Below are 72,089 nucleotides of genomic sequence, written 5' to 3'. Positions count from 1 at the left end.
TGCCGTACCCCATTATTCTGGACTGAACTTACTGAAGGTAAAATCTTCGGGGTTGATTTGATTAAGGATGCCGAGCAGAAAGTTCGAGTAATTCGTGAAAGTTTGAAGGCTGCTTCGGATCGCCAAAAGTCGTATGCGGATTTGAAAAGGAAAGGCATTGAATATCAAGTTGGAGACAAGGTATTTCTCAAAGTCTCACCCTGGAAGAAGGTGCTTAGATTTGGCCGTAAGGGAAAATTGAGCCCGAGGTTCATCGGTCCGTATGAAGTATCCGAACGAGTTGGACCAGTAGCGTACCGATTAATGTTACCCCCTGAGCTTGAAAGGATTCACAACGTTTTCCATGTCTCGATGCTTCGACGATATAGGTCTGACCCGACACACGTAATTACTCCATCTGAGGTCGAGGTTCAGCCTAATTTGAGTTATGAAGAAGAGCCGGTTCGCATTCTGATGCGCGAAGTAAAAGAGTTGCGCAATAAGAAAATCCCATTAGTGAAAGTGTTGTGGCATAAACACGGAATTGAAGAAGCCACTTGAGAACTTGAGGACTCTATGAGAGAGCGATACCGAGCCTATTTACGGTAAGATTTTGGGACGAAAATTTCTTAAGTGGGGAGAGTTGTGACACCCTAAATTGACCCTAGTCGGAAAGTGGTTTCGGGACCACTAAACCGAGTCATAAAATAATTAATTGTTATATTCTATGCTTACTATGTGTGTGCATGCATATGTGGAAGTTTCATTCTCTAATTTTACCAATTTTATGAGAAATTATTAAATAGGGATCAATGTGAACCATGGTGAAATATGATAGGCTAATTTTAAATGGCTTATTAGTGCATGTTAACACAAGGGTGGAGTTGCATGTCAAATAACCTATTTCCTAAGGTTAGTGGCTGGCCATGACATGATGATGGGCAAAGAAAACATGTCCTAGACATGTTGGCCTAGTGCATTATGGAAGGTAAATAAAGAAATGAAAAAAAAGGAAAATGATGAAAAAAAAGAGTGTGGATGCCCCCTTGTTGCCGTGAGTTGAGGAAAAGAAAGGAGAAAAATTTTGTTGTTCATCCTTTCTCATTTTGTTACAATTGCCATGACTTGAGAAGAAGAAAAAAGTGTCCATTCTCTCATTTTTCTTTGCATGGCCGAATGTACTAAGAAGAAAGGGGAAGCTTGAGAAAATCAGCCATGGGAGCTTACTAGACTAAGGTGTTTTGATACAAGAAGGTATGTTTTATGCCACTCTTGAAAATGCATGCATAGTTTGGAAGATTGGTTCAAATTTTTCCTTGAATCTTGGATCGAAACTAAGTTGTTAGGTGAGTTAAATTTCGCCAAGAATGTTGTATTTCCTAATTAGTGTTTTGATGTTGTTGTGATGAAAGCATGGAGATGAGTGAGTTGAATGTTTAACAAAAAGGAGATTTTGTGCCATTGAGTTCTTGTTGTTATGTGTGTATGTGCATGAGTATTCGGCCATGCTATAAAATTTATGTTGCAAAATGATTTAATGCTTAATGTGATATATAATAGTACTTGTGAATGAGCTTGAGAGCACCTAAATTATTAGTTGGAAGTGCCGAATGTAGTCTTGGATGAATTTTAAAGAACAAAGAAATTTTGGGTGACTAGAGGCCAAGGACATTCGGCCAAAGGCTTGTGTGCTAGCAAAATTTGGCCTAGATGGGGTAAATGTTAAGTGTTAAATGCAATGGAAATGCTAGATTAATGTTGCACATTCGGCTATAGTTAGGCATGTTTATGATCTCATTTAGACGATTAGACATAAAAAGGGTGGTAATGAGGCTGAAAATTGTTGAATGGCTAGTTGGGTAATGAATGTAGCATTCGGCCATATGGGGTAAAAATGGGTCAAATGTTCGTGAAATAAAACTTTGTGAATTGATGAATTAATGATGATAGTATTGTTGATGTCATGTATATATGTATAAATATTTGGCAAGACGGTTAAACTAGTTAATTTATTGATTAGCTCAAGAAGCTAGAGGGGGAGAATTAAGCAAAAGCAAAGGAAAGAACATCGAATAGCCGAGTTGGAACCATTTTACCCAACACAAGGTAAGTCATTAAGCATATATTTAGCATTGTTTTAAATGATCATAATATCTATGCAATTGTGTTTAATGAGATGATATGTAAATGAAAATGTATGTGTATGGAATGATGACATTGTTGAATGTAAAAGAAATAGTGAATTGTGTAGAAAGTTTGCTTTCGGCACTAAGTGTCTTGGGCAATACGTGTGTCACGGTGTGAGATTGGCACTAAGTGTGCATGCTGGAAATATATGGCACTAAGTGTGCATGCTGGAAATATCTGACCTTTGGGTGTGCGAGCTCGAAGGGTATGGCACTATGTGTGCGGGCTTAAATCACATGGCACTAAGTGTGTGAAATCGAGTATTAAGCAATCGTGTGTGCGTACTTATATATATATATCTCCGATCGAACAATTATATGGAGGGTGTGTCTTCATCGAGTTGAGTATGGACAGCGGAAAGAGTAAGTACCTTGAGTTCGTGGCTAATAGATACTATGTTCATGCTCGGAGTTGAGTCGGTAAGTTTTAAATCTATGTGATGATTTCAATTGCATGATTGTTGCGGAAATGAAATGATGTATGGAAATTGCTTCAAATATCCTATTGAATAGTATATGAAATGTAAATGTATGACTTGGTATGAGATTGATCCAAAAGGTCTAAGGAACTATGGTATAGTTCGGTATGGCTGGAACGCTGGGCCTTGTTTCATTATTTCATTTTATGATAATTTTAGTAACGGGTGGTTGTGAAATGCTTATGACTTACTGAGTTATAAACTCACTCGGTATTTTCTTGTCACCCATTTTAGGTCTCTTGGACTCGTATCGTTTGCGTGCTCGGAACCGTCGTTGAAGTCATCACACCGGCTGGAAATCTTTTGGTATTGTCTTCGTAGTTGAACTAGGAGAACATTTGGCATGTATAGGCTATTTTGTTTTGTTGAATCTCGGGTTGTAAACTTTAAGCCATGCGAAGATGGCCTATGTGGTCGGTTGAGTGTGAATCTAAAACCTATAGGCACGAGCCTTAGAAACCTTAATTTTGATAAGGTGGCCATAGTTTGTATTATGTATGATGAAATAGTTGGCCATGGAAGAATTATGAAATAGTCATTGTTTGCTTTAGTACCAGATGCTGCCAGCAGCAGTGAGGTGAGATGGAAAAATCACTAAAAATAGTAGAAGTAGAATTAAATAGTGAATAAATTATGAAATTGAACCTTGATGAATCTATTTTCATATGGACGAAACGAAACGACCGTATGAGCTGTATTTTAAGAGATATTCAGGTTTTCGCAAAACAGGGCCGGAACGGTTTCTGGATCCCCTGTTCCGACTTGGAAAATTTACCATAAATTATCCAGAATCAATTAGAAGTCATGCCTTATATGCATAGATTCCCCTTTGAGTCTAGTTTCATTAGAAACAAACGGAATGAGCATTAGAGCTCTGTACGAGATGATATCCAGGTCGTAATGCATAATGGTCAGTGTAGTCGAACCCTGAAACAGGGGTGACTTTAACTAATAAACTATACCAATTGGCCTGACCAAAAATTCTAGAAATAAATCCATGGATGGATATATGAGTCTAGTTTCAGGGAAAATTGACGGAACTCATTTTCGAGTTCTGGAACTCGAGATATGATTTTTAAGGTGACAGTGATGCAGTTAACTAGCCTGCCTGGAACAGAAAAAGGAAAATAAAAAAAAAATTTTCCAAGAGAGGAATAAGTAAAGTAAGCCCGGTAACACCTCGTGGTCAAATCCGGTGACGGTCACGGGTTTGGGGTGTTACACAAAGTTCATGTATAATTTTAATATTTATTCCCATATTATTATTACTATTAATATTACAGTTAAAATATACTCCAAGTCAGCTAAATTAGCCATTTATGACACATTTTTTTAATTAGGCTTATAAGCTGATTTTTTTGAAAATTTAGGGAAATAGACTGTTTTTGGAGAGAGAAACGAAAAGTACGCCCAATAATAAACAACCCGTGGCCACGTTCTATATTTATCAATCCACACAATGCTAATGAGAGGATATCATTAACTCTTTAATTGAGCTATGAATTCCACTATTGCTAGTAAAGCCATCCCATACACAAGTCATGTACACAACATGTAACACCCCTAGTCATCATCAGGTTAGGACTACGGAGTATTACAGAAACATAACATCATACAATGAACAATTACCCCTAAACAAATCACAAGTTAAATCATGGCAACATCAATTAAAAACATTCATACAATCCCTTATAAGAGCCCTCGAGGCTCTAAAAAGACATTGGAAACAAATCGAGACTAAATCGAAAACATATGAATTTTTCAAAAAAAAGTTAACAATTTTCAAGCTGCAGGGGTCACACGGCCATGTGGCCAAGTCGTGTGTGTAATAACCGATTTTTAGTTAAATTGGAACAGCAGTTTCGAGACCAAAAATTTGAGGTAGAAATAATTATTTTATTATTATTTTGAGTCTACGGTATAATAGTATGATTGTGTGAAAATTTCGTTAAGAAATTTTGATGTTTGCTTGCTCAATTTAATAAAAAGAACTAAATCGCGTAAAGTATAAAACTTGTGTTCTATTAGCTAAAGGTGTCTAATGGCTATGAAATTAAATAGTGGAGATCTTTATGTTGTAATTATACCATTGTTAATATGGATGGACATTTATGGACATGCATTAAGTGATTTGAATGTTTAATAACTAAGGTTAAAAAGGTAAAAGTGTAAATAAGGTTAAAATTTAATTAAACAAAAATCACTTCATCTCTTTCATTTGCCATCCACCACCAAATTTTAAAGAATAAAACCATGGAAGCTTGCTAAGGCATTCGGCCAAGTTATTTTTGATTGCATGGTATGTAATTTTGACCCGTTTTTAATGATTTCTATGTTTTCGGAGTTGATGTAACCTAATCTAGCTAGCCCAGGGACTAATTTGAAAAAATATTAAAGGTTTAGGGTTTTTCCATTGATGAATACATGTGTATTTTGATGTTTGATGAGAGAAAATGTATGCATGTTGTTAGATAAACAACATTTGTAAAGTGACAAAATTGTCATTTAGGGATTTAATTTAGAAATGTTGAAATTTTGTGGTTAAATTGTGAAATAAATGAAAAATATGGGCTTCTAGGGACTTAATTGAAATTCGACTAGCATGGATATAGGTTAAATTGCATGAATTTGTATTTTTATGAGATAAGGACTAAATTATAAAAATGTTGAAATATTTAGGGCAAAAATGTAAAGTTGCTGTAATGTGTATTTTGGACTAAATTGAATAGGATGATAATTAAATAAGTTAATTTTGATTACATTTAGGTCAAGAAAAGTGAAATTCGAATTTAGATCGGGAGGAAAACAAAGTATCAGGCTAATCGACTTATTTCGTCATTTTTACAATCGAGGTAAGTCCGTATGTTAATAAGCATTATTATAATTGTGTTTTAAATGCTTTAGTATTGAATATTATGCATATGACATTGCGGATATGTTCGACGACGATTCGGCAACGAGAAATCCTGGTTGAACCTTAAGAATAGATTAGGATACGAATGATATGTCATTAGGGATTATGTGACTTGGGTCCTGGCTCGTACGTCCTACCAATGGTTGAGTTATTCGACATGTGTTACGGATACTTTTTAGCTAGTGTGAGCAGCACTGTGTAGTTTTGTCATGACAGTCAACTTGTGTGAGCAGATCCGTTGATAGCTTGAAAGTGAGCATTATATGTGATATAAGATCGAGATAGCTTCGGCTATATATGTGGCACTTACTGTTCAAGATTCCTAAGTATCCGATAGTATTTCAATTGGTGCAATGAGTATATCAGAGATGTGGTTGAATATGAATTTGATACGAGAAGGTACATGTACATGAACTGTATAAGCACTAAAATGAGGAAATATATGAAATTCACAATTAACTTGGTGAATGAAAATGCGGTAGGTTGGTGAATCATTATGCGATATATTATGCTATGTTTAAATTGCTTAAATTGTGCATATATGGTAAGTTGAGTTATACTTTTATACGAACTTACTAAGCTTTATAGCTTACATTGTTTATTTTTCTGTGTTTTATAGTGAAATCAAAGCTAGCTCGAATTCGGGAATCGTCGGAGACCTCATCACACTATCAAGCTATCACTTTGTTACTTTTGAATCTATGTTTTTGGGATATATGGAATGTATAGTAGCTTTGCTCATTTTGGCATAAAGTTTGGTAATGAATTTAACCATTTGATTGGCTTGTAAATGTTTAGTGTTTGGTTTTGTATATAGCCATGAAAATTGGCTTATTTTGGTTGATTTGGTTGTGAATATATATGCAAATGGCCTTTGTCTTGTGTTGATAATTGCTATGCAAATGTTTGTGGTAAATGGTTGATATTTGAGAATTGGTATGCTTATGAGTTTAGGCAAAATGATGCATAATTAGAAGTGTCCACATTGATGATTTGTGAAAGTGAGGTTTGGTATGAAATTGAGTGGCATATTGTAGTATATGTGTGCCTTGTATATGTTGGTATTGAAATAGCATGAATTAAGCTTATTTGAGATTGGATGAATGCCTATTTATGTCATATTTGGTGCCATTTGGTTTGGTGTAGGTGTATGCAAATTTGGGTGGCAAGATGGCTTTGTAAATAGCCTATTTTTGTCCACACGGGCAGAGACACGGGCGTGTGTCTCAGCCGTGTGTGACACACGGTCAGGTTAAACAGCCATGTGTCCCTTAGTTTTGAATTAGAAATCAAGTCAGTATTCTCAACACGGCCCAGCATACGGGCATGTAACTTGGCCATGTGACATAAGTTAGTATACCCTACAAGATTGGCATAACCAAGCACACGGCCTGGCACACGGGCGAGTGTTGCCATTTCGAAGGGCACATGGGCTGGTCACATAGGCATGTGGTTGGCCGTGTGACCTAAGTCAAAGAGTTACACGGGGTCAGACACGGGCTGGGCCATAGCCATGTGATCCCATTTCGAATGTCTAGAAGACATATGACACGGGCGTGTTTTTGGCTATGTGAGACACACGGTCGGGCAGCACGGGCATGTGTCCCCTGTATTTTGCAAAATTTTCTAAGTGTTTCAAAAAAATTTTGAGTTATCGGTTTAGCTCCAAACCTCTCCTAATGCATGTTTTGGGCTTCGTAGACTCGTATTAGGGACAATGTGAATGATACTGAATGATAATTACATGAAATTTGAAAATGTATGTGAAATGTATGTTTAATTGTATAATCTGTTTGGTAATGCTCCGTAACCCTATTCTGGAGTTGAATACGGGTGAGGGGCGTTACATTTATTGGTATTAGAGCTACAGTTTAGTTGATTTTAGGACTAACATAGCATATGTGAGGGTCTAGCTATACATCCCATATATAACCTGTGATAGTGTGATTGTGACAGCCCTAAAGTGACCCTAGTTGGAAAGCGGTTTCGGGACCGCTAAACCGAGTCACCAAATTATTTGGATGTGATATTTATGGTCTAAAATATGTGAATATGAATGTGCGAAAATTTTAAGCTTCGATTTAGGAAATTGCATGTGAATTTAGTCAAAAGGACTTGTGTGACACTTTTGAAATGTGATAGGCTAATCTACAAGGACCTAATAGTGCATGTAATCAAAAGGGAGGACTTGCATGTCAAATTTCCCCTAATTGATAGTGGTAGGCCATGACAAAGAATTATGGGCAAAACATGTCATAAAACATGTTGGGTGAATGCTTGATGCTAGAAATAATAAAATAAAGAGCATGGGCAAAGAAAGGAAAAAATGGTCTCATCCATGCCCCCTTGCCGTGAATGAGAGAAAGAAAACAAAGAAGAAAAAAAATGTGTGTGTTCATCCTTGAACATCTTTTGGCTGAAAATTGAAGGAGAAAGGGAAGAAGGGAGTGAAGCATTCGGCTATCCTAGGTCACTATTAAGGTAAGTTTGATGTTGTGCCATGAGATTCTTGCATGTGTTAGTTGTTAGCTTGAGCTCTACCTAGCCCATGGTCTAAACCTTGCTATGTGATGGAGATAACACTCGGCCATGGATGTATCATTCTTGCTTGGTGTTGATGTTGTGTTGATGAGATATTAAGTGATTTTTGTAAACCATGTTGAAATTTGATTTGTGGGGTGAGTATGGTTTTCGGCTATAAAAGATTAATAAGGGTGATGGTTGTGTTTTATGCTAAACTTAGATAAACAATGGTAGTTGCTTACATCTTGATATCAATGAGTTCCTTTCTTGGTTCTACCATAGACCCACGAAGTATATGTTTATTTGGTGTTGTTGGAGATTATGATAGAAGCTAATGAGTGAGAGTTTGATAGATACTATGAGGTTAAACTTCATGAGGTTGTAAGCTTGTAATTTGGATGATGAAATTCATGCTTTGTGAAGGTAAATGGTGTGGAAGGAGCATTCGGCCATGGTAGTAAGATGAAATGCAAAATGTTAGTATTTGCTTTCTAGTGTATAAATGCGTATTAGCCGAGTTTTGAATTTGAAATGAAACGAGATATAATCAATACAAGTAACCATACTTGTAGGAAGTATTGAGCATAATTGGCCTCAACATATACATGCATACTCGGCCACATGAGAAGATTAGTGTTGCATGCTTTCGGTTAGAGGCAAGCATATTGATGCCTTTATCTTGGTTAGGAAAATCGACTAAAAGGGATGTGAGTTAATATGTTGAGTTGATGCATGATTTCACATGTATGTGAATTTAATGTCTAATGTATAAATATGGGCTAAGTGCCTTGTATTCCTCTTTTCGATGCTTAAATGATTAAGTCAATTTGTTTGTTTAATTAAGCTCAAGAGCCTAGAGGATCAAAGTTGGATAAGGGAAGGAAGAAGTGATCGAATAGCCGAAATCGTTCGACCACATCCGAGGTAAGTTTTAAGCGATTAATCGTTGAGTAAATTCAATCATAATAGGACATAATGAGTTGATTTGATAAGATATGATGTGGCCATGATATGTCTTAAACCCAAATGGTAAGTTCATAAGTGTTTGGACTTGGAAAGTTAAGAGCAAATTGAAATAAATTGCTTGGACAGCAGCAGTAATGTGGTTTTAGAAAATCACTATAAATTGTTGGTGTGGAATTATAGGCTGAATAAAACATGTAATCAAAGCCTAGTTGGTCTAGTTTCTTATAAAAGAGACCGTGGAAGCAAAGAAATTTCCTATAAAGAGATATTTAAAGTTGTGCGGGACAGTGTCGGAATGACTCCGAAATCCCCTGTTCTGTTTTTGGAAAATCATTATAATTTGTACAAAAATGGTTAGGAGATAAGATTTATATGCTTATACTCCTTAATGAGTCTAGTTTCAAATGGAATCAAATAAAACACATTATGAATTCTGTACAATGAAAAATTTGATTCGTAGTGAAGAGTGGTCAGATTAGTCAAACAGTGAAACAGGGGAAACTTTAAGAAAAATCTGGTATTGATTGGCCAAACCTAAAATTCTGAAAATTTTATGGGTGAAAGATACATGAGTCTACATTCTGGGAAAATTAACGGCAATTTATTTTGAGTTTTGTAGCTCCAGTTATAAACAACTTAGTGACTGTTGGTCAGGAAAACTGCTTGTAGTGAATATGTGATTTTGTTGTAAACTTTGATGAAACTATTTGAGTTGCTTATAAGCTATTGCTGAAATTGATGTACAAGAAAAATATGAAATATGTATGATATACATATATGTGTGATAAGGCCGAATGGCCAATGTGATGAATGTGAAAATGTATACATATGTGATAAGGCCTAAAGGCCGATGTGATGAATGTGAAAATGTATATGTATGTGATAAGGCCTAATGGCCGATGTGATGAATGTGAAAATGTATATGTATGTGATAAGGCCTAATGGCCGATGTGATGAATGTGAAAATGTATATGTATGTGATAAGGCCTAATGGCCGATGTGATGAATGTGAAAATATATATGTATGTGATAAGGCCTAAGGGCCGATGTGATGAATGTGGAAGTGTATATATATGTGATAAGGCCTAATGGCCGATGTGATGAATGCGATATGTATATGTGGTAAAGCCGAATGGCTAATGTGAATGTTGTAACATGTGATTAAGTGTACATGAAACTTGGAAATATGTCCCGGGTACGACCCGATGACTACGTGTGGAGATTATGTCCGGGTACGACCCGATGACTACGTGTGGAGATTATGTCCGAGTAAGACTTCGTAATAAGAATTACTTATAAATATACGCAATGCGAAAGGTTAAACAGGTATGTACTCCAAGTTTATATATATGATGCATACGAGAGCAATCTAGGGGACTATTCCTATGATTATGTGACATCGGATTTGTGTGAGAGGTTATGTGAAATCATACGATATATCTATGTCACATGAGCTCACTGTTATGTGAGAGTTTATCTGCCTATTGTATATGATGAGATGTGCATATTCGGTAAAAGGGATGGTATGCCCGAAGGAAGAGTGAAATAAAAATGCGAACAACTATGTTATAATTCGATTGTTATCTGTTGACACTGCTTAAAACTTACTAAGCATTGTAATGCTTACTCCGTTTACTCTGTTTCCTCTGCCTTATAGGTCTCATTGCGAAGCTATAGGCTCGGGGATCGTCAGCAACTAGTCACACTATCACTATCCACTGTTTGGTACTGCTATGTTTTGGAATATCTTATGGCATGTATAGAATAGACTAGTAGTGAGAGGATATTTTGGTTGATGTATAGGACTACTCTTTCGTTTGTTGGTCATAGACCCTTTGATTTTGTATTAATTTGGATAGCCATGCGAAAATGGCTTGTATACACTTTGGCATGGTATCACAATCATTTTGTATGTTGTGCATTAAGAGATGTGGAAATGTTTGGAATCGATTAGCCCTTGGAATGGTTAATTGTGATAATCTTTTGTGCCATGTATGCTAAAAGGGCTAGTTGAATCAAGGGAATTATGAAGTAGGTAAAATCTACCTTAAGGATAGAGGTTGACAGCTGCAGTGATGTGGATGTGAAAAATCACTACAAATAGTAGGTATGGAATTAAATAGTGAATAAATTATGTAAATGAACCTTGATGAATCTACTTTCTTATGAAAGAAACGAAACGGTCATATGAGTTGTATGTTAAGAGATATTCAGGTTTTCGTGAAACAGGGCTAGAACGGTTTCTGGATTCCCTGTTCCAACTTTGGAAATTCATTGTAAATTAAACAGAGATAATTAGGAGTCATGCCATATATGTATAGATTCCTCTTTGAGTCTAGTTTCTATAGAAACAAACAGTATCAGTACTGAAGCCCTGTACACGGAGATATCCAGGTCGTAATGCATGAAAGTCAGGGTAGTCGCACCCTGTAACAGGGGAGACTTTAACTAATAAACTGTACTAATTGGCTCGACCAAAAATTTTAGAAAAAAATTTGTAGATGCATATATGAGTCTAGTTTCAGGGAAAAATTACAAAACTGGTTTTTGAGTTTTGGAACTCAAGATATGATTTTTAAAGTGACAGTGACGCAGTTAGCCAACTGCCTGGAAAATTTTTAAAATGGACTGTGAAAGTGAATGGTTTAAGCCGTTAACCCCTCGTGTCCGACTCCGGCAGCGGACTCGGGTACGGGGTGTTACAATTTTATTGGTATCAGAGCTACGGTTTAGTCGATTCTAGGACTAACGTAGCATGCGTGAGTCTATTTATACATGCCATAAAGTGATAAAATGATAGTGTGATGATTTTTGACTATTAAAATGTGGTTGCTGTATGGTAATGAATCTTGATCCCGATTGAGCTGTAGCAAGCTTCTGACTATGAGAATTTGCGATATAACTTCACTTAGATATGCCTAAATTATTAAGTTGATCAGGTACGTATCATGTACTCGTATTTGAATTTCGATTTGGATTGAATTAAGGGTATAAGTGATGCAATTTTGAAAGAGTGTTATGACTATAAATGTGATTCTTTGTATGTGGCTATGGAACTGGAAGTTGAATAGTCGATAAGCATGTTGTGTTTGTATTCAAGTAATGTAAATGATATACTAATGTGTATTGCTATATGTGTATATGACCATGAGAATTGAGAGTGATATATCCGGACTAAGTTCCGAAGAGCATTCGTGCTAGTGATGTATCCGGACTAAGTTCCGAAGAGCATTCGTGCTAGTGATGTATCCGGACTAAGTTCCGAAGAGCATTCGTGCTAGTGATGTATCCGGACTAAGTTCCGAAGAGCATTCATGCTAGTGATGTATCCGGGCTAGGTCCCGAAGAGCAATCATACTGGTGACGTGTATTCGGGCCTTCGTGCCTAGTAGGCTTCGTGCCGGTAAATTGAGCAAAGTTTAAGTGTTCATTATTATACGAATTCAAATTTATATGAGACGATATGTTTAAAAGTGTACAAACGTGATGTTTATAGACTTGGGTAAGTCATTTCAATGTGTAATAACGAATGAATAAGAACACTATGTGTGTGAATGATTAGAGGCACTGTGCGTGTGTAAATCCCTTTAACCGAGCACTATGAGTGCGAGATCGGTCAGTGGGCACTAAGTGTGTGAAGTGGAATTCATGTAAGACCTCGTCTGGGACGAAGGCATTGATTTGAGATAATGTGTAAGACCATGCCTGGGACATGGCATCGGCTCGATATGTGAGAATATGTAAGACCATATCTAGGATATGGCATTGTAAGAGCTATATGTGCTTGAATTAGTTGAGCCCTTACAAGTAAGTATTCGCTCAGTTGATAAACGAGCTACTGGCCTTTGGCTAAGTTGATCTTTTGTGTATGAACATAAGGGTTCGTAATGTGAAGTAAGTTCTTGAGTAAATAGAGCTTAAATTATGATTTGATTAGATCATGTTTTAAGCAAATCGAAATCATGCTCTTGGTGTGTGGCTATTGAGCCGAAATTGTAAATATGATAAGTGTCTTGTGTTTGAGCTTTGGTAATGAGAATGTAATAAGAATGTGTATTGATTTGTTGATATATGTGCTTGGTTATTGAATGGTATCCGGCTAAGTCCCGAAGGCTTTTGTGCTAAGTGACTAAATCCGGTCAATTTCAAGGCATTGGTGCGAGTTACTAAATCCGGGCTAAATCAAGGTACGTGATTGAAATGAGCAATCTTGCTGTAAAATTTCAGTTAATACGCTTGCAAAAATTCCAGCAATGAGGTATGTTCAGTATGTCTTTGAATGAATTAAATGTTCAGGTGTGTGGAAGTTGAATTTTCTGTTGGAAATAAGTTAAGTTGAATATTGAGATACGATGGAGTTATAAAGGATATTTATTGGGATGTTTGAGTATATGTGTATTTTCGCCGAGTTACGACTTATACATGGATGAAAATGTGGGTTACAAATATGTGGGTTGATGATGTGAATTATACATGTTAGTATGTGCTTGATATGTGTTTGAAATGCAATTGTGAATTAAATTAAGTGATTATTTCTTATGAAATCAATAATGAATTACAATTGCTATCGATGAGCTAATGTTTATATGAATATAATTCAATAAGAGGACGTTATTCTAAACTATGATCGGTAGAAATTTTGGGACGAAAATTTCTTAAGTGGGGGAGAGTTGTGACAGCCCTAAAGTGACCCTAGTCGGAAAGCGGTTTCGGGACCGCTAAACCGAGTCACCAAATTATTTGGATGTGATATTTATGGTCTAAAATATGTGAATATGAATGTGCGAAAATTTTAAGCTTCGATTTAGGAAATTGCATGTGAATTTAGTCAAAAGGACTTGTGTGACACTTTTGAAATGTGATAGGCTAATCTACAAGGACCTAATAGTGCATGTAATCAAAAGGGAGGACTTGCATGTCAAATTTCCCCCCTAATTGATAGTGGCCGGCCATGACAAAGAATTATGGGCAAAACATGTCATAAAACATGTTGGGTGAATGCTTGATGCTAGAAATAATAAAATAAAGAGCATGGGCAAAGAAAGGAAAAAAAAATGGTCTCATCCATGCCCCCCCTTGCCGTGAATGAGAGAAAGAAAACAAAGAAGAAAAAAAAATTGTGTGTGTTCATCCTTGAACATCTTTTGGCTGAAAATTGAAGGAGAAAGGGAAGAAGGGAGTGAAGCATTCGGCTATCCTAGGTCACTATTAAGGTAAGTTTAATGTTGTGCCATGAGATTCTTGCATGTGTTAGTTGTTAGCTTGAGCTCTACCTAGCCCATGGTCTAAACCTTGCTATGTGATGGAGATAACACTCGGCCATGGATGTATCATTCTTGCTTGGTGTTGATGTTGTGTTGATGAGATATTAAGTGATTTTTGTAAACCATGTTGAAATTTGATTTGTGGGGTGAGTATGGTTTTCAGCTATAAAAGATTAATAAGGGTGATGGTTGTGTTTTATGCTAAACTTAGATAAATAATGGTAGTTGCTTACATCTTGATATCAATGAGTTCCTTTCTTGGTTCTACCATAGACCCACGAAGTATATGTTTATTTGGTGTTGTTGGAGATTATGATAGAAGCTAATGAGTGAGAGTTTGATAGATACTATGAGGTTAAACTTCATGAGGTTGTAAGCTTGTAATTTGGATGATGAAATTCATGCTTTGTGAAGGTAAATGGTGTGGAAGGAGCATTCGGCCATGGTAGTAAGATGAAATGCAAAATGTTAGTATTTGCTTTCTAGTGTATAAATGCGTATTAGCCGAGTTTTGAATTTGAAATGAAACGAGATATAATCAATACAAGTAACCATACTTGTAGGAAGTATTGAGCATAATTGGCCTCAACATATACATGCATACTCGGCCACATGAGAAGATTAGTGTTGCATGCTTTCGGTTAGAGGCAAGCATATTGATGCCTATATCTTGGTTAGGAAAATCGACTAAAAGGGATGTGAGTTAATATGTTGAGTTGATGCATGATTTCACATGTATGTGAATTTAATGTCTAATGTATAAATATGGGCTAAGTACCTTGTATTTCTCTTTTCGATGCTTAAATGATTAAGTCAATTTGTTTGTTTAATTAAGCTCAAGAGCCTAGAGGATCAAAGTTGGATAAGGGAAGGGAAGAAGTGATCGAATAGCCGCCGAAATCGTTCGACCACATCCGAGGTAAGTTTTAAGCGATTAATCGTTGAGTAAATTCAATCATAATAGGACATAATGAGTTGATTTGATAAGATATGATGTGGCCATGATATGTCTTAAACCCAAATGGTAAGTTCATAAGTGTTTGGACTTGGAAAGTTAAGAGCAAATTGAAATAAATTGCTTGGACAGCAGCAGTAATGTGATTTTAGAAAATCACTATAAATTGTTGGTGTGGAATTATAGGCTGAATAAAACATGTAATCAAAGCCTAGTTGGTCTAGTTTCTTATAAAAGAGACCATGGAAGCAAAGAAATTTCCTATAAAGAGATATTTAAAGTTGTGCGGGACAGTGTCGGAATGACTCCGAAATCCCCTGTTCTGTTTTTGGAAAATCATTATAATTTGTACAAAAATGGTTATGAGATAATATTTATATGCTTATACTCCTTAATGAGTCTAGTTTCAAATGGAATCAAATAAAACACATTATGAATTCTGTACAATGAAAAATTTGATTCGTAGTGAAGAGTGGTCAGATTAGTCAAACAGTGAAACAGGGGAAACTTTAAGAAAAATCTGGTATTGATTGGCCAAACCTAAAATTCTGAAAATTTTATGGGTGAAAGATACATGAGTCTACATTCGGGGAAAATTAACGGCAATTGATTTTGAGTTTTGTAGCTCCAGTTATAAACAACTTAGTGACTGTTGGTCAGGAAAATTGCTTGTAGTGAATATGTGATTTTGTTGTAAACTTTGATGAAACTATTTGAGTTGCTTATAAGCTATTGCTGAAATTGATGTACAAGAAAAATATGAAATATGTATGATATACATATATGTGTGATAAGGCCGAATGGCCAATGTGATGAATGTGAAAATGTATATGTATGTGATAAGGCCTAATGGCCGATGTGATGAATGTGAAAATGTATATGTATGTGATAAGGCCTAATGGCCGATGTGATGAATGTGAAAATATATATGTATGTGATAAGGCCTAAGGGTCGATGTGATGAATGTGGAAGTGTATATATATGTGATAAGGCCTAATGGTCGATGTGATGAATGCGATATGTATATGTGGTAAAGCCGAATGGCTAATGTGAATGTTGTAACATGTGATTAAGTGTACATGAAACTTGGAAATATGTTCCGGGTACGACCCGATGACTACGTGTGGAGATTATGTCCGGGTACGACCCGATGACTACGTGTAGAGATTATGTCCGGGTAAGACTTCGTAATAAGAATTACTTATAAATATACGCAATGCGAAAGGTTAAACAGGTATGTACTCCAAGTTTATATATATGATGCATACGAGAGCAATCTAGGGGACTATTCCTATGATTATGTGACATCGGATTAGTGTGAGAGGTTATGTGAAATCATACGATATATCTATGTCACATGAGCTCACTGTTATGTGAGAGTTTATCTGCCTATTGTATATGATGAGATGTGCATATTCGGTAAAAAGGGATGGTATGCCCGAAGGAAGAGTGAAATAAAAATGCGAAAAACTATGTTATAATTCGATTATTATCTGTTGACACTGCTTAAAACTTACTAAGCATTGTAATGCTTACTCCGTTTACTCTGTTTCCTCCGCCTTATAGGTCTCATTGCGGCTACTGTGCTCGGGATCGTCGACAACTAGTCACACTATCACTATCCACTGTTTGGTACTGCTATGTTTTGGAATATCTTATGGCATGTATAGAATAGACTAGTAGTGAGAGGATATTTTGGTTGATGTATAGGACTACTCTTTCGTTTGTTGGTCATAGACCCTTTGATTTTGTATTAATTTGGATAGCCATGCGAAAATGGCTTGTATACACTTTGGCATGGTATCACAATCATTTTGTATGTTGTGCATTAAGAGATGTGGAAATGTTTGGAATCGATTAGCCCTTGGAATGGTTAATTGTGATCATCTTTTGTGCCATGTATGCTAAAAGGGCTAGTTGAATCAAGGGAATTATGAAGTAGGTAAAATCTACCTTAAGGACAGAGGTTGACAGCTGCAGTGATGTGGATGTGAAAAATCACTAAAAATAGTAGGTATGGAATTAAATAGTGAATAAATTATGTAAATGAACCTTGATGAATCTACTTTCTTATGGAAGAAACGAAACGGTCATATGAGTTGTATGTTAAGCGATATTCAGGTTTTCGTGAAACAGGGCCAGAATGGTTTCTGGATTCCCTGTTCCGACTTTGGAAATTCATTGTAAATTAACCAGAGATAATTAGGAGTCATGCCATATATGTATAGATTCCTCTTTGAGTCTAGTTTCTATAGAAACAAACGGCATCAGTACTGAAGCCCTGTACACGGAGATATCCAGGTCGTAATGCATGAAAGTCAGGGTAGTCGCACCCTGTAACAGGGGAGACTTTAACTAATAAACTGTACTAATTGGCCTGACCAAAAATTTTAGAAAACAATTTGTAGATGCATATATGAGTCTAGTTTCAGGGAAAAATTACGAAACTAGTTTTCGAGTTTTGGAACTCAAGATATGATTTTTAAAGTGACAGTGACGCAGTTAGCCAACTGCCTGGAAAATTTTTAAAATAGACTGTGAAAGTGAATGGTTTAAGCCGTTAACCCCTCGTGTCCGACTCCGGCAGCGGACTCGGGTACGGGGTGTTACAGTGATATCTCCTGATAGTTTAAAACATGTTTTCATATAGTAAATGGATCCCAATCGAGCTATAGCTGATGATGTTGAAAGTAAAGCGCCAGCCTCCGTTCACGGGGTAGCACAATCTGAGTCGAGACCCGTATCAGGTAGTCAGGGAGAAGGGGCTAAAGAAGCCTTCTTCCAGATGATTAATGAGTGGTTTACGGAGTTTGTTCGAACAAATCCGGCTACTGAGCAACCTCCACCCCCACCTAATCCCTAACTTATTCTCGTAGCTTCTCAAGGATTGGAACCTCTACGATTAAATAAGCCACCTGTTGATAAAATCTGAAAATATGAGGCTGAAGAATTCAGAGCTACTGTTGATGACGACCCTGAGAGAGTCGAGTTTTGGCTTGAGAATACTATCAGAGTATTTGATGAGCTATCCTGCACACCAGTTGAATGTGTAAAATGTGCCGTATCACTTTTGAGAGACACAACGTATTAATGATGGAATACTTTAGTACTTGTGGTACCGAGAGAACGGGTCACCTGGGAATTCTTTCAAGTTGAATTCAGAAAGAAATACATTAGCCAACAGTTTATTGATCAGAAGTGAAAAGAGTTTCTAGAGCTGAAATAGGGCCGAATGCCTTCGACTGAGTATGAAAGAGAGTTTGTGAGACTTAGTAAATATGCTCGGGAATGAGTTTCAACTGAGACAATTATGTGTAAACGATTTGAAGATGTATTGAATGAAGATATCAGATTGCTAGTCTGGATTCTAGAGTTGAAAGAATTTGTGGTGCTAGTTGACCGAGCTTGTAAAGCCGAAGAACTTGGCAAAGAAAAAAGGAAAGCTAATTTCAAGGCTAGAGGTTCGAGAAAGAGGTTGATGAGTAAACCCTATTGATATTTGTCAAAGAAATTACGGGTTCATATACTCGTTCGAATGCTTCATGGGGTATCCAAATAAAGATTGTGGAAAACAATACTCGAGTTCTAAAGCTCAGGCTACTTCAGTGTCGAGTGTGGGTAGTGTGAGAAATAATAAACCCAAGTGTCAGCAGTGTAGACAATGACATTTTGGAGACTGATGGATGAATAATAAAGCTTGTTTCAAATGTGGTTCGTTAGATCACTTTATTCGAGATTGCAATGAGTTAGCTAAGAAAGATAAATTTCAGAATGTAAGGCCGAGAAACATAGCTTCTAGAGGGAGACCAGCTAGAAATGTGGGAAATATAACCAGTAGTAAAGGAATGATAAAGGACTCTGTTGTAAGATCTGAGGCTAGAGCGTCAACCATAGCTTATGCTATTCGCGCTCACGAAGATGCGTTGTCACCAGATATTATCACCAGTACATTTTTTCTCTATGACACAATGCAATTGGATTGATTGATCCTGGATCGACTCATTCATATGTCTGTATGAATTTAGTGTCTAGTAAGAGTTTTCCTATTGAGTCGACTGAGTTTTTGATTAAAGTATCAAATCCCTTAGGCAAGTATGTACTAGTTGATAATGTTTGCAAGAATTGTCCTTTGATGACTCGGGGTTACTATTTTCTGGAAAATTTGATGCTTTTACCGTTTGATGAATTTGATGTGATTCTGGGTATGGATTGGTTGACTCTGCATGATGTGTTGTGAAGTGTAGACGAAAGACTATTGAACTAAAATGCCAAAATAGTGAAATCCTTCGAATTGAATTAGATGAATCAAGTGGATTGCCTGTTGCGATTTCGTCGATGTCAACTCAGAGATATGTGAGAAAAGGTTGTGATGCTTACCTTGCATATGTACTGGATACAAAAGTATCTGAATCGAAGATTTAATCAGTACCAGTGGTATGTAAATATCCGAATGTGTTTCCAGAGGAGTTGTCTAGGTCGCCACCGATCAGAGAAGTCTAGTTTGCTATTGAATTAGTACCGAGAACATCACCGATATCAATAGCTTCGTACAGAATGGTTTTGACATAATTGAAAGAGTTCAAATCTCAGTGGCAAGATTTAACAGATAGAGGTTTTGCGCGACCTAGTTTTTCACCCTGGGGTGCACCAGTGTTGTTTGTAAAGAAGAAAGATGGATCGATGAGATTGTGTATCAACTATCTTCAGCTTAACAAGGTTACAATTAAGAATAAATATCCGTTGCCGAGGATTGATGATTTTTTTGATTAGTTGAAAGGAGCAACAGTATTTTCAAATATTGATTTGAGATCTGGCTATTATCAGTTGCGAGTTAAAGATTCAAATGTGCTGAAGACTGCGTTCAAAATAAGGTACAGGCATTATGAATTTCTTGCTATGCCTTTTTGATTAACTAATGCTCCTGTAGTTTTTATGGATTTGATGAATCTAATTTTTAGATCGTATTTAGACAAATTTGTTGTTGTATTCATTGATGACATTTTGATGTATTCCTGAGATGAGTTTGAGCATGCTGAACATTTGAGAATCGTATTACAAACATTGAGAGACAAACAACTATTTGCTAAATTCAGAAAATGTGATTTCTGGCTCCAAGAAGTTGGATTTTGGGGGCATATTGTTTCAGGGAATGGTATTCGAGTTGATCTGAGAAAGATTTCAACAGTTTTTTTATTGGAAACCACCAAGAAATGTTTCTGAAGTTTGAAGCTTTCTAGGATTAGTTGTCTACTATTGACGTTTTGTAAAAGGATTCTCGATGATTGCTACACTGATAACTAGATTGCTACAGAAGGATGTGAAATTCGTGTGGTCTGAGAAATGTCAACAGAGTTTTGAATAGTTGAAAGAATTGTTAACAGAGGTAGCAGTTTTAATTCAGCTTGGGTCGGGTAAAGAGTTTGTGATCTATAGTGACACGTCATTGAATAGTTTGGGTTGTGTTTTGATGCAAGAGAGAAAAGTGATAGCTTATGCTTCCAGACAGTTGAAACCGCATGAAAAGAATTATCCAACACATGATTTAGAATTGGCTCCTATTGTTTTCGCATTGAAAATTTGGCGACATCATTTATTTGGAGAGAAGTGTCATATCTTTACCGACTACAAGAGTTTTAAGTATTTAATGACTCAAAAATATTTGAATTTGTGTCAACAAAGAAGGCTCGAGCTATTAAAAGACTATGAGTTAGTGATAGATTATCATCTGGGGAAAGTGAATGTAGTCACGGATGCTCTGAGTAGAAAATCTTTATTTACTTCGCGAGCGATGAATACGCAATTAACTTTGTCTTATGATGGTTTGGTTTTGGCTGAATTAAAAGCTAAATAGATATTTCTTCAACAAATTTGTGAAGCTCAGAAGTGTGATAATGAATTGCAAGCTAAAAGAATGCAATACAAGTCGACTACTGATTTAGACTATCAGATTGGATTCGATGATTGTTTAATGTTTCGAGATAGAGTTTGTGTATCAAAGAATTCTGAGCTTATTCAGAAAATTCTACACGAAGCACACAGTGGTTGTTTATCTGTTCATCTGGGGAGTATGAAAATGTACAATGATTTGAAACAATTATATTGATGGCCGGGCATGAAACGAGACATTTCAGAGCTTATATCGAAATGTTTAGTTTGTCAACAAGTTAAAGCTAAACATCAAATGCCTTTGGGATTGCTACAACCTGTGATGATAGAGTTACAATGGATTTCATATCTGGATTACCCCTGTTGCTGAAAAAGAAAGATGTTATTTGGATTGTCATTGATCAACTGACGAAATCAGTACATTTCATTCTGGTACGTATAGACGTTTCACTTGATAGATTAGCTGAGTTGTACATCTTTGAGATCGTTAGATTGTACAGGGTGACAATTTTTATTATTCTAGATAGAGATCAGAGATTTACATCATGATTTTGGAAGAAATTGCAAGAAGATTTGGGTACATAGTTGCACTTTAGTACTGTATTTCATTCGCAAACCGATGGTTAGTTTGAGAGAGTAATTCAGATTCTCAAAGATATGCTTCGTTGCTATGTTTTAGAGTTTGAAGGCAATTGGGAGAAATATCTACTATTGGTTGAATTCGCATATAACAAAAATTTTCAATCGAGCATAAAGATGGCACCGTATAAAGCTTTGTATGGTCGTAAATGTCGAACTCCGCTATACTAGATCGAGCTTAGTGAGAAAAATATTCACAGGGTTGATTTGATTAAAGAGATTGAAGATGAAGTGAAAATAATTCGTGACAGTTTGAAAGTAACTTCAGATCGACTGAAATGATACATAGATTTGAAACATAAAGACATTGAATTTCAAGTCGTGGACAAAGTATTTTTGAAAGTATCTCCATGGAAGAAGATTCTTCGATTTGGTCGCAAAGGAAAATTAAGTCCGCGATTCATCGAGTTGTATGAGATTATTGAAAGACTAGGGCCAGTGGCATATCAGCTAGCTTTACCATTAGAATTAGAAAAGATCCACAATGTATTTCATGTGTCAATGTTATGACGGTATCGATCAGATCCATCGCACGTAATGTCCTCGACAGAGATTGAAATTCAACCTGATATGATGTATAACAAAGAACCTATTAGAATTTTAGCTTGAGAGATTAAAGAGTTGAGAAATAAGAGCATAGCTTTACTAAAAGTACTTTGAAAATGCCACGGTGTTGAAGAAGCCACGTGGGAACCCGAGGAAGCTATGAGAAAATAGTACCCTAACCTCTTTTCTGGTAAGATTTTTGGGGATGAAAATTCCTAAGGGGGAGAGTTGTAACAGTCTGTTTTTAGTCAAATCAAAACAGTGGTTTTGGGACCATAAATATGAGGTAGAAATAATTATTTTATTATTATTTTGAGGTCTACAGTATAATAGTATGATTGTGTGAAAATTTCATTAAGAAATTTTACCGTTTGCTTGCTCAATTTGATAAAAAGGACTAAATCGCGTAAAGTATAAAACTTATGTTCTATTAGATAAAGCTATCTAATGGCTATGAAATTAAATAGTGGAGATCTTTTTGTTGTAATTATACCATTGTTCATATGGGTGGACATTTATGGACATGCATTAAGTGATTTGAATGTTTGATAACTAAGGTTAAAAAGGTAAATGTGTAAATAAGGTTAAAATTTAATTAAACAAAAATCACTTCATCTCTTTCATTTCCCATCCACCACCGAATTTTAAAGAAGAAAACCATGGAAGCTTGCTAAGGCATTTGGCCAAGTTATTTTTTATTGCATGGTATGTAATTTTGACCCGTTCTTAATGATTTCTATGTTTTCGGAGTCGTTGTAACCTAATCTAGCTAGCTCAGGGACTAATTTGCAGAATTGTTAAAGGTTTGGGGTTTTTTCATTGATGAATACATGTGTATTTTGATGTTTGATAGAAAATGTATGCCTATTGTTAGATAAATAATATTTGTAAAGTGATTTTTGACAAAATTGTCATTTAGGGATTTAATTTAGAAACGTTGAAATTTTGTCATTAAATTGTGAAATAAATGAAAAATATGGGCTTCTAGGGACTTAATTGGAATTCGACTAGCATGGGTATAGGTTGAATTGCATGAATTTGTATTTTTATGAGATAAGGACTAAATTGTAAAAATGTTGAAATATTTGGGGCAAAAATGTAAAGTTGTTGTAATGTGTATTTTGGACTAAATTGAATAGAATGATAATTAAATAATTTAATTTTTATTACATTTAGGTCAAGAAAAGCGAAATTTTGATTTAGATCGAGGGAAAAACAAAGTATTAGACTAATCAACTTATTTCGCTGTTTCTGCAAACGAGGTAAGTTCGTATGTTAATAAGCATTATTATAATTGTGTTTTAAATACTTTAGTATTGAATATATTGTGTATATGACATTGTGGATATGTTCGACGATGATTCAGCAACGAGAAATCCTGATTAAACCGTAGGAATAAATTAGGATATGAATGACATGTCATTAAGGATTATGTGATTTGGGTGCCGGTCTGTACATCCTACCGGTGGCTGAGTTATTCAGCATGTGTTGTGGATACTCGTCAGCTTATGTGAGCAGCACTGTGTAATTTCCTCATGATTGTCAGCTTGTGTGAGCAGACCCGTTGATAGCTCAAGAGTGAGCATTAAATGTGATATGAGGTCGAGATAGCTTGACTATATATGTGGCACTTAGGGTGCAAGATTTTTGAGTATCTGATACTATTCCAAATGGTTCAACGGGTATATCAAAGATGTGGTTGAATATGAATTTGATATAGGAAGCTATTGGTATGTACATGAACTGTATAAGCATTGAAATGAGGAAATATATGAAATTCATAATTAACTTGGTGAATGAAAATGTGGTAGGTTGGTGAATCATTATGAGATATATTATGTTATCTTTAAATTGCTTAACTTGTGCATATATGGTAAGTTGAGTTATACTTTTATATGAACTTACTAAGCTTTATAGATTACATTGTTTATTTTTCCGTGTTTTATAGTGAAATCAAAGCTAGCTCAGATTCGGGAATCATCGGAGACCTCATCACACTATCACGCTATCACTTTGGTACTTTTGAATATATGTTTTTGGGATATATGGCATGTATAGGAGCTTTGCTCATTTTGGTATATAGTTTGGTAATGAATTTAGCCATTTGGATTGGCTTGTAAATGTTTAGTGTTTGGTTTTGTATAAAGTTAGCTTATTTTGGTTGATTTGGTTGTGTATATATATGAAAATAACCTTTGTCTTGTGCTGATAATTGCTATGCAAATGTTTGTGGTAAATGGTTGATATTTGAGAATTGGTATGCTTATGAGTTTAAGCAAAGACGCATAATTGGAAGTGTTCACATTGATGATTTCTAAAAGTGAGGTTTGGTATGAAATTGAGTGGCATACTGTAGTATTTGTGTGCCTTGTATATGTTGGTATTGAAATGACATGAATTAAGCTTATTTAAGATTGGATGAATGCCTATTTATGTCATATTTGGTGGCATTTGGTTTGGTGTAGGTGTATGCAAATTTGGGTTGCAAGATGGCTTGGTAAATAGCCTATTTTTGTCCACACGGGCATAGGCACGGGCGTGTGTCTCAGTCGTGTGTGACACACAGTCAGGTTACACGGCCGTGTGTCCCCTGGTGTTGAATTAGAAATCAAGTCAGTATGTTCCACATGGCCTAGCACACGAGCGTGTAACTTGGCCGTGTGGCATAAGTCAGTATACCCTACAGGATTGGCACGACCTAGCACACGGCCTGGCACACGGGCGAGTGTGGCCATTTTGAAGGGCACCCTGGCTGGTCACACAGGCGTGTGGTTGGCTGTGTGACCGAAGTTAGATATTTACATGGGGTCGGACATAGGCTGGGACACGGCTATGTGATCCCATTTCAAATGTCCACACGGCGTGTGACAAGGGCGTGTCTCACACGGCCGGGCCACTCGGGCGTGTGTCCCCTATATTTTGCAAAATTTTCTAACTGTTCCAAAAATTTTATGAGTTATAGATTTAGTCTTGAACAACTCCTAATACATGTTTTGGACCTCATAGGCTTGTATTAGGGACAATGTGAATGATGTTGAATGATAATTACACGAAATTTGAAAATGTATGTGAAATGTATGTTTAATTGTATAATATGTCCGATAATGCTCCATAACCCTATTCTAGCGTTGAATACGGGTGAGGGGTGTTACAGTGTGACCCCTATAGCTAAGAGACACACCTGTGTCTTAGGTCGTGTGGCATTCGAAATGGTTCCTGTGCCCATGTAACTCTCTGACTTGGTCACAAAGCCAAGCCACATGCCCGTATGCTAGGCCGTGTGCTAGGCTATGTGCTAGGTCGTGTAACAGCCTAACTTGCAACCCTTCAAAAGCTACAGGGGACACACGGCCATGTCGCCTGGCCGTGTGTCACACAAGCTGAGACACATGCCCGTGTTTCTATCTGTGTGGATGAAAAATAAGTCATTTCCAATCCATTGTTCTCATCCAAACTCACTCCTCATGCACAAGCCATTTGAACTTATAATCAAGCATTTAAAACACACTTTACACATACATAATCAAGCTTACACAACATAGAAACTATCCATTCAACCAATATGCCAAAATGGCACCTCAACTTCCAGAATCAAATTTACCTAAGGAACTATCCAATTCATTCATGTTCAACTCATAACAATTGAACAAATTCACTAACATATTTATCATAATGATCTTGTACCAAAAATTCATAAACAACCAATGCAAAATGACCATTTCTCAACTAACATGTACCACACTAATTTGACCAAAGATGCTCACTTCCAAATTTACCAAAAACTAGCCATTTTCAACATTATGCCACATTCATTCCACATCAACCATTAATTGCTACTATATCATTTTTATCAACAGTTACTGACCATCATTTTAACCAACACAACATCAAATTAACATCTACACAAAATACCATATAATCTTAATATCACACCAACTAATTCATCAACCAAAATAACATATATACAAGCCACACATAATGGCTAAATTCATTAAACAAGACACCTATACATGCCATTATAACCATGACTCAAAAACAACAAAATATGGCAATATAACCAATGGATAGTGTGATGGATCTCTGACAAGCTCCAAAACCGCATGAACCTCCGATTAACTAAAAACATTAACAATACTTACCATTTCATTATAAACTTAAAGGCAAATAGTGAACATATCCAACATTGCTTGGCACAAGTCTAAACACCAACAACAATTCACAAATGTGATTAGCATATAAATTAACAAAACTCATTACACAATAACAAACTTTTTTAAGCTTTCCATGTAAACATTCATTTTATTATGAACATACTAAAAATCTTTAATCAATATATTATCATACCTTTCCCACACTTTAGTAATATTATAAGTCAATGCTTATACCAAACCTTCCCTTTTTGTATACTCGTTGAACCACTAGAATAATATCAGATACACGAGAAACTCGTACGCTATGTGTCATCATGTGGTCAAAACCATAACTATCTCATATATCATATCAATGCTCTCTCTTGAGCCATAAATGGACCTACTCATACAAGCTGTCAGTCAGGATGTAGCTACAAGATGTTGCTCACACAAGCTATCAAGTAACGTAACACATGCCAGAAACTCAGCCACCGGTAGGACATACAAGGCCAACACTTGAAACACGGTAACCCCTAATGACATGTCATTTGTATCCTATATATTCCTAAGGTTCAAAAGGGATCCGAAAGTTGCCGAAACTTCGTTGGATTCTTCCGTAGAGTCATAATACCAAGAATATAGCATAAAATCATTTAAATCAAACATAACTCAATGCTAATTAAATATACAAACTTACATAAAAAACGAATGGAAAATTATGATTGATTAATCCTATACTTTTTTCTTTTCTCCGATCTAACTCCGTATGTTGCTTTTCTTAATCTATATAATCAAATTTAACTAATTCAAACTTCATTCTATTCAATTTAATCCAAAAATCATGTTTTGGAAAAATTACACTTTTCCCCTAAAATTTTGAATTCAATACAATTTAGTCCCTAGCTCATAAAAGTACAAATTCATGCAATTTAGTCCACAATCATGCTAGCCGAACATCGCTCAAGCCTTTAAAAATCCTTACATTTCAATTATTTCATAATTTCCCCAAGAATAATTTTCTATTTTTCAATCTAATCCCTAATTGACAAATTCATCAAAATTTTCTTTACAAAAGTTGCTCAACTATCATCAAATATTCATTTTCATTCCTCAAATATCAAAAACAACCAAAATAAATTCACGATAAAACCCTATATTTTAAAAAAATTTGCAAATTAGTCCCTAGGCTAGCTAGATTAAGCTATAACGACTCTAATAACATAGTAATCATTAAAAACGGGATGAAAAATACTCACATACATGAGAACTAAGGACGGCCGAATGCTTGGATGGTCTTTAATGGCTTCCCAAGCTAATTTTCAATCAGTAAAATGAAGGAGAAAGATGATGTCTTTCTTTTTCTTAGTTTAATTTTAGTTTATTTCATTAATTACCACAATAACCTTACTTATAATCCTTTATAATGCTTAATTAATGTCCATCTTTGTCCACTAACAATAATTATGGTCTAATTACCATTTAAGGCCATAAATATTTTAATTTCATAACAAATTAACATTTTTTCTAGTAGAACCTAAGTTTTGCACCTCACACAATTTAGTCCTTTTTTATCAAATTAAGCTTACAAACGATAAATTTTCTTCACGAAAGTTTTATACAATGCTACTAACATGCTGCACACCATAAAATAATAATAAAATAAATTTTTAAATGTCAGATTTGTGGTCTCGAAACCACTGTTCTGATTTCACTGGAAACAGGTTGTTAGACAACATACTGGCTATGGGCTCGATCATCTTTAGAGCATAAGCCTCCACTTATATCAAAGCACATGAGTTGCGTACACATGGTCAGTGACTAACTCAAGATTTGTGTAAATCACACCATAAACGTCACAAGTGAATTAATTCACAAACAGATTCAGAATTAATTCATCTTGGGTCCTATCCAATGTATCATTCTACCAATGAATACATTTATGTCTCTACTCATGGAGTCAACTACTCCGATAGCCAAGACAAGTCATCTCCCCAATTGGAATTGTAGACATCATAATAATCCTTCTCAAGATTTGAATCAAATGCTCAGTTTGATTCTTTTACTGTATTATGGACTCATTTAGATTATCTACTGAAGTAAGTTGTCTTTCTTGCAATATAAATGTTCTTTACAAAGCCAGTTATCTTCAGTTTGAGCTTTGGACAATCAGTGAGCTAATATTTTCTTGTTACAATTTTGCTATGCATGCAAAATATAAAAGACACAAAATACAAAAAAAAATGTAATAGTGAAATGTGAAATTAATTTTATGTATTTATTCATTGTTCAAATAAATAGAAAACAGTTACATGTTTACTACAATATCCCAAAAATCTCTCACTTGCCCTAGTGAAGTAAATGTGTCATGTTTCGCCTTCCTATATCCTCGACATGTTTGTTAAAATTCCTAGTTACAAGAGTATTAGTAAATGGATCCACAAGGTTATTTTCAGAAGTTAGTTTCATCACATTTACAATTCCTTCGGCTACTGCCTCTCGAATCAAGTGATACTTCCAATCAATTTGTGTCATCCTAGTGTGACTTCTCATTTCCTTGGTATTAGTTATTGCAGTACTGTTATCACAATACAATGTTATAGCTATTTCCATACCACGAATAACTTCAATTTCAGTTAAGAATTTTTGAAGCCATATTCCTTCTTTCGTTGCCTCAGAAGTAGTCACAGACTTGCCCTCCATAGTAGAGTCAGCAATGCAAATTTATTTTACACTTCTTTATGGCTTCATAACCTAGAACGAATACAATTCCTAGTGTCAATTTCCTTGAATCTCTACAGGTTTAGAAGTTTGAATCTGTGAATCCAACAGGAGTAAGGTCCTCCCCAGAGTACACACGCATATAATCACTGGTTCTTTTAAGATATCTTAATATATGTTTTACAGCTTGCCAATACCTGAGACCTGGATTTGCGTGATATCGACTAACCATTCCTACTACGAAACAAATATCTAGACGTGTGCAAAGCATCACATATATAAGGCTTCCAACTATTGAAGCATATGGAACATTACTCATATGTTCTCTTTCTTCCGCTATCTTAGGACAATCATCTAAAGAAAGATGAAAAACTGATGCATTTGGCTAAATGCCTGACTTCAAATCGGTCATTGTAAAATTTTTTAGTACATTATCATTGTATGAAACCTGAGATAGAGTTATCGTTTTATTCTTTTGATCCTTAAGGATTCAAATTCCAAGAATATAACTAACTTCACCCAAGTCATTCATACTAAACTGTTGAGCTAAAGACAGTTTAACGGATGATAATTTTCCTATATCGTTTTTGATAAGTAGAATATCATCGATATACAAAACGAGGAATACCACCTTTGTGTCCTTTATATGCTTATAAACACAAGGTTCATTAGCATTTTGCTGAAATCCAAAAGTCTTGATCGTTTGATCAAATATTTTATTTCATGAGCGGGATGTCTACTTAAGTCCATAAATGGATCTTAGCAGTTTGCAAACTTTCTACTCCTTTCCTTTAACAACATAGCCAGTGGGTTAAGCCATGCATATGGTCTCATCAAGATAGTCATTCAACAATGCTGTCTTGACATCCATTTGCCAAATTTCGTAATCAAGGGCAATGATAATGGATAAGCGTATGCGAATAGACTTGAGCATGGCTATCAGAGAAAAGGTCTAATCATAATTGATGCCTTCTTTCTATGTGTACCCTTTCCCTATAAGTCTAGCTTTGTGTGTTTCCACTTTCCCTTCCGCATTTCTCTTCTTCTTGTAGCTCCACTTACACCATTGGGTTTAATTCAAATCGGTAAGTCTATAAGTTCCCACACCGTATTGGATTTCATAGAATCCATCTCGGCATCCATGGCCTGTTCCTAGAGCTTAGAATCAACATCCTACATATCCTCATCGTAAGTGAGTGGATCATCATCCTCATGATTGGCTTTCGTATTATAAATACTACGATCATAGATGAAGAAACTTGGTTTCTTAGAAACTGTTCCACTACGAATGACTCCCTTATGTTGTTGATCATTTGTAGGTTTTTCTACAATTTTCTCAAGAATTAAACTTGGTAATTGTTCTACCATTCTCGAAAGTTCCTCGAGTACCACTTTATTTTGAGGCTTAAAGTTATCCATGTAGCTTTTCTCGAGGAAGTAGCATGAGTTAAAACTTTAATTGTATTATCTTTTTTGTTGTAGAATAATCATCTCTTTGTTCTTTTTGGATATCCTACAAACATGTATAATTCTATCTATACATCCAACTTCTTTACATTCTTACCCAAAACGTGTACTAGACAATCCCATATTGTAAAGTGATTTAGAGCGAGTTTTTTTCCATATCACAGTTCATAAGGTGTCTTACAAGAAGACTTGGTTCACACCTCATTCAACATATAGCAAGCCGTTTGTATCGCATATCCCCAGAAGGAAATAGAAAGTTGTGAATAGCTTAACATTGAACGAACCAAGTCACGCAAGGTTCTATTCCTTCTCTCATCTATGCCATTCTGCTATGGAGTGACCGGCGCAGTCAATTGGGATAAAATCCATTTCTCTATAAGGTATCCTAAGAACTCGTCAGACAAGTATTCCCCACCTTGGTCAGACCGAAGATTCTTTATGGATAAGCCTAATTGCTTTTCCACTTCCACACGAAACTCTCAAAATTTATCAAAGGTTTCACTTTTGTGGTGGATTAGATACATATATCCATATTGAGAATACTTGTCTATAAAAGACATGTAATAATCATAACTTCCTCAAGCATTGATGTTCATGGGACCGCATACATTAGTGTGCACAAGTTCTAAAGGTTGGTTGGCCCTTGTACATTTCGCATTAAAAGACTTCCTAGTCATTTTACCTTCTAAGCAAGATTCACATTATGGAAGACTAACTTCCTTAAGCATACTTAAGGGATCATCTTTCAAAAGTCTAGTGATTCTTTCTTTGTTAATATGTCAAATTCTTAAATGCCATAGGTACCCCTCATTAGAGTGAGAAATTTTAAGCTTTTTATTCATTATTTTAGTTTGAAGCATCGAGTAGTTATTTGGTTTGATAAAGTAGAGATTGTTTTCCATCCATCCATTACAGATTAAAGAACGATTTCTATGAATCCCTTTATTGAATGTCATTGTATAACCGTCACAAAAAAAAATGCTACAGAAATTAAATTCCTCTTAAAATGAGGTACATAAAACACATTCTTTAAAACAATCGTCCTAAAATTATCAAAGTGTAAAATAACTTCTTCCACTACTTGTGCTGAAACATAGCTCTCATCTCCAGTCCACAATGAGAGACTTTTTTCATGCAGCCTTCTCGTTTCGTTGAACCCCTATAAAGAAACACATACATGGTTAGTGGCTCCAGAATCAATAACCTAGTTGTCAATTGATTCTTCTAGTAGGCAAGCTTCAACCTCAAAGAGTTTCATACATTTGCCCTTTTTGGCTAGGTAATTCAAATACTCCTTGCAGTTTAATGAAATGTCCTTTACTGTTACAGAAGAAACATTTGATCTTTTTAGGATCTTTTGACTTTTTAGCCTTCTTCCTATCCATACGAGGTGGAACCGAAGACTTAGTCGGTTTCTTCTTTCTTTTACCTTTCTGTTTCCTCTTAGAGGATGAGGGGCCCACAACTAAGTTTTGCCTCAGGTTTCTCCTAAACTGACTTACCACCACTGAGTATCAACTTATAGGATTATAATTCTTTCATGAGCTGAGTCAAGTTAAGCGCCTTGTTTCCCAAGTTGTAAGCATCCCTAAAACTAGCAAACTCATTAATTAAGGATTTGAACACTATTTGAACTTGAGTGTTCATGTCTAGTTCAACCCCATTGTCCTCCGCTTCCATAAAGAATCACTTAAGCTTAAGCATATGTTCTTTGACCGAAGTACCAATTTTCTGTTGAGAATTCATCAAATTTGTAATAGTGGATTGCTGATCCAATGCGACATGGCCTCCGAGCAAATCCTCTAAATTTGTCATGATCTCTTTAGCAATACATAAATTCTCGTGTTGCTTTTGCATCACACTACTCATGCTTGTTAACATATAACATCGAGAAATCAAGTCTGAATCTCTTCAGTGATTTCTCGCTTTGGGCTAAGCTTCAGGAAGGCATGTTTTTTCAAGAACGAATTTGTGTTTCTCATAGTTGAAAACTATTAGAAAGTTCTATTTCCATTCTCGAAAGTTATGCCCATTTAATTTGTTCTTAGCAAGAATGCTAATAAGAGGAGTAAGATACATATTTGAACTAAAAAAATAAAGATTTCACTAATTACTATTTTTGTATTTAGCAAATATTTTTCATTTTAGCAACATATCAAGAATGCAACATGGTGCATGCGTATTGTATTAAAACCTTGAGAAAAAATTCCGTTGCTACGATCATTCTCACACCCATCAACCATGTCGCCTTTGGGGGTCCTATGATTAACTAGCAAAAACATGGATTACATCCAATCAGTTCATGAATCTTAATTATCAAGACTCCACACGAACTAACAACCATTTAATATTTAGCCATCATCTCTGGCTTTGTAACACCCCAAACCCGGCCTAGACGTTATGACCGGATCTGATGCGCCACATCGAAGCGTTCAAAACATTTCGTATTACTTAGTTTGGAAAAGCTTAGCTGGTGTTGTAAAAGAAAACTTTTAAAAGTAGGTTAAAGTGAATGGAAGCTGTGCACCGGGTAGGAAACCAAGAAGAAGAGGAGGTGAGTCCGCTTGACCGCTAAGTACCAAGCTCCTTGGATCCAATCCTAGACATGCACACCGCCATTGCCACACTCTAACATCTCGTATAATTTGGAGAAAACCGTTTGGTTATGTCCATCTTAAGAAAATGATTAAGGTTGAAAACATTTGCTTAGCGGAAGTCTTACTTGTATTCGAGTTATTTTGAAATCACTTAATGTTTTTGAAAACGCGTCCTAAAGCTAATCCATTCCGTTAATTATCATAAATCAGTTTTATCATAATAGAATTAAATAATAAAGAAACAACCCAAACCATAAAAATAATTAGCGGCCTTATTACAAAAACCCAAAACCATAAACGAAAAATATGGAAAATCTAGTTCACCAGAAGAAAACGAATTTGCAGAAAACGTGTGGCCACTCCGAATCCCGCCCAGCTCCAAGTCCACCAACTAGGGCTCACCTCCAAGGATGGAAGGGAAAAGGGGGTGAGTTTGGGAAAACTCAGTGTATACAGAAACCCATCCCAAAGCCCAAATCAGCTCGAGCCCATTGAGCCTAAGCCCTATTCAGATCACAGTACACAATGGACCGAAGCCCTTTTCAAAATACAGTAGCAAGGCCTTAGCCCTTTTTAACATAACAGTGTGGCCCATAGGCCTAGTTTAGTAACATAGGTAACAATAGTAGTAATGCATGCAAGCCCAACTGGGGAGACTACTCAACCCACCAACCGCTACACTGCCCCATACCAGCCCTACACTCTATGTGGGAATATCTCAACCCACCCAAATTTCTACACTCCACAGCAAAAAACAACGGCACTCAAATATCAGTAAGTTGAGGCAAAGGCTCCAGTACGTGGATGAACCACTTTCAATACTTCCTCCATCAATACTCCAATCCCATGCAACAGATATTAATAAAGCATATCATGTTCAATACAGTATTAATCAATCATGCAGTTTAGCCAATATAAACCCTAGGGGTATTTTGGTAATTATGCTCTTTAGGGGTAATTTCGTAACTTACGCAACTACACAAGCTATTTTAGTAATTTTCAGCAGTTTTAAGCAATTTGGTTCCACCATCTAACTAACAGGCTAATTTGCCCATCTCTTACCCATATTGGTCCGTAAGGCCATTGGGCCCAGTTTTGGCCCATCGAGGCCCTCTTTTCCCGAAGTACGTTAAGACGTCACACAAACTTCCTTACCACCTTGCGGTGCTAGATCTAACAATTACTCCACGTCTTGAGAGCATTCGCATACTCACAAGTCCATGAAATGTCAGATTTTCGGCATTTCGGCTTTTGCCGAATTGAACTAAGGAAGGGTGTTCGGTACACATCTGTTTCACGACGACTGCTACTGAGATCTCTTCTGATGTCCTACAATTGATTAGCACAGTTCTTATTTACAAACCATAATCAATAAACCCCAAAACTTACTTATCCATGATCGAACCATGTCCCTAAAAGCCTTTGAAACCTTACCTTTTTGCCAAAATCGATAGCTAGCTCCGAATCCGATTGCTCCAACAACCCACGCCTTCAATCCAACACTTAAGAAGACAATAATCATTGACAAAAAAACGTTAGTAAAACACCCTTAGAGCCACATGCCCAAATCGACAGCCTCCCTAATTTTTAGGGACTTCGGCTTTTCTTAACATCGTAAAATATGACCAGATCTGAGATGATGAACACTTACCCCTTACTCCTTTTTTATCTCCACGCAATCTGGTGTAGATTTATCTATCAAACGACGGTAGAACTCGATTCCCAAAGTCTTGAAGTTTCGGCTATAAGCCCCCAAATCTATGGTTTTTCGGCTTTTGGGTGATGAAGGAGATGACAATATAGAACTATAACCTTGAAGTAAAATTACCGTCAGGTATCTAGGATTAAGAAAAGATAATCGTGGATTAATAAAAACAAAAGAATATAGAAGGACCTGGCTTTGAAGAAATCGGCACAAGCAGTGATCACAGGATTTCAGCTTTTGCGACTTCGGCAAAGGTGTTGATGAATAGCAGGTTTGATGGACGGCTTTGGAGAAGAAAAAAAATAGAAAAAGAAGAATAGGGGAGGTGGTAGTTTCGGTTAGAGAGGAAAAGAGAGAAAAGAAAAACCTTAAGGTGTTTAAGCAAAAGAAAACGGTACCACTCAATACCCTAAGTGCCGAAATACTAACCTCAAAAACCCCCTGCCAATTTCTCCCTCTTCAATTCCCAAAATTCGGCCAACTCCTAGCCTCTCCCAATCCCTTAAATCTCTCCCCTTATCACTCCTTAATCCAAGCGTTTGGACTGATCCAAACTCTCCTCTAGCAGAATCCACCTGGACTCCAACACTTACCCCCCTGCACTTAAAAATAAATGCATCTATTTGCCAACACAGGGAATTGATCCCATGCCTTCCCCAATGCTCCACACGCCACTTTTCTAGGAACCTAGTTGTAACACCCCAATCCCGTATCCGTCGCCGGAATAGGTAAAGGGGCATTACGGACTTGAAACTCATATTAGAACAGTAAAAAGATTTTTTTTTTTTTGAACATTCCTTTAGATAAGTACTAAAGACAGTTAGGGATACAATTTAAACTTCTATAAGTACACATTCAAAAGATGCCATTTTCGCATGGCTTATATACATTAACCAAAATATTCTTGACCCTTTGGTCTATTCTATACATGCCATAAAATAATTCAAAACATAACAAGATAACAAGCGGTGGATAGTGATAGTGTGACTAGTTGTTGACGATCCCCGAGCCCTGTAGCTTCAAATGAGATCTATAAACCGGAGGAAACAAAGTAAACGGAGTAAGCATTACAATGCTTAGTAAGTTTTAAGCAGTGTCAACAGATAACAATCAAATTATAACATAGTTGTTCGTATTTTTATTTCACTCTTCCTTCGGGCATACCATCCCTTTACCGAATATGCACATCTCATCATATACAATAGGCGATAAACTTTCACCTAAAAGTGAGCTCATGTGACATAGATATATTGTATAATTTCACATAACCTCTCGTGACGATCCGATGTCACATAATCATAGGAATAGTCTCATAGATTGCTCACGTATGCATCACATAACTACCTTATGATTTAGTTCAAATCAAGCTCACATATAAACTTGGAGTACATACCTGTTTAACCTTTCGCATTGAATATATTTATAAGCAATTCTTATTGCGAAGTCTTATAGCTTTAACCTCTACTCGGATTATCGGTGAGACCTTTAGCTCAGATGAAATCTCCACACGAAGTCACTGGTCTTAACCTGCACATAGTCACCATATATGGTCATCGGTCTTTAATCCTGTGTTTACATCATAGAGTTTCATGCATATTTATTCACATGTTACAACATTCACATCGACTATCATATTTGTAATTCATTTACCTCATCAAATATCTAATAAAACACACCTTCCGCCATCTGTCATTTGGCCACAATATATATATATATATACATCTCATACATATCTCACATTAGCCATTCGGCTTTACCTCATATCCATCTCATACACGTTTCGCATTAGCCATTCGGCTTTACCTCATATCCATCTCATACACATTTCAGATTAGCCATTAAACCGCCACATATATACACTTCCACGTTCATCACATTGGCCATTCTACCTTATCACATATATGCATGTTCACATTCATCACATTGGCCATTCGGCCTTATCACATATATGCATGTTCACATTCATCACATTGGCCATTCGGCCTTATCCCATATATGCATGTTCACATTCATCTTATAAAATCCTAAATCAAAATATAAATTTTCATGTATTCACATCACAATTATCAAAATATACTTCACATACCACATATACTTTCACGTATACACTTTGTCTTGGCTGAATCTACATCTATCATTTTCCAATGAATAATTCAATTTCATGCCATACTATTATTTCATATTCAAATACTTATAAACTTACAATTTCACAAATTTTAATATCAAAGATCCATCTAACACTCATATATCATTTTACAATATCACAATTTAGAATTCACGTATGGGTTTAATCAATAGCTTATGAGCAACTAAAACAAGTTTTATCCATGTTTACAACATAACCACAAATTCTCTACAAGCTGTTTTTCCTAAGCAACAGTCATTAAATTATTTGTAACTGGGGCTACAAAATTCCAAATTATGTGCCGTTAATTTTCCATGAAAATAGACTCATATATCCTCTATCCAAAAAATTTTCAGAATTTTCGGTTTGGCCAATCAATACCAGATTTTTCTTAAAGTTTCCCCTATTTTACTGCTTGACTACTCCGACTACTCTTCACTAAGAATTTAATTTCTCATTGTACCGAATTAAAAATATGTTTTCGTTTATTTTTTTTGAAGCTAGACTCATTAAGGAGTCTAAGCATATAATTTTATCTTATAATCATTTTTGTACTATTTATGATGATTTTCCAAATACTAAACAGGGGATTTCGGAGCCATTCTGACTCTGTCTCACACAAACTTGAAAATCTCATTACCGTCAACCCCTTTGCTTACACGATTTCTTTTATACAAAACTAGACGTATCAAGCTTTAATTACATAATTTAGTCAGCCTTTAACTCAACTCCCAAAATTTATGGTAATTTTTCCAAAACACGCTACTGCTGCTGTCCCTAGCAGATTTATACAATTTACTCTGTAAAGTTCTCATTCACATATTTAAAACATAATATCATATATGCCGTCATTTAGAAAAGTCATTGACCTTAACGTATATACATAACTCATATTCATCCCGTTTTAAACCTTAAAACTTACAAAGGAATCAAACTCAATTACTTAAGGACTAACCATTGAGTTTAAAACATATCATCATATATAAGTACTTCTTATTATCACATACAAATCATAATTTAAATATCACTTTTCTAATAACCAATCGGCTAAGGCTCATAGAAGTAACTTATTCCTTATCATTTTACTATAGGTAATTACACCAATTCATAGTCCCATCTTTACCCGTATTCCATATCATTCTTCATTATAACTAAACTTATATGCTAGAAACTTACCTTAAGAGTTGTCGACGACTATAATTCTACGGCTATTCGCTTAGTTTTGTCTTCCCTTTTTCCGACTTTTGTCCTTGATGCTCTTGAGCTAATGATTAACAAATTTACAAATTAAAAAAAAATTCTACCATGACGATTATAGCCGAATAACATAGACTAAGAAATTAATGTACATATAAAACGTATACATATATAATTAGCTCAACCTTTAATAATTCAATTTGCTGATTAAAACATAGAAATTTATAACCAATTCAAAATTCCTTAACAACGGCCGAATATCAAAAGGGCTATCAAAGGACATCATCTAACTAACAAGCTTCAAATGTAATTCAAAACTTAAGTTCACATTCGGCCATTATAAGCAAAACAACCATTCAAAGCTCACTTCAATTATTTAACAAATAAAACTAATGTTTAATACTATCTCCCAATTTGGTATGAGTTACCGAATGAAATTAAACACCTAATTCATGCACGAAAATCACATTCGGCACAAGCAAACTTCATTTCAATTATGCCACTCTTAAACTTATCCATAATACCCTAAGTTCATTTAGTAGCTAGGCAACAATTATACAAAAACAACAAGCATTTAACAACAATGTACTTAACCAATTCCTTAAGCATACATTCGGCAATATATATATATTAATGACTAAAACACTTAGGCCAATTCTAAAACATCCACAAATCTTCATGCTTACATGCCATAATCGTATGGTTCTTATCACACTTGGACCACAAAATGCATAAATTTCACAAATTCTAATTACTATCATAAGCTCAATTTCGGCTAACACTCAATTAAATACTTACAATTTAGCACTAATTTAGCATTTCAACATAGCCGATTGTCATTAAGCAATTAAGCCACAAACATTTAATTTTACCAAGCTCAACTCATCTATAATCAACCCTCAATACACTAAAGCATCAAAAAAAACATCAAAGAAATACAAACATCCATGACCGAATGTCATCTTCATAACTTTACAAAACATTTGCCATGAGCTAGCTTCTATACTTGATGACCACTCCAAATATACAAAGATTTTCAATGAAAGAGCATTAACATACCTTAATCCACTTAAAGGTGACCAAATGCCTTAACTTCAATTTCTTCTTTTCTTTCTTTAGGTACGACAATGGAGGAAGAAAAAGATGAACCAACTTTGTTTTATCACCCATTTCTTTTAATATAAGTTCATATTTCATATTATTTATTCATTTAACATTTAATTTATTAATATAAAAGGCATAAAATGTCCATCATCCACTAACCTTGCCGTCCACTAACTTAAGGAAGGAATATTTAACATGCAAGTCCCCATATTTTAAACCATACAATATTTGGCCACTACAAATTAACCTATCACATTTTCAAGTTTCTCACATAAGTCCTTTTTAATAATTCCACATTCAAATGACAAAATTAAGACACGATACCTTCACACATGAAACTTTACATATAATAAACATAGAAAAGAAAGTTTATATAATTTTGTGACTCGATTTTGTGGTCCCGAAACCACTTTCCGACCAGGGTCAAATTAGGGCTATTACACTAGTGGCGTCACCCTTGCCACTTTACCAGAGGCTCATTTGTGATGCAATTTACCGATCACTCCACTTAAGGGCCACTTAGCCAGAACCCCTAACCTTTTAAGTCCAAAATTCAAAAATTCAACCGGGTTTTGGCCAACACATGGGCCTTCTATAAGCCCATTTACCTACTCAAAATATTAATTTCACATCCAAATACAAAATTTTAAAATCTTTACAAAATATTGAAAACCGTGAATAAATCCAAAAATCAGGATGTTACAACTCTACCCTCCTTAAAGAAATTTCGACCTCAAAATTTTACCTTATTAGAACAGTTGAGGGTCTTGTTGACGATAGCCTCCTCGCCTCCCAAGTAGCTTCTTCTTTGCCATGGTTTCTCCAAAGTACTTTCACTAGTGGAACTGATTTCCTTCTCAACACCTTGACGTCACGATCAAGTATTTGCGAGTTCCTCTTGAAAGTTAAATTTGGTCTACCTCGATTTCGCGATTGGTATGATATGTGTTGGGTCGATCGATACCTCCTCAAAGATGGATACATGAAAAACGTCGTGGATACTGCTGCGATTCTCGTGGTAACTCTAGCTGATAAGCCTTTGGTCCAACCCGCTTAACAATTCGGTAAGGCCCAATAAACCGTGGGCTCAACTTACCCTTCTTACCAAATCTCAAAATTTTCTTCCAAGGGGAAACCTTCAAGAAAACCATATCCCCAACAGCGAACTCAATCTCTTTGCGCTTCAGATCCGCATACGACTTCTTTCTATCGAATGCCTCCTTTAACCGATCCCTTATCAGCCTAACCTTGCTTTCAGTGTCTGCCACCAATTCCGGTCCAAGCACTCATCGTTCACCCAACTCTATCCAACACGTCGGCGTACGACATCTTCGCCCATAGAGCGCTTCATATGGTGCCATCTAAATACTTGCTTGATAGCTGTTATTGTAAGCAAACTCCGCCAATGGTAAGTAGTCCTCCCAACTTCCACGAAAATCAATGATACAACCTCTCAACATATCCTCCAGAACCTGAATAACCCTTTCTGACTGTCCATCTGTCTGTGGGTGAAAAGCGGTGCTAAAATCCAATCGTGTACCCAACGCTTCTTGCAACTTCCGCCAAAATTGAGAGGTAAACCTAGGGTCTCGATCAGAAATTATCGACACTGGCACCACATGCAGTCGCACTACCTCCGCCACATATAACTTGGCAACTTTTGCAGTGAGTAGTCGGTACGAACAGGTATGAAATGAGTAGATTTTGTTAACCTATCCACAACCACCCACACCGAATCTTTCTTGGTGGGTGTCAAAGGTAACCCACTCACAAAGTCCATTGTTACCCTTTCCCACTTCCATAACGGAATTTTCACAGGTTGCAATAATCCCGAAGGCAATTGGTGCTCACCTTAACTTTCCGGCACGCCGACATTTCCCAACAAATTCAGTCACCTCTCGCTTTAATCGGGCCACAAAGTACACCTCTCGCAAGTCTCGATATAACTTATTCCCTCCAGGATGCATGGCACAGAGTCCACCATGAGCCTCTTTCAGAATTAATTGTCTCAATTCAGGGTCCTCTGGAATACAAACCATTCCACGAAAGCACAGAACTCCTTCAGTGTTCAACCCAAAATCCTCTTTCTCCCCATTCTTAACTTGCTGGTACCGAAGAGCTAATGAATCGTCCTTCAACTGTTTTTCCTTAATCTGCTCAGTCCAAGTAGGCCTTACTTGTAGTTCTGCCAACAAGCTTCCATCGTCGTACAGACTTAATCGTGCAAACAAGGCTCTCAAATCAGTAACAACCCTTCGACTCAACGCATCTGCCACCACATTAGCCTTTCTGGGTGGTACTCTATCGAGCAGTCGTAGTCTTTAAGCAACTCCACCCATCCTCGTTGCCTAAGGTTCAACTCCTTACGAGTCAACAAATACTTTAGGCTCTTATGATCGTGTATATGATGCACTTTTCCCCATATAAGTAGTGTCTCCAAATTTTAACGCAAAGATCACCGCTAACTCCAAATCATCGTAGGGTAATTCACCTCATGAGCCTTAAGTCGTCGCGATGCATAGCGACCACCTTGCCCTCTTGCATCAAGACGCAACCTAACCCCACATGCGACGCATCGTCAGATACAAGAAAGTCCTTCCCGGACACGGTTGAATCAACACTGGTGCTTCGGTCAATACCTTTTTCAACCGATCAAAAGCTTTTTGCTGTTTCTCGGTCCAGACAAATGGTACTCCTTTCCTTATGAGTTTTGTCAAGGGTGCCGCCATCACCGAGAAACCCTCTACAAACCTTTTGTAGTAACCTGCCAACCCTAGGAAACTCCGAATTTCCGATACTGACCTAGGTGGCTTCCATTCCAGAATCGCTTCAATTTTACGAGGATCCACCTTAATCCCCTCGGCAGAGACCACATGCCCAAGGAAGGTTACCTCCCTCAACCAAAATTCACACTTGCTGAATTTCGCATAAAGCTCCTTTTCCCTTAACACTTGCAGCACAATACGGAGATGCTCATCATGCTTCACCTCCGTTTCAGAGTATACCAGGATATCATCGATAAAGACGACTACGAACCAATCCAAGTAAGGTTGGAATACTCGATTCATCGATCCATAAAAGCTGCGAGTGCGTTAAACCCCAAGCGGCATGACCACAAACTCATAATGTCCATATCGAGTTCGGAATGCTGTTTTATGAATATCCCCTTCTTTTACCCTTAGCTGATGGTATCTAGAACGAAGATCGATTTTGGAGAATACCGAAGCTCCCCTTAGTTGATCAAAAAGATTGTCAATCCTTGGTAGTGGATACTTATTCTTAATCGTCAGTTTGTTCAACTGACGATAATCGATGCACATACGCATCGTTCGTCCTTTTCTTTACAACAGACCGGTGCTCCCCAAGGAGACACACTAGGCCTAATGAAGCCTCTATCTAACAACTCTTGAATTTGAGCCTTCAGTTCCACTAACTCCTTCGGTGCCATCCTATAGGGTGCAATAGATACTGGAGCTGTTCCAGGCAACAAATCGATTCCAAACTCAACTTCCCGATTCGGAGGTAATCCAGAAGCTCTTGGGAAAAACATCCCGAATTCCCTAACGATTCGATGGTCTCCACAATGATCCTCGATTTCACTTGGCTTACCAAAGCGATATGCCTCGCACCCTTGCGCATCGGTTTCTCGGCCCTCAACGCCGATACTACATTGGATAAGTAATCCTCCGTTCTCCAATAATCATTACCTCTTCATCATTGTGATCCTTAAGACCATCCTCTTAGTCGCACAATCCAAAGTTGCCTTATGCTTGGTCAACCAATCCATCCCTAGTATCAAATCGAATTCTTCAAGCGGTAACTCCATCAAATCCCCACAGAACACCCGCCTTGAATCTCCAAAGGCACCTCCTTGAAGAGTTTCTCTACCTTAACCGAATGACCTAAAGGACTTATCACAGACACCCCCACACAGTCCCTCAAGTGCACACCCAAGTGCCCCGTAAATGTTATATGCCACATATGAATGGGTTGATCCCACATCAATCGAGCAAAGATAAGGTACACCATAGATAAAAACGTGCAGATTATGACATCAGTGCGCCACCCTCCTCATGACGACGAGCGGCATACACCAAAGTCGGGTGACGAGCATCCGCATTACCAATACCCTCGCCGGTGCCCCACGCCCACGGCCATTACCACCATGACCTTGTCCACGACCTCTTGGCGGTGCGGTCCATCCCTCTGAGTTGAGCCGGTCGCAGACACCCCTTGTTCGCCCCCGAGCCTGAGTGGCCCTCCTAGGACAATCTTCAATTCTAGGCTCCTTAGACCCACAACGAAGACAAGCCCGTAACGCTTCCAAAGCACTCTCCTTGATGCGTTCTGCAGCAATCCCCACAAGCTTGCGGTCTACTTGTGTTCACCAAACCGCTTGAACCGGTTCCTCCATCCTAGCTCTCTTAACATTTCGATTTGCAAGACCGTGGTCCAAAGATCCCTCCCGAATCAATTCGATCCCTATCACGATTCTTACATTGGTTTGTTTCACCTCCTCGGCTATCTTAGCCTTCTCCACCAAAGTCAGATGAAATCTCGCTCTCTCTGGAGCTATGAGCACCCTTAACTCATCTCCGAGGCCATCCTCAAACGAACGCCTGACTCAGATTCGGTGGAAACGATGCCATTAGCATACCGACTCAATCGTAGAAACTCTGCCTCATATTCCGCAATGGTCTTATTTCCCTGAGTCAGATTCAGGAACTCCTTTCTGTGTGCATCCACATAGCTAGATCCAACATATTTTGCCTTAAAGGTCTGTTTGAACAGCTCCTATGTTACCCTCTTAGCTGGGGTACCCTCTCTCACCGTAATCCACCACTTATATGCTTCATCCTGCAGTAACGACACCGCCCCTTTCAACTTCTGTTCTACTAAGCAGTCCAGGTCATCCATGATCCGCTCTGTGGCTTCCAACCAATACTCACCACATTTGGGGCCACTCAGACACGCCCTAAAAATCTCGGCTCAGTTGTCTGAAAGCATTGAAATGGACCCCTATTCATGGGCCGATGTTAGCTCGGCCACCCTTTCCAAAACCCTCAACATGGCACGAGACAGGCGTCATCCCTGCGGCCCGGTTATCGGCCCATTTTCATTAACCGGTGGTGGGCGTGCCTCGCCGGTGGTATGTGTTCAGATGACGCAGATCCGGCTTGAGTGCTACCTCGGCCTCGACCACGGCCTCTTCCTCGAGTAGCCCTTGTACTCATAACGATTTATCGATTCTGAATTTTATGACATTAGTTTACTAGTTTCTTTGTTTATTACTGTAATGTCTTATGAGCAGATAGAGTTTGAGTTATTTTCGCGCAATCACAATTTAGCTACGGTCCCGCTTTTGTAGCCCTAATACTACCTTATAAATAGCACTATCTCTAAGGCTCAAGACTATCTATAGTATTATTTCCATTCATTCCATATAAATATTTAAAGCGTAAAAAGAACACTTACAGACTTGGTGCCGGGATTCAATGTGCTACTTCTTTATCGATCCATAAAACCCATGTTTTCAAGTATCGAAAATAAAAGATTTCATTTGAAAACACTTTTCTTTTAAAACTATTGATTTAACCTCGTTCAACAGAAAAACTTTGAACATCTTTGAAAAACTTATAAAAAAAACTCTCTTTTTTTTTAAAAGATTTTCAGACCCGATCCACAGCCGAGTTATTGCAACCTGGCTCTGATACCACTAAATGTAACACCCTAAACCTGGCCTAGACGTTATGACCGGATCTGATGCGCCACATCGAAGCGTTCAAAACATTCAGTATTACTTAGTTTGGAAAAGCTTATTGGTGTTGTAAAGGAAACTTTTAAAAGTAGGTTAAAGTGAATAGAAGTCATGCACCGGTAGGAAACCGGGAAGAAGAGGAGGCGAGTCCGCTTGACCGCTTAAGTACCAAGCTCCCTTTGGATCCAATCCTAGACATGCACACCGCCATTGCCACACTCTAACATCTCGTATAATTTGGAGAAAACCATTTGGTTATGTCCATCTTAAGAAAATGATTAAGGTTGAAAACATTTGCTTAGCGGAAGTCTTACTTGTATTCGAGTTATTTTGAAATCACTTAATGTTTTTGAAAACGCGTCCTAAAGCTAATCCATTCCGTTAATTATCATAGATCAGTTTTATCATAATAGAATTAAATAATAAAGAAACAACCCAAACCATAAAAATAATTAGGGCCTTATTACAAAAACCCAAAACCATAAACGAAAAATATGGAAAATCTAGTTCACCAGAAGAAAACGAATTTGTAGAAAACGTGTGGCCACTTCGAATCCCGCCCAGCTCCAAGTCCACCAACTAGGGCTCACCTGCAAGGATGGAAGGGAAAAGGGGGTGAGTTTGGGAAAACTCAGTGTATACAGAAACCCATCCCAAAGCCCAAATCAGCTCGAGCCCATTGGGCCTAAGCCTTATTCAGATCACAGTACACAGTGGACCGAAGCCCTTTTCAGAATACAGTAGTAAGGCCTGAGCCCTTTTTAACATAACAGTGTAGCCCCTAGGCCCAGTTTAGTAACATAGGTAACAATAGTAGTAATGCATGCAAGCCCAACTGGGAGACTACTCAACCCACCAACCGCTACATCGCCTGCATCAGCCCTACACTCCATGTGGGAATATCTCAACCCACCCACCCTACACTCCACGGTTAAAGAACGCACTCAAATATCGAGAAGTTGAGGCAAAGGCTCCAGTACGTGGATGAACCACTTTCAATACTTCCTCCATCAATACCCCAATCCCATGCAACAGATATTAATAAAGCATATCATGTACAATACAGTATTAATCAATCATGCAGTTTAGCCAATTTAAACCCTAGGGGTATTTCGGTAATTATGCTCTTTAGGGGTAATTTCGTAACTTACGCAACTACACAAGCTATTTTATTAATTTTCAGTAGTTTTAATCAATTTGGTTCTACCATCTAACTAACAGGCTAATTTGCCCATCTCTTACCCATATTGGTCCGTAAGGCCATTGGGCCCAGTTTTGGCCCATCGAGGCCCTCTTTTCCCGAAGTATGTTAAGACGTCACACAAACTTCCTTACCACCTTGCGGTGCTAGATCTAACAATTACTCCACGTCTTGAGAGCATTCGCATACTCACAAGTCCATGAAATGCCAGATTTTCGGCATTTCGGCTTTTCTCGAATTGAACTAAGGAAGGGTGTTTAGAATTTTTTTGTTTCATGACATCGCTCATCGAGATCTCTTCCGATGTCCTACAATTGATTAGCACAGTTCTTATTTACAAACCATAATCACTAAACCCCAAAACTTACTTATCCATGACCGAACCATGTCCTTAAAAGCCTTTGAAACCTTACCTTTTTGCCAAAATCGATAGCTAGCTCCGAATCCGATTGCTCCAACAACCCACGCCTTCAATCCAACACTTAAGAAGACAATAATCATTGACAAAAAAACGTTAGTAAAACACCCTTAGAGCCACATGCCCAAATCGACAGCCTCCCTAATTTTTAGGGACTTCGGCTTTTCTTAACATCGTAAAATATGACCAGATCTGAGATGATGAACACTTACCCCTTACTCCTTTTTTATCTCCACGCAATCTGGTGTAGATTTATCTATCAAACGACGGTAGAACTCGATTCCCAAAGTCTTGAAGTTTCGGCTATAAGCCCCCAAATCTATGGTTTTTCGGCTTTTGGGTGATGAAGGAGATGACAATATAGAACTATAACCTTGAAGTAAAATTACCGTCAGGTATCTAGGATTAAGAAAAGATAATCGTGGATTAATAAAAACAAAAGAATATAGAAGGACGGCTTTGAAGAAATCGGCAAGCGGTGATCACAGATTTGACTTTTGCGACTTGACAAAGGTGTTGATGAATAGCGAGTTTGATGGACGGCTTTGGAGAAGAAAAAATAGAAAAAGAAGAATAGGGAGGTGGTAGTTTGGTTAGAGAGGAAAAGAGAGAAAAGAAAAACCTTAAGGTGTTTAAGCAGAAGAAAACGGCACCACTCAATACCCTAAGTACCGAAATACTAACCTCAAAAACCTCCTGCCGATTTCTCCCTCTTCAATTCCCAAAATTCGGCCAACTCCTAGCCTCTCCCAATCCCTTAAATCTCTCCCCTTATCACTCCTTAATCCAAGCGTTTGGACTGATCCAAACTCTCCTCTAGCAGAATCCACCTGGACTCCAACACTTACCCCCCTGCACTTAAAAATAAATGCATCTATTTGCCAACACAGGGAATCGATCCCATGCCTTCCCCAATGCTCCACACGCCACTTTTCTAGGAACCTAGTGGCGTCACCCTTGCCACTTTACCAGAGGCTCATTTGTGATGCAATTTACCCATCACTCCACTTAAGGGCCACTTAGCCAGAACCCCTAACCTTTTAAGTCCAAAATTCATGTGACAGCCAAAAATTGACCCTAGTCGGGATGTGGTTTCGGGACCACAAAACCGAGGCATAAAAATAATTTAAAATTTATTTTGATGCCTATGATATGTGTTAAATTGTGTGTGACATTTTTGATGATTTGATTTAGTGTTATAAATGTGAATTTCACTAGAAAGGGCCTAGTAGTAAACTTTGAAAGTATGATAGGAAATGTGTGATGACTAATTAAAGCATGCATGCAAAACAATGGACTTGCATGTCAAATACCCCTTTTATAGGTGGTGGCGGCCATGGCAGAGAGGATGGGCAAAACATGTCATAAACATGTTTTGTTGGTGCATTAGGGAGAAATAATAAACAAAGGAGTATGGGTAAGAAAAGAATGAAAAAAAATGTGTGTGAGTGTGGTATTCCCCCATTGTCGTGAGTTGTAGAGAAAGAAAGAAAAGAAATTTGTTCATCCTTTCTTTGAGCCAAAACTAAGGAAGAAGGAGGATTTTGCTCCATTTTGGTTTAGAAGAGATCTAGAAGGAGATTTGGCTATACTTGCATCAAGATTAAGGTATGTTTGAGGTTGTGTCATGAGATTCATGCATGTTTTAGTTGCTAACTTGATGTTCATGTTAGCCCATGGTCCAAATCCTTGTTGTGCCATGGAAATGGTATTTGGCCAAGTTTGATATTGTGTTAAAGCCATTGCATGCTAAATGTGAAGCTTGTTGATGATGCATGCAATGATGGATTGACTACTCTTGAAATTTCTTTTAGCATTCTTGAGTAAGACATTGAATCCTTTGTTTAACCATGACCAAAAAAATTAAAAGGGGTATGGTGTGTGATGTATTCGCCATGGTATGCTCATGAGCATGGTTTATGCTTCTTGCATGTTAGTTAAAATTTGTGTTTTGGATGGTTATGGACACCTTGAAATTGGCCTTGCACCTATATGTGTATATATGTTTGCACATGATGTTTTGGTTATGAAGTAAGTGATAAATATGTTTGTTTAAAGAAGAAAGTGTTGAAGAATGTTTGTGAAATTGCAAGTACATTCGCCTAGTACACATATGATGTGAAAATCTTGCAATTTATTGTTGATTTTGTGCAAGTATGACTAAGTATAATCGGCCACATGAGGGGAATTATTGTGCATGCATTCGGTTAGAGGCAAGCTTAATGGTGCCTATTCTTGACTTAGGTAATCGGCTACCTTGTTGTGAGCTAAGGCCGAATAAAATGCGTAATTAAAGAAAATTGACTAAAGTGCTTAGTTATGTGATGTTGAGTCAATGATGTGTGTATTCGCCAAGGCTAGCAAGCGAGACTTTAATAAATTGAATTTGTTTGAATTAGCTCAAGAGCTTAGAGGGCCACAATTGGATAAGGGAAGGAAAAGTGATCGAATAACCGCTGAAGCCGTTCGACAACATCCGAGGTAAGTCTTCAAGTGATGACCCTACTTGAATTATGTGAAATGAAATTATGGATGTGTAATGATTACTAATATCGTGTGTATGAGTATTTGAATGGTACGGGCTAAGTCCCGAAGGCAATTACGCTAGTGATTATATTTGTGTTTGAGCTTAGTAATGAAAATGAAACATGAATGTGTAATGATTATGGATGTATGTGTGCATGAGCAATTGAATGATATCCGGGTTAAGACCCGAAGGCAATTGTGCTAGTGACTTTATCCGGGCTAATACCCAAAGGCATTCGTGCAAGTTGTTATATCCGGGCTAATATCCGAAGGCATTTGTGCGAGTCGTTATATCGGGCTAAGACCAAGGCATTAAATGCGTGTGGTTATATCCGGTTGTATTCCGAAGAAGCTTGGGTTGAAGGTGAGCGTTGGTTGCTGTAATACATTTAATTAGTACGCTCGAAAAGCCCAAAGGATAAGGTATGTTTACATGTGCAATGGAAAAGTCGATACGTTTGAATAATATTCGTCAATCGACTAACGAATTTTCAGCTCTTGAATTGGTTGATATCTTGTGAATGTATATGTTGATGAAGTGTGAAGTAAGTATGATTATGTGAATGTGTATAAATGAAATGATTCATTTGGCTATGTGAATGTAATGCTTTAGTTAAAGCCGATTTCATTGCTTGAGATTTACTAAGCATAAACATGCTTACCCGCTGCTTTGGCTCTCTGTTTTATAGATTTTGCTCGCTAGCGATCGGATTCGGGATCATTGAAGTGAAGTCATCCACACTATCAAACCCCTTTGGTACTCTTTTAGTTGAACTTTGGATATGGCATGTATAGGACTACCTCGGTTGTTTTCAAGTGCTTTTGTGATGTATATGTACGGCCATGCGAAAATGGTTCGTAAAAGTGGAGTACTGAATTAGGCCATTTGTGGTTTGTAATTTTATATGGTTTCATGATGTTATTATGGATTGGAATGGGAGTGTTGGTCACATGATCAGCCATTTGAATGGCTAAACATGATCATAGGTGGACCTATGTATGACTAGACTATAGTTGGTCCATGGAAACTACAAAATAGGTAAGGCCTACCTTAAAAACAGATGCTGCCAGTTGCAGTGACGTGGATGTGAAAAATCACTAAAATTTGTAGGAAGGGTATTAAATTGTGAATAAGTTATGAAAACGAACCTTGACGAGTCTATTTTCATATGAAAGTAACGAAATGATCATATGAACAGTATACCGAGAGATATTAAAGTTCTCGTGAGACAGGGCCGGAACAGTTTCTGGGTCCCCTGACGTTACTTTAAAAATTTACTATAAATTATCCAGAAATAATTATAAGTCATGCCTTATATTTGTAGATTCCATTTTCAGTCTAGTTTCATTAGAAACAAACGGCTCCAGTATTAATGCCCTGTACAGGGAGATATTCAAGTTGTAACGCGTGAAGGTCAGTGTAGTCGACCCCTGTAACATGGGTGAATTTAACTAATAAACTGTACCAATCGGCCCAACCAAAAATTCTAGAAATAAATCCATGGATGGATATATGAGTCTAAATTCAGGGAAAATTTACGGAATCAGTTTCTGAGTTTTGAAACTCAAGATATGATTTTTAAGGCGACAGTGATGCAGTTTTCCAGCCTGTCTGGAAATGCCAAATTGGTCGGTACTTTAAGAGGATTTGTCTCGTTAACCCCTCGTGTCCGACACCGGCGATGATCTCGGGTTCGGGGTGTTACAATTTTATTGGTACCAGAGCTATGGTTTAGTCAATTCTAGGACTACCGTGATATGTTTGGGGTCTAGCTATACATGCCATTAAGTGATAATTGATAGTGTGGTGATTTCTGACATTCTGAATTTGTGTTTGTTTATAGAAATGGATCCCGATCCCAACCGAGCAATAGCTGATGATGTGGAGAGTGTGGCGCCTGCTCCCACGCAAGGGACAGCGCCGGCGGACTCTCAACCTATGGCCAGCAATCCGAATGATGAGGCTAGGCAAACCTTTTATAGCGTGATGAATGATTGGTTCAACCAATACATTCGAACTAACACTACTGTTCCACAACCTCCATTCCCGACTAATGCAACCCCAAGACCTACAATACCTCCGAATCGACCAAATAAGGTCAAGTAAGCCCCAATGACGAGATTGAAAACATGGGGCCACTGAATTTAAAGCTACGGATGACGACGATGCCGAGCAAGCTGAATTTTGGTTGGACAACACTATCCGGTGCTCGATGAGCTATCTTGTACACCGATGAGTGCTTAAAGTGTACTATCTCCTTGCTACGCGATTTCGCCTACTATTGGTGGAGTACTCGACTTGGTTGTGCCTACGGAGCAAGTAACTTGGGAGTTTTTCCAAACCGAGTTCGAAAGAAGTATATTAGTCGAGATTCATCGACCAAAACGAAAGGAATTTCTTGATCTTAAGCAAGGCTCTATGTCCATCGACTACGAGCGAAAATTTGTTAGACTCGAGAGATACGCCGGGAATGTGTTTCGTCCAAGCTATTATGTAAACGCTTCGAGGATGGGCTGAATGATGATATAAGGATGTTTGTTGGCATTCTCGAAATACGAGAGTTCGTAGTACTTGTTGAGCGAGCTTGTAAAGCCAAAGAGCTTAGAAAGGAGAATCAAAAGTTGATGTGGGAACCGGAGAATTTCAAAAGGTCCTCGGAAAGTCTCTTCAACAGCATCAAGAGATTTCGAGAAGATGTGAGCCGGTCTAGAGGCGCTTGGCCTTTTTAGACGAAATCGTGATCGACCCTCGTGGGTATACGAGGCACCGGTCTCCGGTGTTGGGAATGATCATCGAAACCGAATGGAGTGTCAAGATTGTGGCAAATGGCATTCGGGAGTCTGAGGTTCCGTGATCGCTCTCGCTATAAGTGTGGATCGGCCGACCACTTTATCAAGGATTGCCCGAGGTTGCTTGAACAAAATGTAAGTCGAGTGGAAACCCGGTGCTACCATCGTCAAGTAGGCCATCCAAATACGGCAATGCTAGTGGCGGCGAGAGGGTCGAGAGATGCTACAACAAGACCCGAGGCTCGTGCTCTGCTAGGACTTATGCCATATGCACACGAGAGGATCTTTGCCTCACGGATGTCATTACTGGTACATTCACTCTTTTCGATACTAATGTGATTGCATTGATTGACCCCGGTTCTACTCATTCTTATATATGCGAAACCTTAGCATCCAAGAAGACTTTGCCTATTGAGTCTCTCGAGTTTGTAATTCGGTGTCAAACCCTTGGGTCATTACGTGCTTGTCAACAAAGTGTGTAAGAAAAGTCCCCTAGTATTTCGAGGTTCTTGTTTTCCGCGGACTTGATGCTTTTGCCGTTCGATTTAATTCGACGTTATTCTTGGTTTGGATTGGTTGACCATGCACGATGCGGTTGTAAATTGCAAAAGCAAGACTATCGATTCGAGGTGCCCGAATAACGAGATAATTCGGGTTGAGTCTACGGACTTAAAGGGTTGCCAACGTAATATCGCAATGTTGGCCCGAAATATGGAAGAAAAGGGTGCGGCGTACCTTGCGTATGTGCTTGATGAAAAGGAGTCGTAAAAGAGACCCGAATCATGCTAGTGGTTTGTGAATACCGAATGTTTTCCACGAAGAATTGTCGGGTTTACCACTGTTCGGAAATAGAGCTTGGCATCGAATTGGTACCGGTACCACTCCAATTTTGATAGCTCGTATCGTATGGCACCAATGTAATTAAAGGAGTTGAAAGCTCATTGCAAGAATTGATGGATAGAGGTTTTGCTCGTCCGAAGTTTTTCACCTTGGGTGCGCCGGTGTTGTTTGTGAAAAGAAGGATAGAACCATGAGGTTATGCATCGACTATCGTCGACTTAATAAAGCGACGATAAAGAACAAATATCTGTTATCACAGATCGATGATTTGTTCGATCAAGCGAAGGAACCTCGGTGTTCTCGAAAATAGATTTGAGATCGGGCTATTATCGCCCAATTCAAGATTCGGACGCACCCAAGACCGCCTTGAGCGAGATATGGTCACTACGAGTTCCTAGTGATGCCGTTTGGGCTTACTAATGCCCTGCGGTATTTATGGATTTGATGAATCGGATCTTCGCACCATATTTGGATCAGTTCAGTAGTCATGTTCATTGATGACATCTTGGTCTATTCAAGAAATGAGACCGAACATCTTTGAACACCGAGGTTAGTGCTGCAAATTTTACGGGATAAGCAATTATATGCTAAGTTCAACAAGTGTGAGTTCTAGTTAAGAGAGGTTAGCTTCTTGGGGCATGTGGTATCTCGTGACGGTATTCGAGTCGACCGAACAAAATTTCAGCCATACTTAACTGGAAGCCTCGAGAAATATTACCGAGGTTCGAGCTTTTTGGGGCTTAGGTTATTACCGACGATTTGTAAAGGTTTCTCAACGATAGCCACGCCAATGACGGCTACTCCAAAAGGATGTTAAGTTCGAATGGACGGAGAAATGTCAGAAAAGTTTCGATCAACTGAAAACTTATTTGACTGAAGCCCCAATTCTAGTGCAACCCGAATCTGGCAAAGAGTTTGTCATCTTTAGTGACGCCTCCCTACTTGGGTTAGGTTGCGTATTGATGCAAGAAGGTCGAGTTGTGGCCTGCGCGTCGAGGCAATTAAAGCCACATGAGAAAAATTATCCGACCCATGATCTCGAATTGGTCGCCATCGATTCGCCTTTAAAGATATGGCGACATTACTTAGTTGGTGAGAAGTGCCATGTGTATTCGGATCACAAAAGTCTCAAATATTTGATGACTCAAAGAGACTTAAATCTGTGACAAAGACGTTGGCTCGAGCTGTTAAAGGATTATGAGCTGGTCATTGACTATCACCCGGGAAAGGCGAATGTGGTTGCGGATGCCTTAAGTCGTAAATCATTATTCGCTTTACGAGTGATGAATGTGCACTTGTCCGTTCGATCCGACAATGTGTTAGTAGCTGAATTGAAAGCCAAACCATTATTGATACATCAAATTTGTGAAGCTCAAAAGTCGACGATGAGTTGGTTGCAAAGCGGCCGAGTGTGTTCGAATAAGGAATCGGAGTTTGGATCGATGATGACGATTGTTTGAGGTTCGGGGTCGTCTGTGTGTTCCAAAGAATTTGGAACTTATTTCGATAATTCTGAACGAAGCCCATTGTAGCCGAATGGCAATCCACCCGGGGAGTACGAAGATGTACAACGATTTGAAACATCGGTTTTGGTGGCATGGTATGAAACAAGACATCTCGACTTTGTTTGAGATGTTTAATATGTCAACAAGTGAAAGCGGAACATCAAGTGCCTTGTGGATTACTTCATCGATCACGATACCCGAGTGGAAATGGGATCAAGTCACAATGGACTTTGTATCCGGACCGCCATTGTCGTGTAAGAAGGATGCGGTTTGGGTCGTGGTAGATAGATTGACTAAGTCGGCTCACTTTGTCCCCGTGACGCACGGATTTTTCAATGGACAAACTAGCCGAATTGTACGCGTTTCTCGATTGTGAGATTACACGGGTGCCTATTTCCATCGTGTCGGATAGAGATCCGAGATTTACCTCGCGATTTTGGAAGAAGTTGCAAGAAGCTTTGGGTACCAAGTTGCATTTCAGACCGCCTTTCACCCCAAACCGATGGTCAATCCGAGCGGATAATTCAAATACTTGAGGATATGTTGAGATGTTGCATCCTCGAGTTCGTGGTTCATGGGAACGGTATTTGCCTTTGATTGAATTCGCCACAACAATAGTTTTCAATCAAGTATTAAGATGGCACCCTACGAGGCTTTGTACATCGTAAATGCCGTACACCATTATTTTGGACCGAGCTCGGTGAAAGCAAAATTTTCGGGTGGATTTGATTAAAGATGCTGAACAAAAGTGAAAGTAATCCGTGAAAATCAAGATAGCCTCCGATCGTCGAAGTCGTATGCGGATCTCAAACGAAAAGACATTGAGTATCGTGGGGATAAAGTGCTTCTTAAGGTTTCGCTTGGAAAAGATACTCGATTCGGTAGTAAGGGCAAGTTGAGCCCAAGGTTCATTGGGCCATATGAGATATCCGGCGAGTCGGTCTAGTTGCATATCGCTTGATTCTCGCCCTAAACTCGAAAAGATTCACGACGTCTTTCATGTCTCGATGCTTCGACGCTATAGATCTGATCCATCGCACGTGATTAGTCCATCAGAGGTTGAAATTCAAGCCAATATGAGTTATGAGGAAGAACCGATTCGTATCCTATCACGTGAAGTGAAAGAGTTGCGAAACAAGCGGGTTCCGCTAGTGAAAGTGTTATGGCTCAAACACGGATAGAAGAAGCTACTTGGGAAACCGAGAACTCTATGAAAGAGCGATACCCAACCCTATTTACGGTAAGATTTTCGGGACGAAAATTTCTTAAGTGGGGAGAGTTGTGACAGCCCAAAATTGACCCTAGTCGGGATGTGGTTTGGGACCACAAAACCGAGGCATAAAAATAATTTAAAATTTATTTTGATGCCTATGATATGTGTTAAATTGTGTGTGACATTTTGATGATTTGATTTAGTGTTATAAATGTGAATTTCACTAGAAAGGGCCTAGTAGTAAACTTTGAAAGTATGATAGGAAATGTGTGATGACTAATTAAAGCATGCATGCAAAACAATGGACTTGCATGTCAAATACCCCTTTTATAGGTGGTGGCGGCCATGGCAAGAGAGGATGGGCAAAACATGTCATAAACATGTTTTGTTGGTGCATTAGGAGAAATAATAAACAAAGGAGTATGGGTAAGAAAAGAATGAAAAAAAATGTGTGTGAGTGTGGTATTCCCCCATTGTCAGTGAGTTGTAGAGAAAGAAAGAAAAAAAATTTGTTCATCCTTTCTTTGAGCCAAAACTAAGGAAGAAGGAGGGATTTTTGCTCCATTTTTGGTTTAGAAGAGATCTAGAAGGAGATTTGGCTATACTTGCATCAAGATTAAGGTATGTTTGAGGTTGTGTCATGAGATTCATGCATGTTTTAGTTGCTAACTTGATGTTCATGTTAGCCCATGGTCCAAATCCTTGTTGTGCCATGGAAATGGTATTTGGCCAAGTTTGATATTGCGTTAAAGCCATTGCATGCTAAATGTGAAGCTTGTTGATGATGCATGCAATGATGGATTGACTACTCTTGAAATTTCTTTTAGCATTCTTGAGTAAGACATTGAATCCTTTGTTTAACCATGACCAAAAAAATTAAAAGGGGTATGGTGTGTGATGTATTCGCCATGGTATGCTCATGAGCATGGTTTATGCTTCTTGCATGTTAGTTAAAATTTGTGTTTTGGATGGTTATGGACACCTTGAAATTGACCTTGCACCTATATGTGTATATATGTTTGCACATGATGTTTTGGTTATGAAGTAAGTGATAAATATGTTTGTTTAAAGAAGAAAGTGTTGAAGAATGTTTGTGAAATTGCAAGTACATTCGCCTAGTACACATATGATGTGAAAATCTTGCAATTTATTGTTGATTTTGTGCAAGTATGACTAAGTATAATCGGCCACATGAGGGGAATTATTGTGCATGCATTCGGTTAGAGGCAAGCTTAATGGTGCCTATTCTTGACTTAGGTAATCGGCTACCTTGTTGTGAGCTAAGGCCGAATGTGTGCGTAATTAAAGAAAATTGACTAAAGTGCTTAGTTATGTGATGTTGAGTCAATGATGTGTGTATTCGCCAAGGCTAGCAAGCGAGACTTTAATAAATTGAATTTGTTTGAATTAGCTCAAGAGCTTAGAGGGCCACAATTGGATAAGGGGAAGGAAAAAGTGATCGAATAACCGTTGAAGCCGTTCGACAACATCCGAGGTAAGTCTTCAAGTGATGACCCTACTTGAATTATGTGAAATGAAATTATGGATGTGTAATGATTACTAATATACGTGTGTATGAGTATTTGAATGGTACGGGCTAAGTCCCAAGGCAATTACGCTAGTGATTATATTTGTGTTTGAGCCTTAGTAACGAAAATGAAACATGAATGTGTAATGATTATGGATGTATGTGTGCATGAGCAATTGAATGATATCCGGTTAAGACCAAGGCAATTGTGCTAGTAACTTTATCCGGCTAATACCCAAGGCATTCGTGCAAGTTGTTATATCCGGGCTAATACGAAGGCATTTGTGCGAGTCGTTATATCCGGCTAAGACCAAGGCATTCGTATGCGTGTGGTTATATCCGGTTGTATTCAAGAAGCTTGGGTTGAAGGTGAGCGTTGGTTGCTGTAATACATTTAATTAGTACGCTCGAAAAGCCCAAAGGATAAGGTATGTTTACATGTGCAATGGAAAAGTTGATACGTTTGAATAATATTCGTCAATCGACTAACGAATTTTCAGCTCTTGAATTGGTTGATATCTTGTGAATGTATATGTTGATGAAGTGTGAAGTAAGTATGATTATGTGAATGTGTATAAATGAAATGATTTATTTGGCTATGTGAATGTAATGCTTTAGTTAAAGCCGATTTCATTGCTTGAGATTTACTAAGCATAAACATGCTTACCCCGTTGCTTTGGCTCTCTGTTTTATAGGTTTTGCTCGCTAGCGATCGGATTCGGGATCATTGAAGTGAAGTCATCCACACTATCAAACCCCCTCTGGTACTCTTTTAGTTGAACTTTGGATATGGCATGTATAGGACTACCCTCGGTTGTTTTCAAGTGCTTTTGTGATGTATATGTACGGCCATGCGAAAATGGTTCGTAAAAGTGGAGTACTGAATTAGACCATTTGTGGTTTGTAATTTTATATGGTTTCATGATGTTATTATGGATTGGAATGGGAGTGTTGGTCACATGATCAGCCATTTGAATGGCTAAACATGATCATAGGTGGACCTATGTATGACTAGACTATAGTTGGTCCATGGAAACTACAAAATAGGTAAGGCCTACCTTAAAACAGATGCTGCCAGTTGCAGTGACGTGGATGTGAAAAATCACCAAAATTTGTAGGAAGGGTATTAAATTGTGAATAAGTTATTCAAACGAACCTTGACGAGTCTATTTTCATATGAAAGTAACGAAATGATCATATGAACAGTATACCGAGAGATATTAAAGTTCTCGTGAGACAGGGGCAGAACGGTTTCTGGGTCCCCTGATGCGACTTTGAAAATTTACTATAAATTATCCAGAAAGAATTAGAAGTCATGCCTTATATGTACAGATTCCATTTTGAGTCTAGTTTCATTAGAAACAAACAACACTAGTATTAAAGCCCTGTACAGAGAGATATTCAAGTTGTAACGCGCGAAGGTCAGTGTAGTCGACCCCTGTAACATGGGTGAATTTAACTAATAAACTGTACCAATCGGCCCAACCAAAAATTCTAGAAATAAATCCATGGATGGATATATGAGTCTAAAATCAGGGAAAATTTACGGAATCAGTTTCCGAGTTTTGAAACTCAAGATATGATTTTTAAGGCGACAGTGACGCAGTTTTCCAGCCTGTCTGGAAATGCCAAATTGGTCGGTACTTTAAGAGGATTTGTCTCGTTAACCCCTCGTGTCCGACACCGGCGATGGTCTCGGGTTCGGGGTGTTACAATTCAAAAATTCAACCGGGTTTTGGCCAACACATGGGCCTTCTATAAGCCCATTTACCTACTCAAAATATTAATTTCACATCCAAATACAAAATTTTAAAATCTTTACAAAATATTGAAAACCGCGAATAAATCTGAAAATCAGGATGTTACAGGCTTAAATATCATTTCTTGGGAAACTATTTAATAAGAGATGATATTGAGTGTGTAACCATTGACTCAACGCCCATCATGAACATGCTTTCATTTGTGAGTCATCTTAAGACAATCTCTCTGAAAGTCATGCATGGCTAGTTGTCCTTAAAAGGAAACCTTATCTAATGAACCCACATGACAAAGTTTACCTTGGGGTGCGGCCAGGGTAGGAACCAGCTTGAAACTTTATCATGCTATCACTTAGGGACCATCAATGGAGGCTATAAGTCTTGTTCAATGACCTTCTCCCAATTAATATTTTAAAAACATGCAAGGTTTTTTATCCAAAATTTCAAGAATGATCATACAATAGTCCTAGTGGAATTCTTAAATCTAACTGACACGCTTCCAAATGCATGGCATGCTGTGGAAATAATATTCATTCAAAAGAATCAATCAATCTTAAAACAAACAATTTTGATTCTCCACAGTTTTCCTTTTAAAGGAAAAACAGAAAAAGTGAATGTGAACCGTGCACCAAGTAGGGTCTCAAGAAAGGGAGGTGAGTTAAATATGACCGCTTAAAAACCAAGTCTTTCATAACCAAAGCCAATTCTAGACATGCACGTTCTCATTACCACACTTCTCATAGTTACCAGATAACCTAAAGAAGTGAATAGAATAATAAAACACATATATTTTCTCATTTTCGCACTTTTTATTTTTAATTGATCAATCGCAGATCATCTCATATATATATATCACAATTATAACATTATATAAAATGAATATTATAAAAAATTATAAAATAGATATATAATAAGATAGGTAATTAAAATAAAATTTTCAGTCAAGGTTTACATGGTTCTATTTTTAGAAAATAAATGGAAAAATAATATTACACAATTTTTCGCCACAAGGTATTCCTTGGGTCTTCAACTGCCATCACATCTTTTCCTCGTCATGGACTCATTTTGGAAAAATTACATTTAAATCCTATGTCTTTTTCTGGCTTACAAGAATTCTATGAATTTTATAAAATAGCCTTACATGGATATGATAGTTCATGGTCAATTTTCAAAGAACCACAGCCTCGGCAAAAAACAAATATATAACAAATATATAATATCGCATACATTCCCATATATTACTCAAAACATGCATAAGACATAAAAAATGTCACTTTCTATGTAATAAAATCATTCAAGAAGAAGAGAAATTTATTTTGATTATCTCTTTATACTAATAGATAGAACACAACCTGACTCTAATACCAATTGTTGGAAAAACAAGTTTGGAAAACGCAGCGAAAAATAAATTTAGGGAAAAACTAGAGTTTTAAAAATTTTCCAAAACAAGATCTTAGTTGTGATATCTAAAGTAATAAACACTTCATAAAAATTTTACCTTTTCAATTCGTCTACGATGAGCGCTTCGACTGAGTAGTCTTCTCCGTTTTCCTCAAGCTTAGTCTGTCGAGTGTAGGCTCACTTAGAATCAGAAAATTTTTCATAAAAACTACCAGTTGGGTAAATTTGCAAATTCTTTAAACTTTTGGGTCAAATTCTATATCATAAAAATATTTTTAGAAATTTTTTGGAATAATCTATTCAGAAAATTCTCTCCATAACTTTCTCTTGAATTCAAGTATGTGTAAATAATGACCCAATATTCTCTTTATATAAGAAGAGTTTAAAGAGTTCAACTATAATTAAACTTAATCAATTTAATATTAAATTAATATAATATTTATCAAGAGAAATATTAAATTAAATTAAATATTAAATCTTATTAAAATAATAGTGTAACAACTCATTTTAGTCAAATCGTAATGTAGTTTGAACCTCAAATTTGAAGTTGAAATAATTATTTTAGTATTATTTTAATGTTTACAGCATGATATTATGTTTGTGTGAAAATTTCATTAAGAAATTTTATCATTTGGTTAGTCAATTTCATAAAGAGGACTAAATCGCGTAAAGTGCAAAAGTGAAGTTCTATTAGCTAAAAGTATCTAATAGCTATAGAACCTTAATTTAAAGGTCCTTATGTTGTAATTAGACCATTAAAAGTATAAGTGGACATTTATGGGCATAGAATGGATGTTTTAAATGGTTATTTATTAAAGTTATATATGTAATTTGGAAATTTAACTTAAAATAAATAAAACTAAACTAAATTAAAGCTTGATTATCATCTTCATTCAACGGAAATTTAGAAAGAATGGCAGCCATGGGAGTTTAAGTTTCGGAAACCCTAAGTCCTTTGATTAGGTATGCAATTTTAATTCGTTTTTAATGATTTTTATGTTTTTGAGATCATTGCTTCGTATTCTAGCTAGCATGTGCCCTAAATGTTGAAACTTTTAAAGATTTCTCATGTTGCCATTGTTGAATGCTTGAGTAATTTGATGATTTATGATAGATTTTGTAACATCCCAAAATAGGATTTGGTCAGAATAGTAGTTTCGAGACCACAAATCCGAAGTAGAAATAATTATTCTATGAGCATTATGAGGTTTATGATATGATTGCATGTTTGTGTGAAATTTTCATAAAGAAATTCTGTAACACCCCTAACCCGTATCTGTCGCCGGAATAGGGTTAGGAGGCATTACCGAAAATCACACACGATTCACATACAATCATACAATAACAATCAAAATCTATTCATATTGTCCTTTGTAAGGTCCCACGAGACCTTAAAACCTGCTTAGAAGTGGTTTGGGTCTAAACCGATAACATTCACAAACTTTAAGAAACTTATAAAATTTTCTAACATTTAAAGGTCACACACTCATGTGAACAGGCCGTATGCCTCACACGGACACCAGATACGCCCATGTCACAGACCATGTGAAAACAGGGCATACATACTGACTTGCATCACACGGCCGACGACACGCCCGTGTGCCAGGCCGTGTGAAATCTAAAGGGGTTACTGACTAAGGTCACACGACCGACCACACACCCATGTGTCAGCCCGTGTGCCACACACGACCAATAGACACGCCCGTGTATCTAGGCCATGTCAAAACTGTAGGGTATACTGACTTTAAATCATAGTACCTCAGGGGACACACAGTCATGTACCAAGGCCATGTGGCACACACGGTCAAACCACACGCCCATGTGCTCAATCGTGTGGAGTGAAATTAGACTTAGTTTAAGTCACATTTCTCACCCTCCTCAAGCATACCTAAACCACATCAAATTGCATCATTTTTAAACATATATATGTGCAGTCAAAACATGCCAATTCACCACATATTATACCATCTAATATCAACCATTTCAATTACTAAATTCCACAACCAAAACATGCATACAATCCACAATATCACTAATCAATTTCATATCAAAGCATACAAATCTATTTGACTCAAACAACATTTAATCAAATTCAATATTATACCAAAACCTTACCATTTCAACTACCAAATCACATATATATATATATATATATATATATATATATATCTATTTAACATTTAATATATACCAAAACCAATTCCATAATCTATACTAAAACCAATTCCATAATCTCAATCATGTTAATGCCATATCACATGGCAAAAAAAATACACATAACACATATCATAACATCACTAGCCTATACATGCCATACATTAATATTTACAACTTCAAAAATACCAAAATATCGTTCGATAGTGTGACGACAATCCTTGAAGATCTTCGAGCTCACAGTAACTTCGATAATCTATAAAACAATGAAAAACACACACAAAGTAAGCTTTCTAAAGCTTAGTAAGCCATCTACAAATAAACTTAACACATAAGATAAACTTAAACCAATTCAATCCTAGCAAGATCATACAAATCACAATTTCATTTCATAAATTACATTTACTTCACTTGTTCATAGTTCACTTGCATATAATCACATTTCATTCTGTTATAATTCATATGTCATCATTTATAACATACTCACCTTTCATTCTTGAATAACATGTACATTTCATACGTAGTTGAATCGGATATTCATTCACATATTAATTCCTTCCTCGATAATGCCTGTTTAACCGTTCGAAATTAGTAAGGATACTCAGATAGCTCGTAAACTCATACAATGTCAACGTCCCAGACGAGGTCTTACATGTAATCAAATATCGATGCCACTGTCCCTCACAGGGTCTAACACGAAATCATATACGATGAGAATGTCCCAGACATGGTCTTACATGTAAATCTCAAATTGATGCCAACGTCCCAGGCGTGGTCTTACATGAAATCACATATCAGAATCCTATGTCATGACATATGTATCATATTCTATTCCTATAGTTCGTACGGGACTTTTAGACGTCATATCACTATCAATGCTTTCTCAGTTTCACATATTCATCTTCCATAGTCATACATTACATTTCAACATCATATAAACATGAATACATCAATTCAAATACATTTATTTGCATATGAACTTACCTCGTAGTCGGAATAAACGGACGAAATCAATTACTTGTCAATTTTTTATTCCCCCGATCTAAATCTGATTTGTTTCTTTCAGGATCTATATGTATTCCAAATTAATCTATTTAATCATCAATTCAAACAATTTCATCCACAAATGCATAATTTGGCCAATTTACCTTTGTCCCTAAACTTTTACATTTTTTTAATTTTGTCCCTATTTCAAAACAACACAAAATACACAAAATTTCAATAAACTCATGTTAGGCCGAATTCTCTTTAGGTCCCTAGCAGCTAATAAATTTCATTTATTTCACAATTTAACCATACATTTTACACTTTTCACAAATTAGTCCTTTTTATGCAATTTCACTAAAAATCACTTTACAAAATATAGGTATCTATCATCAAGCTTTCATATTTTATATCAAACAAAAAAATCTCAAGCTATCAATAATGGCAAATCACAAAATCAATAACCAATTAAAAAATTCAAGCATGGGTTAGCTAGTATTCAAAGCAACAATCACAAAAACATAGAAATCATCAAAAACCAAGCAAAATACATACCTCAATCAAGCAAAATGAGTGTCGAACTTTAAAATCCCTAAAATGATTCTTTTTCTCTTCAATGTTCGGCCAAAAGATGAACAAGCATGGAAATTTTATGTTTTGTTTTATTTTAATAACTTTTATTTCATTAATTACTAATTTAACCTTAGTAATAACATTAAAATTCCACTTTCTCATGTCCATCTATGTCCATTCATTAAAACCATGGTCTAATTACATCATAAGGACCTCACATGTATTAAGACATAATAATGTAGCACTTTAACAAATAGCTAGCCACTTTTACATATTACGCGATTAAGTCATTTTCTAAAATCGAGCACACAAACGATAAAATTCTCACACAAAATTTTCACACATATCACATATCATGTTGTAAGCATAGAAAATAATATTAAAATATTTTTTACTCATATTTGTGGTCTCAAAACCACTGTTCTGACTAGGGTCTAAATCGAGTTGTTACAACTCTTCCCTCCTTAGGGATTTTCGTCACCGAAAATCTTACCGGCGAATAGATTTGGATATTGCTTTCTAATAGTATCTTCAGGCTCCCACGTAGCTTCTTCAACCCCGTGTCCATGCCATAAGACTTTCACTATAGAAATTTTCTTATTTCTCAACTCTTTAACCTCGCGATTTAAAATCTGGATCGGTTTTTCTTCATATGTCATATCAGGCTTAATTTCAATTTCAGACATAGAAATCACATTCGAGGGATCAAATTGGTATCGTCGAAGCATTGATACATGAAATACATTATGAATCTTTTCTAGCTCAGATGGAAACAACAATCTGTAAGCAATCAGCCCGATACGCTCAATAATTTCCTACGACCCAATAAATCTCAGACTCAATTTGCCTTTACGACCGAATCGGAGTATTTTCTTCCACGGTGAGACTTTTAAAAACACTTTGTCTCCAATTTGAAACTCAATATCTTTCTGTTTCAAATCTGCATATGATTTCTGACGATCTGACGCTGCTTAAGACTATCGCGATCACTTTTACTTTCTGTTCAGTTTCTTTGATGAAATCAACACCGTGTATCTTATTCTCACTGAGCTCAGTCTAATACAAAGGTGTTCGGCATTTGCGGCTATACAAAGCTTCATAAGGTGCCATTTTTATACTTGATTGAAAACTATTATTAGACACAAATTCTATCAATGGCAAGTATCGTTCCTACATACCTTCAAACTCAAGAATGCAACATCTCAACATATCCTTGAGTATCTAAATAATCCGCTCAGATTGACCATCTGTTGGTGGATGAAAAGCAGTACTGAAATATAGCTTTGTACCTAATGCATTTTGTAGCTTCTTCCAAAACTGCAATGTAAATCTCGGATCTCTATTTGAAATAATAGAAATAGGTACTCCTTGCAATCTCACAACCTCGGAGATATACAACTCAGCAAGCTTATTGAGCGAATAATCCATGCGTACCAGAATGAAATGTCAGCCTATCAACCACTAACCAGACCGTATCTTTCTTACTAGGTGACAGAGGCAAACCCGAAACAAAATCCATCTAATTCTGCCTCATTTCCACTCGGGAATCATGATTGGCTGTAGTAACCTAGACGGTACCTGATGCTCAGTTTTGACTTGCTGATAGATTAAACTCTTTGAAACAAATTCAGAAATATCTCGCTTCATACCAGGATACCAAAAAAACAGTTTTAGATTGTTATATATTTTCGTACTTCCCAGATGTACTGATAATCGACTGCTATGAGCTTTATTTAAAATCATCGTAATCAACTCTGAATTTTTCAGAACACAAATTCAGCCTCTAAATCTTAAACAACTCTCAGCATCAATTCGAAAGTCTGAATCAATATTCAAATCACATTGAGCCCATTTTGCTAACAATTCATTATCAACCTTCTGAGCTTCTCAAATTTGCTGCATAAATAGTGGTCTCGCTTTCAAATTTGTGACAATTGATCCATTATCAGATAAAGCCAAATGCGTATTCATCGCACAAAGAGCAAACAAAGATTTTCAACTTAAAGCATCAGCAACAACATTGGCCTTTCCCGGATGGTAGTCAATCACTAGCTCATAATCTTTTAACAACTCTAACCATCTTCACTATCATAGATTCAGATCATTATAGTCATCAAATATTTTAAGCTTTTGTGATTGAAATAAACATGACATTTCTCACCGAATAGATAGTGGCACAAAATATTCAACGCAAACACAATAGCTGCCAATTCCAGACCGTGGGTCGGATAGTTCTTTTCATGCGGCTTTAATTGTCTCGAGGTATAAGCTATGACTTTGCCTTCTTACATCAAAACACAGCCCAGAACATTCAAAGATGCATCACTATAAACCAAAAATTCTTTACCCGGCTCTGGTTGAACTAACACCGGAGCTTCGGTCAATAAAACTTTCAACTAATCAAAACTTTTCTGGCACTTTTCTGTTCACTCAAATTTAACATCTTTCTGAAGTAGTCTCGTCATTGGGGTTGCAATCATAAAGAAACCCTTTATGAACCGTCAGTAATAACTAGTGAGTCCCAGAAAACTTCAGACTTCAGATACATTTCTCGGAGGCTTCCAGTCTAGTATAGCTAAAATCTTGCTTGAATCAACCCTAATACCAGATGCTGATACGATATGTCCCAGAAAACTAACTTCTAGTAACCAAAACTCACATTTACTAAACTTCGCATGCAACTGCTTATTATGCAAAGTCTGTAGCACTACTCTCAGATGTTCAGCAGGTTTGGATTCATCATAAGAATAGATCAAAATGTCATCTATAAACTCAACTATAAATCGATCCAAATATGGTCTGAAGATCCGATTCATTAGATCCATAAAAGAAACAGGTGCATTTGTTAGTCCGAAAGGCGTAACCAAAAACTTATAATGTACGTACCTCGTTCGGAAAGCAGTTTTTGGCACATCGGAATCTTTCACTCGCAACTAATAGTAACTCGATCTCAAATCAATCTTTGAAAATACTATAGCCCCTTTCAGCTGATCAAACAGATCATCAATATGTGGTAGAGTATTTATTCTTTATGGTCACTTTATTGAGCTGTCGATAATTGATGCACATTCTCATAGTTCCATCTTTATTTTTCACAAACAAAACTGGTGCACCTCAGGGAGAAAATCTCAGTCGTACGAAACCTCTATCTATCAATTCTTGCAACTGAGCTTTCAATTCTTTTAATTCATTCGGTGTCATTCTGTATGGAGCTATCAATATCAAAGTCGTCCTTGGCACTAACTCAATACCAAACTCTACCTCTCAGATCGGCGGCAAACCCGGTAATTCTTTAAGAAACACATCCGAATACTCACACACAACTGGTATTGATTCAATCTTCTTTTTGGTCACTTTAGAATCGAGCACATAAGCAAAGTAAGCTTCACAAACCTTTTTCACATATTTCTGAGCTAACATCGAAGATATCACTGCCGGTAAGCCATTCAGATCATTAGATTCAATCCAAATAATCTGATCATTCTGGCGTTGCAAATCAATAGTCTTCTGTTTACAATTCACAACTGCATCATGTAATGTTAGCCAATCCATACCTAGAATTATATCAAACTCGTTGAATGGCAACAACATCAAGTCGGCCGAAAAACATGAATCTGGAATCATCAATGGACAATTCTTGCATACTTTGTCAACCAAGACACATCTGCCTAAGGGGTTCAATACTCTAATCAAAAATTCAGTAGACTCTATAGGCAAAGTCTTATTGGATACTAAAGTCTCACATACATAAGAATGAGTCGATCCTGGATCTATCAATGCAATAACACTAGTATCATAAAGAGTGAAAGTACCGATAATAACATTTGGAGACGAAGCCTCTTCGCGAGCGCGAATAGCATAAGCTCTAGTAGGTGCGTGAGCCTAAGATCTAACAACTGTGCCTTTAGTTCCTCTCTAGCTGCCACTCACATTACTCATGTTTCTGGGTGGTCTACCTTGAGCTGACATATTTCTCGGTCTCGTATTCTACACTATATCTTGATTGGCTAACTCAGTACATTCATGGTTAAAATGATCTAACGATCCACATTTGAAACAAGCTCGATCATTCAATCTACAATTGACGCGATGTCGTTTACCACAATGTTTGCACTCAGGTTGATTCAGTCGGATGTTACCAAGACTAGCTACTGAGATAGCTTTCGAACTCACAAGTGGCCTGTCTCGATCACATTTAGAATAACCCGCAGTAGCCTTTGAATGGCTAAAATTGTAATACCCCCTACCTGTATTCATTACCTAATAGGTACAGGTATTACTGTTGATTTATAATTTTTTATTTTTTATTCAATATAGCCCCTTTATAAATATCTAACCTTCCTTGCAATATTAAATCGAGACCAATCCACATCAACCAAACCAATTCAACATATTTTTAAGATAAATTCATGCATATTTATAAGATAATGTCATCACATACCCAAAGCTAGGTTTGTTAACCATACTAATGGCAACTTTACATTCATTTCACGTAAATAGGGGAAAAGGAAATAGGGTAAGCACTTTGTGCTTAGTAAGCTCATGTAATAAGAATTATACTTACCTAATATTTTCAATACAATACAAAAAACATTTATATATCCATTCAATGCATTATTACCCTAACATGCACAAACTCAACATTCAAGTTAGTACAATAATTTCCATGTACCAATAATAAATAATATGATTGATGAGCTCATCAATACCATGATTTCCATTTCCTTATATTTTTTTCCTATTTATCCCGTTGAATTTCTTGGAATTTTTTATGGATTTTCAGAGGTACACTTTTAGTGTACATTTCCAGGTCCATCAATTCATATTCATGTGCGCACATTTCCATTTCAGAGAGCACACTCCTGCGAACCTCATCCTTAAATGGATTACCGGTCGAGACTAAATCCTCGTAATATAAACTCATAGAGTATTGTCAAGATTACCAGTCAAAGCTAAATCCTCAGAACGAGTTACATTTAATGAGCTTGGATCCAATTACCAATCCAAGCTAAATTGAGACCCTAATTCGGATTACCCGTCCGGGCTAAATCCATTTTCCACATATTCTTTGGGAGGGCTATATCAGGATAGGATCACCTGTCCGAGCTAAATCTTTTTTATCGTCAATTCCTTTTCAGAGATCCATCGAAATTTCCTTTCATTCAATCGGGATTTCTTCCCCTTTTTTATCAAATATATCAATGTTTCATAAATTTTCATACAATGAACTTTCAAATCATATTCACATCAATAACATACATTTCAAGCATTTAAGAATATAATTCAAGTTACATGAACTTACCTTGATACTTGTTCGTGTACAAAAATCTACTAATCTGAACTTTTCCTTTCCTCGATCTAGCTTCAGATTTGAATCTTACGGATCTAAATAAATAAATTTAATTATCAATTTAATACATTTCATGTTCATATGCAACAATTTCTATAATTTCAATATTATTATTTATAGTTTATTCAAAGCTATTTATTTGAGTCATAGTCACTAAATTATTTATAACTCGAGCTACAGAACTCCAAATTAATATCCGTTAATTTTCCTTGAAACTAGACTCATATATATTATTACCATAAAATTTTCAGAAATTTTGGTTTAGCCAATAAGTACATTTTATTCTTTAAAGTCACCCTTGTTCTGCTATCTGACAGTTCTGACCCTTTTTCACTAAAAATTAATTATCTCTTCATACAGAATTTGGATGATGGTCCCGTTTGTTTCTCTTGAAAATATACTCATTTAGGATTCTATAAATATAAATTTAAGCCCCTAATTATTTTTATTCAATTTGTTTTATGATTTTTCAAAGTCAGAACAGTGGAACTAGAATTCATTCTGACCTTGTCTCACAAAATTCATTATATCTCATGATTTAATCCATTACTTACAGCGTTTCTTCTATGAGAAACTAGACTTAATAAGATTTAATTTCATATTTTTTTCATCTTCTAATTAGATTCCTACAATTTATGGTGATTTTTCAAAGTTAGTCTACTGCTGCTGTCCAATATTGTTTTAGTGCAAGCTGTTTATTACCATTTTTCCCTTAAGCTTTTAATAAATAACAATTTCGTCCATACTCAATTAGCCTCTCAATTAAGCTGATTTTTCTTAATTAACACTTCATTCTATCACCTTAAACTAGTTTACAACCTTTAGGAATCAAAATTTCAGCAATAGACTTTAATTCCAAACATTTTCACAATTACGTCCTAAAAATCTATTTCTATTGAAATTACCTAATAAAATCATCTCATAAACAAATTAAAGCTTTAATTTCATTCTATTTCATCGTAAACTTACAGCACTCAACCATGGTTACTTTCAATTTCTTCCATGAAATCAAAAACTAATAAATTTAATAGTAGGACCTAATTGTAAAAGTCTTAGAAACACAAAAATTACAAGAAAAAGGCAAGGATTAACTCACTTGGTGCAAAAATTGTGGAATACCAGCTTAGAGAACCCTCCTATGGTGTTTTTAGCTGCTGGAATTGAAGAGAAATGAAGAGAAATCTAGATATTTCCTATTTAGTCCTAGCTTTATTTAGTTAATTTTGCAATATTCCAATTTTGCACTTAATTTATCAATTTTCCTGCTGATTTCATGCCCTTGCCGTCCAACCCAAATAAAATTTGGGTCTAATTGCCTTTTAAATCCTCTCTCATTAGACACTTAAGCTATTTAATCATCCCATCCACTTTTACACCTTTTACAATTTAGTCCTTTTTATTTAATTAACTATCCAAACATTAAAATTTCCTAACAAAATTTTAATACCACATTACTAACATTTCATAAATATTTATAAAATTATTTTCGACTCGGTGTTATGAGATAGAGGTCCCGATAAGTTATTTTACCCAATTTCTTCAATAATTTCTTTTTCTAAGTAACCACTAAATCGGTAAAAAAATTTTATCAATATTTTCATACGATTTTCCTATCATATCAATTTTCATGCAAAAATATTGAAATAAATTTCTCTTTAAATCGGATTTGTGGTTACGAAACCACTATTATGATAACCTTGAATTTAGGCCATTACAAAAATCATCTCGAAATTTCTTTGATGCCGACTGAAATAACTTATTTGATGATCTTTTTCGTGAATCTTTAGCTTCAAAATATACTTTTCTTTTCTATTTCCCGAGTTCCTTAGCTTTCCACGCTCGTTCAACAAGCACAACAAACTCTTTTATTTCCAGAATCCCGACTAATAACTTGTTGTCTTCTTTCAAATCGTCTTCAAATCTCTTGCACATAATTGTTTCAATCGAGACACATTCTCGTGTATATTGACTTAATCTCACAAATTCTCGTTTGTATTCTGTAACAGACATACGGCCCTATTTCAACTCAAGAAACTCTTTGCATTTCTGATCTATGAATCTCTAACTGATGTATTTCTTTCTAAACTCAGTCTAAAAGAGCTCCTAAGTGACCCATTCTTTCGGAACCACTGATATCAATGTTTTTCCACCAATGGTACGCCGTATCTCTTAGAAGTGAAACAGCACACTTAAGACATTCACCAGAAGTACATGACATTTCATCAAACACTCGTATTGTATTTTCAAGCCAGAACTCAGCTCTCTCAGCATTATCATCAATCGTGGCACGAAGCTCTTCAACCCTATATTTTCTAATTTTATCAACCAGAGGCTTACTCAACTAAATTAGATTCACAACTTGTGGCATGACTAGGACTTATGGAGGATTAGACGATAGTGGAGGTTGTGGAGCTGCCGGATTAGTTCTAATATATTAAGTGAACTACTCATTCATCATCTAGAAGAAGGCTTGCTTAACCTCTCCCTCGTGCTACTCGTAATCGGCCTAGAATCAACCGGCGCTACCCCTTGAGCAGGAGCGGGCTCATTACTCTCCATGTCATCAACTACGGCTCGATCGGGATCCATTTACTATATGATAAACACATTTTAACTGTCAGGAATCATCACACTATCACAGTTTATATATATGGAATATATAGCTAAACACACACACGCTACATTAGTCCTAGAATCGACTAAACCGTAGC

Source organism: Gossypium arboreum, chromosome 2 (genome assembly GCF_025698485.1).
Source record: "Gossypium arboreum isolate Shixiya-1 chromosome 2, ASM2569848v2, whole genome shotgun sequence".
Lineage (NCBI taxonomy): Eukaryota > Viridiplantae > Streptophyta > Magnoliopsida > Malvales > Malvaceae > Gossypium > Gossypium arboreum.
This window is presented reverse-complemented; position numbering follows the sequence as displayed.